General features: G+C 40.7%; 1 protein-coding gene and 1 pseudogene across 1 annotated transcript; one reads left to right on the top strand and one right to left on the bottom strand.

Annotated features, from left to right (window-relative positions):
• Positions 1-400: 400 nt before the first annotated feature.
• LOC144539970 (polyunsaturated fatty acid lipoxygenase ALOX8-like) lies at positions 401-25,721 on the top strand (annotated as a pseudogene).
• Positions 25,722-28,779: 3,058 nt separating this feature from the next.
• Positions 28,780-50,329, bottom strand: LOC144539954 (O-acyltransferase like protein-like). The gene is made up of 15 exons (XM_078286309.1): positions 50,170-50,329; positions 49,766-49,899; positions 41,760-41,838; positions 41,513-41,648; positions 41,085-41,317; positions 38,798-39,001; positions 38,573-38,675; positions 38,154-38,255; positions 37,760-37,925; positions 35,359-35,438; positions 34,911-35,021; positions 33,763-33,886; positions 32,749-32,935; positions 29,538-29,680; positions 28,780-29,438 (listed from the first exon to the last, which is right to left on the bottom strand). The coding sequence occupies exons 1-15, from the start codon at positions 50,327-50,329 to the stop codon at positions 29,334-29,336; spliced, it is 2,067 nt and encodes a 688-aa protein (XP_078142435.1). The 3' UTR covers positions 28,780-29,333.
• Between the last annotated feature and the right edge of the window lie 4,906 nt (positions 50,330-55,235).

Raw genomic sequence — 55,235 nt, 5'->3', positions numbered from 1 at the left:
TTACTCTGGTTCTCTGAGTAGCATGAGTAAGATGTCTCGGTATGGGATACGCTCCCTTGTGTATCTTCAGAAGCATTTATTCCACTACGCCAGTCCTGAGTGGCTGGCAGCACTCCTCTTCTCGCTTCACCAGAGCAGCAAGAAGGGCGGTCTGGTGAGACATCGCATTCATGCTACTTAGAGAACCGGGGTTACGCAAGTAACCTAAAGTTCTCTTTCATAGCATTTGTTTCAATGTGTCACTATGGGATATATGGTAACTCCCATATTGCTTATCTCGAAGACTGACCACCAATACTCGGGTGTTGGATCAACCAACTGCTCCGCTTTAGACCCAATGCTCAGAACAGCATGAGCAATACTCGGGGCAGTGACATCCAACTTATAAAACCTTGCAAACATGAGAGGCGAGGATATCCTGAATGGAGACCCCTCTAAACAGAGCCCCGGAGGTAGCCAAACCTCTGGTAGAATGTGCGCGTAAACCAGCCGGGACCTGAAGACCCATGCTCGAATAGGCCAGTGCAATAGCCCCCACTATCCAATGGGAAAGCCTCTGCTTTGTGATGGGCTTACCCTTGCAGGGCGCAAGACACAAACAACTGGTCCCCTTTCCTGAAACCACCAGTTCTGTCCAAGTATACACGCAAAGTGCGCACTGGACACAACAAGTGTAGCCGTTGCTGCTCCGGAGAGCCAAACAGGGGAAGTTAGGGTTAGGTTAGGTTAATTCCACAGGCGAGCATGAGTTGATTACCTTAGGGACAAAAGCAGGGTTAGGCTGTAAGGTCACCTGCAAATTCCCAGGGGCAAACTGCATACATGCAGGATGCACCGACAACACATGAATATCACACACACATTTTGCCAATGCAAAAGCTAACAATAAAGTCTAATCTTAAATGACAATGGCTTCATGTCAGTCTGCTCAATAGGCTGAAATGGATGACTTACCAAAGCCTCCAATACAACAGCCAAATCCCACAAAGGGGAAACCAGCCTAGAGACCGGAAGCAGCCTCTGTGCCCCTCTCATGAACCGGCAGACAAGGGAGTGCTGACCCACAGTCTTACCCCCAAAACCAACATGGCATGCAGCAATGGTGGCCAAGTACACTTTAATAGCAGAGAATGCTCTCCGCTTTTCAATTAAATCCTGAAGGAAGGATAAAATCACACCCACTGTACACTGGCACACCATTCCTCAAACACCCTTCACTTACAATCATACAAAGACCTAGTGGAGGATGCCCTAGCGTTCTGAATGGTATTTATAACACTCTGAGGAAGCCCCCCACTCACGGGCCAGGCCCATAAGACGAGCCGTTCCGGGTGCGTCCTGGTCGCGTCCTGGTCTGCACTGTCATGCAGACAGAAAAACGGTGGACACTGTGCGTTCTCTCTGGAGGCAAACAGATCCACTGTCGCCCTGCCAAACCACGCCCAAATCTGGTTTACCACAGCTGAGTGCAGTTTCTACTCCCCGTAGAGAGGATTTCCTCTGGACAGCAGATCTGCTCTCTGTTTCTGAGTCCTGGGAATGTGCGTTGCCCTCAAGGAGAGGAGATGCGCATTGCTCCACAATATCAGTCTACATGCCAGCATGTGTGACTACCGGGAGCGCAGACCTCCCTGATGGTTGATATAGGCAACTGTAGTGGCAGTTTGTATGGTCATGCTGGAGACGACTGTGCCAGACCCTGTTCACTATCCTGCCTTCGTATACCCCCCCAAGCTTGTTAAGCTGGTATCAGTAGTAACCAGTTTTCTGAACAGGAACGTACCCCGTCGTCAGAGAAGACCATTAATTTCAGCGGCATAATGCATGCATGTACGCCGCTGAAACCATCACTCTGCAACGGCTGTGACGCACCGGGTCTAGCCTGAGAGAGGTCACCCAATGCTGGAAATCTCTCATGTACAGCCTGCCGAGTCTCACTACGAGCAGAGCTGAAGCCATCAAGCCCAATAGTCTCAGGCACAATGTGAAGTCCTCCCCACGCTGAAGTAGGCCAAGGTGAAGATACAATGATTCAGCTGCTCCAGGAACATGGCTGGAGTTTAAGGAGGGGGTTAACGCAAAGGAAAAGCGCATAGGCAATTCCTTCGTTGTTGGCACTACAACTATGAAATTGGAGAACATCTTGGTTCACGAGATTGTTATAATAATGCGATAATTAATGGAATAATGTGATAATTGTTATATTCTCAAACTCCTTAATAAATGATCCTTCTTGCACTTAAAGGCGAATACCACTTAATATTTCTGCATACAGTTAATGTTACTACTATTATTACTGCACACTACTATAATATTGATTGAGAATCGCATATGAGACCAAGATGACATGCTAAATAGTAATAATAGCAAATTGCAATAGTAAAAAGCAATTTATTATTTTTGGCTGGTAAAAAATCTGTCTGGCCGGTAAATTTTTTCATCTACCAGCCACCTTGGCAGGTAAGCCAAAAAGTTAATTTTGGACCCTGCTTATAAGTCTGTCATAATTACAAAATTGTTACCCCTTAATTTCCAGACTTTTTGTGTCGTTACCCTGTAACTACAGCATTGTTATTTTATTAGTACTCCATAATAACAAACTAGTTACACCGTAATTAGCGGTCTGTAATATAAAGTGTTACCAACTTTTTTGATTCAGCTCGCCCCAGAAACCAAAGCTACTCTCTTCATTCTGTGACGACCCTCCCGCTCTGCTGGCTCTGTACCCAGGGGTTAAAGTGGGCCGGAACGATCCGGAACAGCGTTCCAGCACCTTCAATTAATAAGTAAATAAATCTGATTGGCAGTTTCATACATAATAATGTCAAGAGAGTTCACAGGGCTGCCAACTCTCACGCATTGACCGTGAGACTCACGCAATTGACATTTTTCACACGCTCTCACGCCACAAGTCCATTTTCTCACGCAATGAAAAACAAATTCATAACTGATAAAGAGACGCTGACAGCGCACGAGACGAGACAGAGAGCAGCACCGTGCAGCAGAGAGTTATTCAGACCATCTGAATAGAGAGAAATATACACTAATCTATTATATTGTAATTTATTCCCATGCATGGTGTTCAGAGTAATCTCAGTCCGCGGCTCTTCTGCGTCTCTCCCTCTCCTCTCGCGCCGTGCGCACGCAGGCAGGAGTGAGAGTGAGTTGCTATGGTTACGGGACGCTCTGTGTCTGTCGCTCTGAAACTTTCTCAAGATTCCCAATAATAGGTTTTTAGGTTAGTATGCCTATGCAAAATCATGAATGTAAGCACCTCAATGCTGAAATCTAGCAATATAACATAATTTTACATTTTTGGTTAACATTATACAGGGTTGCTGTTTCTTGACTTTATCCAAGAGGTTAGGTGGTGTAGAAATGCAGGAAATTTGTTTTAAATTACTATTTTTTTCTGATCCCCCACCAATTATGTATCTTACCCCCCCACCCGGAAACAGGGTTCCCCCACCTGCCAAATCCCACTTTAACCCCTGGCAGTAACCGGCTAGCCTCATTCTCCTGGATGCTATCTTCTCACTCAACCTTGGTAACCCCCCATACAGATGTTTGTTGGTAACGTGCTCGTTCTGGTCGATGTTTAGTACTGCACGCAGCATTCTGGTGTAGCACCCATCCAGGGACTTCTGCAGGGTGGGCTTCAGGGTCCAGCATTCACAGCCATACAGGAGAACGGACTCTACAGTCGCAGAGAAGAAGCTGAGCTTGATATGTCGGGGGAGGTTGGAGTTCCACACACTGGCCACGCCGTTCAGAGCCTTCCATGCGAGCGCCTTCCTCACTTTAAGGTCTTGCTCTGACGAGTTGACCCATGAGCCCAAGTATTTGAAGTCATTGACTTCTTTTAGAGCAGTGCCTCCTGTTGTCTTTAGAGGTGGATGGTCCAGGAGGATGTTGTAGGTGATAACCTCGGTTTTCTTGGCATTTAGCCTGAGTCCAACCTTGGCACACTCTGTCTCCACTCTGGTCAAGAGCTCCTGTGCCTGCTCCATACGGTCAGATAGCAGACTGATGTCATCCGCATAGTCTAGGTCCGTTAGGACTACAGCAGGGAGTCATCTAGACCTCCTAGGTGTAATAGTGAGGCCGAGTTCCTGCTCCCGTCCACTGATGGCTTGCCTAAGTGCATAGTCCAGGACTATAATGAAGAGGAAGGGGGCAAGGGTGTCCCCTTGCAACACCCCCACCAGGATGTCAAACTCCTCGCTGTTGCCGTCTGGGGTTACCACCTTGGCTCTTGTACCCGTGTACATGGCCCCTATGGCCCGGAGTAGGTTGGGAGGGACACTGTAAGCCTTGAGTAGCTTCATCATCATGCCTCTGTGTATCGAGTCAAATGCCTTTTTGAAATCGATAAAACACAGCACCGCTGTCAGGTTGTTCTTTTTCACCTTCTCGATGATCCTCCTTAAGGCCAAGATCTGGGCAACGGTGGTTCTTTCCTCTCGAAAGCCATTTTGGTTCTCTCTCAAGTGGGGGTCGATGGCGCACCGTATCCGGTTTAGTATCATGCGGTTGTACATCTTTACAATGATACATGCCAGACTGATGCCGCGGTAGTTGTCTGGTTTCGAGAGAGCTCCAGATTTAGGCACTGGGATGATGTTGGAGAGAGACCACATATCAGGCATGTTGTTTTTCATCAGAGCAAGGTTGCAAATCTCCAGGATGATGTCGTCGAGATCGCAATTCTTAAAGACCTCTGGGGGAATGCCGTCCGGCCCGGCACTTTTTCCCTGCTTCAGAGCGGATTTCACTCTGGCGAACTCCCTGACTGTAAAGGGACCATCATCAATATTGAGATTTGTAAGGACTGCAGGTATGTCCTCCTCAGCTCCATCCACTGCCAGGTGTGTGCCTAGGAGAACCAGGAGGTCACTCTCTCTTCCGGGCTGCTGCCTGCAACCTGTCCCTCCTTTGACCTTTTGCGCCCACACAATTAAATTCAAAAAAGAGTCTCTCTCTCTCTATCTCTCTTTTCCTACAGCAAATATCTCACCTCTCTCCAGTCATTTATTTCATGTTTTTTTTCTTGTTTGAAGCTAAATTTGTGTTCAACGACGTTCAATCAAATTGGAGCAAAGGATAAACGAGCTGACCTGCCGCCGCCAAACATACAGGTAATTTACAAAAAACAAAAATGAAGAATTCATGTTTTTATTATTTTTGGTATTATATCAATAAGTTTCTAGATTTTGTCTTTTCAATTAATTAATGTTAATAATTTTTTATTACTATTAAATATTATTGTACTATTATATACTGTTATTATATACTACTATACAATTAGTCTCTTATTCTTTTTATTAAAATATATATATATATATGTATTTTTTCTTAATATTTTTTTTATCTTAGTGCTTTTCTTTCATTTTCTCTTTTTTCTTACTATTTTTTCTACTCTTTTGTGGAATTTTCAATTTTTCTTTGAATTTTTAAATCTTATTTTTTTCGTTTTTTCTCTTTTTAAAATGTAAATTTTTTTAATGTCATTTTTTGTATTGACATGTTTTTTTTAATTTTATTATTCCCTTTAAAAATAAAAGTTATGAATATTAAATTTTATTTCTCTTTCAAATTAAAAGTCATGAATATCATAAAACATCTTTTTTAGGTGGAGTTGCTATGACGACGGTCTCCCGGAGTCGATGAAGGCCGATGATGTGACATCACTTCCTGCCGAGGTTTGCTTCTCTGTCGCCAAGGCAACCGACATGATCCTGACCGTCAGCGAGGCGTAAGTTACAGAAAAAAAAATTATTCATTCATACATTATATTGAATACATTACATTATATTATATTACATTACATTACATAAAATTGCATTATATTATAACACATTATATTAAATATAGTAGATATAGTAAACATAGTAGAACTCAGTAGATACACAATAGAACCCAATAGAAATATAGAACACAGTAGAAACACAATCGAACCCAATGGAAACATCGTAGAACTCAGTAAAAACACAGTACAACTCAATAAAAACATCGTAGAACTCAGTAAAAACACAGTACAACTCAATAAAAACATTGTAGAACTCAGTAGATACACAATAGAACCCAATAAAAACATCGTAGAACTCAGTAAAAACACAGTACAACTCAATAAAAACATCGTAGACCTCAGTAGATACACAATAGAACCCAATAAAAACATCGTAGAACTCAGTAAAAACACAGTACAACTCAATAAAAACATCGTAGACCTCAGTAGATACACAATAGAACCCAATAAAAACATCGTAGAACTCAGTAAAAACACAGTACAACTCAATAAAAACATAGTAGAACTCTGTAGAAACACAATAGAACCAAATAGACACATAGTAGAACACAATAGAACTTGATAGTTTATCAATGTATTCTATAATTATTTGGTTGTTTATTGGCATTTTTTTGTTGGTTGACATTTTTGGCTCTTCTGTCATTTTATTGTTGTTTTCTGTCATTTTTTCAGTTGTTTATTGTTGTCATTCTATGTTGGTTTCTGGACACTTTGTAATTTTGTACTTGTTTGGTCATTTTGCCCTCTTTTTATGTCATTTTGTGGTCATTTTTAGTTGTTTTTGTCATTTTTCACTCTATTCTGATGTTTTTAATCGCTGGTTGAACTGTTTTTTCTCCTGTGCTTCAGACTAGTTGAACTGGGTCTGGACGGCCTCCTGTTTGCAGAGCACCACTGGTCCAGTTTCCAGCAAATCCGGCAGGTTTTCCAGTCCAGGAGGAGCCAGACCTGCAGTAAGGAAACTTTATTCTCACGGCGCAGCCGAGGGCATCACGAGGCAAATTCAGGTCAGGCAGTCAGGCAGTCAGTCAGTCAGGTAATGCTTAGTGAGATGATGCGTTTCATCAGATGGCCTCTAGAGGGCGTTTTTGACTGAGATACAGTGTTTCCCATACAGAGGCACAAAATCAAAAGTTGGTCAGTGTATATAAATGGATCTAAATCGATCTCTAATGCGTCTGATGTGCGCATCACCTCATGTCTGCAAGTTGGAGATGTACAGACAGCAGACCAGCAGCATTGAACTCAATCCACAGAGTCTCCCGGTGTGAAAACAAAAGTGAAACTACAGACAGTAACTCGTCTTCGCTGCCCTGCAGACTTTAATGGTAGGTGATGTCATCTTGTGGTATTTAAGTAACGTTAGTGGAATTAGGTAATTTAACCGTGTCGCAGTGCTTCAGTGCAGAGAAGTGAACACATGCACCGTGGTTCTGTACAGGATCTGTGCTTGTTGTTAATATGAAAAAACACATGAAATATAAAAAGGAAAAAAAGAACATTTTAAACAAAAAAATTAAGTACTAGTAACGTCGTCCAAGTTGAATTCAATTAAATGTAATGTAAAAATATTACATTTCTTTAATAATAAACAGATTTATTAGAAAATAAGCTGCCATAATAATAAAGCTTTATTTTGTATTTTTCCTGTCAGAAAAACGCAGCAGTAGCGGCGTTTATCAATGAGAATAATAGACACACCCCGAGTTTTTTCATCTTTATTGCGATATCTACCAGATTTCTCAACCAAAGACTTTGTTCTATTGGTGGACCAGTTTTATATCACAGAGAGGACGAAACTTGACAAAGATACAAGCTCTTTTTTGAGAATTAGCCTACATCCATACCAAGGTAAACGATCTCTTGTCTAGTTACCTAACGTTCAAAGGTAACGTAGCTAGTAAAGTATTCTTCATTCTCTTTCAGTCATATATGTTAGCGTTATGTCATTTAACTTTAATAACATGTTTGCGTGTTAATACTGTGGTACAGTGTTGTAAACAGCCAGGTTGCAGTCAGAGCTCGGTGCTACAGATCGATAAGGAAGAAAACCACATAAGCTCAAGGTTCATTAGGAGCGAATAATTCTTTGGATTGGCTCCTCTTTCTTCCTCATTGATCTGTAGCACCGAGCTCTGCAACTGGCCGTTTACAACACTGGACACCGTACATAACAGTATTAACGTTAGACGCACAGAAATGTTATTAAAGTTAAATGACATAACGCTAACATATATGACTGAAAGAGAATGAAGAATACTTTACTAGCTACATTACCTTCGACCTGCGTATCCCGGTAACGTTATTAACAAACGTTAGCTAACTAGACAAGAGATCGTTTACCTTTGTATGGATGTAATTCTCAAAAAAGAGCTTGTATCTTTGTCAAGCTTCGTCCTCTCTGTGATATAAAACTGGTCCACCAATAGAACAAAGTCTTTGGTTGAAAAATCTGGTAGATATTGCAGTAAAGACGAAAACACTCTATACACTCTCTAATCTATTCTCATTGATAAACGCTGCTACTGCTGCGGTGCTTCCCATCTGTGATGACTTCCGCTGCGTAGAACCCGGAAATGTGAAAAGGGTCTATTGGGGTTTTTTTTCTTACTTTTTAATCTAAAAAAAAATGTTCAAAATTTTGTGGCAGATTTTCAATAATTCTCACTTCCTCCTCTCTCAGGATTGGTGGAGAGACTCTGGAAGGAAGACTGTTTTTTCGACCAGCAGTTCCTGAACGGCGCCAACCCGACTCTGATTCGCCGCTGCACAGAAGTCCCGCCCAACCTGGCCATTACCGAGGAGACAGTGCGGGCGTCGCTGGGGGGCGGAGCCAGCCTGCAACAGGAAATGGAGGTCATTGAAGTGAATTTAGGAGGAAATAACAGGAGTAACAAACAATACTAAAAATGAAATGAAGTGAAATTATAATAAAAATAAAAATAAAAAATATTTCGAAAATTAGATTAGATTAGATAAAACAATTTAAATTAATAAAATGAAACAATTTAAATCTTTACTAATTAAAAAACTTTCATTTTAGCTTTTTTATTTCAATTCTATTTTATAATACAAGTGAAATATATATATATATGTATGTTCATTAGTTTTATAACAAAACTGTTCAAATAATAATAATAATCTTTCTTCTATTAATTAAAAATATATACTGTATATTTTCTCCAATTATATTTTTAAAGGAGTAATTTCAAATCAGATCCAACAAATAACTTTTTTGTATTTCAAACATGACGCGATTTGTCAAATTACATCATTAAAAAAAATTTCCTTTTCAAATTAATGAAATTAAATGAAGCTATGTTAGACTTAAATAATAAAAATAAAATAAAATTAAACAATTAAAATATATATGTAAATATAAATATTTAAATTATTTAAATTTACAATTAAAATAAATATTGTAACATATTACAATCAAGCCAAGGTAAAAATCTGAATTTAAATTCTTATTAAATAAAACCATTATTTTTTAAACATTTTTTTAATTTCAATTGTATTGTTTGCATCAAATTTCAACATGCAACATTTAAAATGTAACAATATCAATTAAACTAATAAAACCAAGTGAAATGATGTTAAATTGTTTTATATTTAAACTACAAATCAGGTGCAAGAAAATTCCATATTTGATTATGAAAAATTCATTTTTTTTTAAACACACAATTTAAACATGTAATATTTCAAATCAGTTGCTGTTCATCTAGAAAGCAATCTTAATTTTTTTGTATTTCAAATGACATTACATTCCTCAAACCTTGTTAACATAAAAAGAATGATTCCACTAATTAGCTCATTTGCATAATTCAGTGGGGAAACGTCTTCCTGGTGGATTATTGGCGGTTGGACGGCCTCACGCCAAATACAGTCAACAGGAAGCAGAATTACATCACAGCGCCACTCGTCCTGCTTCATCTGAACAACGACAACCTGCTGCTGCCCATCGCCATCCAGGTGACCTCTGACCTTTCCTTTCCTAGTTTCCTTTCCTCGCTTCCCATCGCCATCCAGGTGACCTCTGACTTTTCCTTTACTTGCTTCCTTTCCTTGCTTCCTTTCCTCAATTCCCATCGCCATCCTTTCCTCAATTCTTTACAGCTTTCCTTCCCTTCCCTTCCTCCTTTCCTGCCTTCCTTTCCTTCCTTCCTTCTTCCCATCTGGTTTTTCCTTCTTTATTTCCTTGCTTCCTTCCTTCCTTCTGTCTTTTCTTCCTTCTTCCATTCGCTCTTCCCTTCTTCCTTCTTTTTTACCCTTTTCTTTCCTTCCTCCCCTCCTATGTCACTTCTTTGCTTCTGTCTTTTCTTGCTTCTTCCATTCCCTCTTCCCTTTCTTCCTTCCTTCTTTCCTTCATTCCATCCTTTTCTTGCCTCCTCTCCTAGCTGAAGCACCACCCTCTCACTTACATGCTTCCTTGCTTTCTTTCTTTCCTTCGTCTTTGTCTCCTCTCCTAGCTGCAGCAGACTCCTGGTGAAGGAAACCCCGTCTTTGTGCCTCAGGATCTGGAATTTGATTGGCTGATGGCCAAAACCTTTGTGCGTGCCGCAGACTTCTCCGAGCATGAGCTGCACGCTCACTTCCTGCGCACGCATGTGATGTCAGAGCTGTTCGCCATGGCAACGCTCAGGAACTTTCCCATGGTGCACCCGCTGTACAAGGTAACACTCATGTTACTGAGAGTGGGTTTTGGTGTATTTTGCTGTATTTATTTTTTTTATATTATTTCTGCTTTATTGGACAGTTACAGTAGAGAGACAGGGCAGACAGACGGGATGACATGCAGCATGGAGAACGGGTTTGAATCTGTGCCACTGCGATTAGCCTTAATAGCACCAGTTGAGCCAATGGGTGTATTTTTGGGGGTTTTTGTGTATTTTTTGTGTACATGTTGTGCATTTTTTGTGTGTAATTCTAGCATTAATAGTATATTTTTAAAAATCTAAATCTAGTACTATTTGCAGTGTTTTTTATTTAATTCTAGTACTCTTGATAGTGTTGTGTGTGTAATTCATTCATAGCTGATTTTTGGAGTATTGTTTGTATATTTGTTGGTGTACTTTTGGTGTAATCACAGTACTTTTCATAGTATTTTCTGTGTATTCCAGCTGCTGATTCCGCATTTCCGCTTCACTCTGGAAATCGACACTTTGTCTCAAAACCTGCTGATCTCTGACAGCGGGACGCTTGCCAAGATGAGGCTCCGCCCATCCCTCATTAATAATTAATGGCATAATGAATACATATATTTTAAAAAATATTAATATTTACATTTTTTGTTATTTAAGAAATTTGTAATAGGCCTACTTTTCTTTTTAGTTTTCCTCTATGACCTGCTATGACTAACGTTTTACTTTAATAAAACTTTCATTTATGCTAACCTAATTTTAATTATCTTTTGTTGATTTGAACGTATATATAATTTATGCAATTTTTAATAACTTGCATATTTACATCTCAAACTTTAATTTGTAATTTTTATTGTATCATTTATTTAAAAAAAAATATTTTACTTTTTAGTTTGATTTTGTTTAATGTTTGCTAATATTATATTTTTTATTTTATATGTTGACCAAAGTATGGCTTCATCTAAATATTTAAATCTTAGAAAAATACTTTTGTTTTTGTTATTATCGTTGAAAATGTTGAAAATTTGCATATGTTCCAAAGTGTTAACTGATATATCATCTATATATTTTTTAGTAACTTCCATAACTAGTATAACTCTAATTTTTACTTTTTTCTAAGTTTCATTTTTGTTGACATTTATTTTATAATTTCTAATTTTTACCTTTTAGTTTTTCATTTAAACTTAATTCTGATCATTTCATCTCATTAAATATCGAATTTTTATCAATTATTCTTTTAGTTTTTACTTTTACTTTGTTTTTTTAATTAACACTAATTTATTTCGAATATTCATCTCATTAATTATTCAGTACACAGCGGTGGGCGGTCCCGGAACGCTGGAGTTCCTGCGGAGGGCGTCGGCCTCGCTGACCTACCGTGACCTCTGCTTACCTGATGACATCACGGGGCGGGGCATGGACTCCATCCCTGGTTACTATTACCGTGACGACGGCCTGCGGCTGTGGAGCATCATCCACCGGTCAATACGATTGGACAATGAAAATCATAATTTAGTCACAACATTCTAATTGCTACCTGAAGAAGTTCAAATCAACATGTGGCTTGGCAGATATTTTTAATAGACAAATAATGCAGTCAGAAAATAATTTTAGGAACACTTCGGCCTCAGGAATAAAAGTATGCAGGTAACCAACATGACAAATGCTCGACATTTAAAGTGACAAACACTCCTTTTCTTTTTCGCAATCTAAGGGAATCAATCTAGAGAAAATAAAGAAAAAAAGAGAAAAATATCCAAATAATTAAAAGGGGAGAAAACAAAAAGAGTGGTAACAAATTCAGAAAATGTATAATAATAATTATAATAACAATAATAATTGTGTAATGAATGGAAAGCATAGAGGAGAACAAAACACAAAAACAAAAACAAAAAATCTGGGGTCACAACATGGAGCCTTGTAGTAATAATAATAACAATAATAACCTTTATTTGTATAGCACCTTTCATACACAACATGCAGCTCAAAGTGCTTTACATCAATAAAAGGCAGATAAAAGACAGATTAAAAAGATAAAATTCATATAAAAGAACAAGCAAGATGCATTGCATTAAAAGAATCAAATCAAGTAAAATAGAAAGATAGAAGAACACAACAAATACTCCCACTTTTAGATGCACATTGTGAGTGAACCCATATGTTTTTCTTTAATTTACTTTCCCCCTGTCCTTCCTGATTCTACTCTTGATCCGATATTTACGTCAGATCTCACTGCCTAAGGCAGACGAGAATCATAGATTCTCCTCTTGGTCAAAAACCTCACCATCCACAGATGGATGAGAATCATACAGGGTAAAGCTCTGTCCCCCCCACATATAGTGTTCACTTGTGCAAGTAAGCATTACCCGGACAAGACCAATGAAAATTTGTACTTGCCCGTGTCAGCTCTGTTGGGATCCTGAACAGAAACAGTTAAAATGAAGGCTACTTAAAAGCTAAGCTGAAAAGATAAGTTTTTAGCAGTCGTTTGAAAATGCTTACAGAGCCCGCCTCTCTAATATTCTTTGGGAGGGTGTTCCACAGTTTAGGAGCATAGTTAAAAAAGGCTGCATCCCCAATCTTCTTTTGAGTGGGGTTTTGTACTTCTAACAAACCAGCAGTAGAAGACCTGAGGGCTCTTGATGGAATGTAGAACAGCAGGGATTCTGTAATGTAGGCCGGTCCTAAGCCATTGAGAGCTTTGTATACAAGTAAAAGAACTTTAAAATCAATTCTAAAGGACACTGGGAGCCAGTGCAATGCAGCTAAAACCGGAGTGATCTGCTCTCGCTTCCTTGTTTTTGTTAAAAGCCTAGCTGCAGAGTTTTGGATAAGCTGAAGCCTCTCAATAGACTTTTTTGGGAGGCCGGTAAAAAGGGCGTTGCAGTAGTCCAGTCTACTTGTAACAAACGCATGAGTTAGCTTTTCAGCATCTTTCTGGGTTAGGAAGGGCCGCACCGTGGCAATATTTCTAAGATGAAAGAATGCTGTTCTGGTCACCTTGTTTATATGGGAATTAAAACTTAGATCAGAATCTAAGATAACACCCAGGCTTGTTACTTCTGACTTGATCGAGGGATTCAGGTTCCCAAGTCTTGTGGAGAGTTCTTCTCTTTTGGCTTTGGGGCCGACCAAAAGTATTTCTGTCTTATCTTCATTCAGTTTTAAGAAATTTGTGTTCATCCAATCATTGATAGCCAATAGACAAGTAGTGAGGGAGCTTAAGGCATCTGCATGATTTGGCTCTACAGAAATGTATAGTTGTGTATCATCAGCATAGCTATGGAAATTGACATTATGTTCTCTGATAATATCACCTAATGGAAGCATGTACAGTGAGAAAAGCAGGGGACCAAGACAGCTTCCTTGTGCAACACCAGAAGTTAGATCATGTTTCTCTGATACATGATCTCCAAGACAGATGAAAAATTTCCTCCCTGTAATGTAAGTTCTGAACCAGTTTAGGACACATTCAGAGAGACCAACCCTGTTCTCGAGACGATCTATGAGAATATTGTGGTCGATGGTGTCAAATGCTGCACTCAAGTCCAAAAGAACCAGAACTGATCATTGACTATTTTGGTGAGAGCAGTTTCTGTGCTGTGGTTGGCTCTGAAACCTGACTGAAACTTCTCCAGAATGTTGTTTTCATTTAAAAAGTTGTTAATTTGGTTAGAAACCACTTTTTCAAGTACCTTACTTAAAAAAGGAAGGTTTGATATGGGCCTGTAGTTACTTAGGACCCCACAGTCCAAATGTGATTTCTTCAACAGCGGTTTCACAACAGCGGTTTTAAAGGCATCAGGAAAAACCCCAGTCTCAAGTGATGTATTAATGATTTTCAGAGCAGAGTTTGAAACACTATTGAAAACCCTCTTAAAAAATGTAGTGGGGACAGGGTCAAGAGAGCAGGTGGAAGATTTACTCTCTATTACCATCTTATTAAGTTCTGCAACAGAAATACTAGAAAATGCCCTCATGGATGTTTGACTTTTACAAGGTTGGTTATTGAAATTACCAGCACCTGAAGCGATACTAGCCCTGATAGTTGTGATTTTGTTTTTAAAAAAGTTAGCAAATTCCTCACATTTTGCATCAGAGGCTTGGCTTAAAATGTCAGAGACAGGGGCAAGATTCAGCAGTTGGTCAATGGTGGAAAACAGTATTCTAGGATCACTCCCGCTCTCTGTAATGATCTTTGAGAAATGGGCTTTTCTTGCAGCACGTACAGCATTGTTATATGCAGTTAAGGATTCTTTATAAATGCTATGATGGACCTCAAGTCCAGATTTTCTCCACTTCCTTTCTGCTGCTCTACATGTTCTCTTGAGCTCACGGACAGAGTTATTTATCCATGGTGATATTTTGCCACTTAACCTCTTTTTGACCTTGAGTGGGGCCACTTTGTTCAGTGTATTACTCAGATTGTTATTGAAAGCATCAACCATTTCATGTACTGAGCAGTTTAGATGACATGAGTCCAGTTCTCTTACAAGCTCTGAGAACTCAAGTTCTGCTGTTGCATCTAGGAACCGCTTTTGAGCAACAATTTCTTTCATGTTCCTGGTTACAATCAAATGAGCATCAAAGAACACACAGTAGTGGTCGGAAACAGAGACATTAGACACTGATACATTGTCAATCGTTACTCCTTTCGTCACGACCAGGTCGAGTGTGTTACCATGTTGGTGTGTAGCCTCAGTGACATGTTGAGTGAGTTCTAAACTGTCCAGTAGGTTGATGAATTCCATAGCCTTCGAATCAGACATATTATTTATGTGAATGTTTAGATCACCATTCAAAATTATTCTATCATATCTGGTGATAATAAGTGATGCCAATTCAGAGAATTCTGGGAGAAAAAATGGTAGTTGCCTAGGTGGCCGATAAGAGTGTTAAAATAAGTACTGGAGCTTCAGCCTTGAGGACAAAGGCCAGATATTCAAAAGACGAAAACTCTCCTAGGTCAACCTTTGTACAGTTAAACTGATCTGAGTAGATTGCGGCTATTCCACCCCCTCGTCTGCCCCGTCTGACTGACTGATAGAAGTTGTAATTTGGAGGACATGCTTCAATAAGTGTAGCATTGCTATTTTCATCTAACCAAGTTTCCGTTAAAAACATGAAATCAAGTTTAAAATTAACAATAAGATCATTAATTAAAAATGATTTGTTTGTTAGTGACCTAACATTTAGTAAAGCTAATTTTGAAGTTTTGACCGGGCCTGAACCCGAGTGATGAGGGACACATATCCAATTATCAAGTTGTTTCACACTTATCAAATTTGATAAGTTTGCAGCATGGAGAGGGTACGTCTTGCTTATTCTACTGCTAGTCAAAACAGGAATGGGGAAAGTTACAGGCACTGACGTAAAAACTCTTGGTGGTGGTTGTGATCCAGCAATACGTGTATTGGGTCCCAGCTTGATATGGGAAATTTCATGAGTACCAGCTACAGTGTAGCAGGGACCCCAAGGCCATCAGTTGTTTGCTTCTCCGGTGTTGATATCAGCAACGCTGGTGTGACACAGTGCGCTTGGCGCCTCCAGGATGGATGAAGGTCGAGGGGGGCAGGGAGGGGGAGGACGTCTGGGAGTTGAAGAGGGGGGGCATGGGCGAGGGGGACGAGGGGGGAGAATTGAAGAGCGGGGCTGTGGGGGTGGTGGAGCCTGAGGGCTGGCTAGGACGGGGCGGGGAAGCGGTCGAGGGGTGAGTTTAAGTCCAGCATTCACCAGTTCTTCCATCTTATCTGTGAATCCTAATAGAGGGGAGGCGGGGGAGAGGGAGAGGGAGGGGGAGGGGGAGGGTGACTTGGAGGAACAGAGAGCTCCAAGCTGAGGCTGGGACTGGGGCTGCGGTGAGAGTGACTGGTCATCTATGGGTTGCTGTTGAAGTTGGGACTGAAGTGTGTCAGAGTTGAGTGCATCCGGGAGGGGGGCAGATGGGTGATGAAGGGAGTAGAGGAGATTGTCCGTTAGTAGTTTCACTCCGGACCCGTTTAGATGGCGGCCATCTGCTCTGAAAAGGTCTCTACGCCCCCAGAACAGGTTAAAGTTATCAATGAAGTTCAGTCCTTTTAAATTGCAGGTTTTGGACAGCCATGTATTCAATCCAAGTAGCCTGCTAAACTTATTGATTCCTCTGTCAGCTGTTGGTAATGGCCCACTGATAAAGGATTGAATCTCTAGTTTGCCAAGTCTGTTAAAAAGTTCAATGAAGTCCAGCTTCAGCAGTTCCGACTGCTCTTTGCAAATATCATTTGTCCCCACATGTACAATGATTTGATTCATTTCTGGGTGGTCAGACAGTACTTGGGGGATTTTTTCACTGATGTCACAGACCATTGCACTTGGAAAACAACATGTTTTGATCATCTTACCGCTTATGTTTCTGATAGCGGCGTCTCCAACAATGAGAATGTCCGGCACAGGTGTCTGCTCCACTGGGGGGCCAGGCTTCTTGTCCGTCCAAGCCTTTGACTTTAACCCTTTATCTGTGCGCACCTTAGTCCGTCGCCATTCTTCCTCGTGCAAATGATCAATAGTGGTCGCCATTTCTGATTCACACAGATTCAATAGTGGTTCAAATCTATTTTCCAGCCGTAGTGTCGGGGATGACTGCAGTCTCTTATTTGCATTAGTCTGCTGTCTATTTGTGTGATTATTTTTGGGCTTTGCACCCAGCGTATACCAGTGGGTAGTAGACTCAGTCTGTTCAGTTAGTTTCTTTGGTACTGGTTCAGGTTTACCAAGTTTTGGGAAGGTTATGGAATCATTCAATGCTGGCACTTCATTAGCACTCTGAGCCTGAGTTCTAGGCTGTTTTAACTCACCGACTGAAGACATTGGAAGTGTGTCATGAAGTTCTCTGTCATTTTCCAGTGCAAAAATTCTGGTTTCTAGCAGAGCAATCTTCTGTAGCAGTTTATGGCAGTCCAGAGTGTGAGGAGGCATCGTGTATTCCCGAATGGTGAAAGAGTTTTAAAAATAGGTGATCACGACCTCTATCACTTTAATCCTGTAGAATTAGTAGTTAACAGGAACTCCCACTCGTATTTTTGTGCAATGCAGCCGGAAAAACAGGAAAATATTGCCGAAAAATTGATAAGCAGGCAGGAGCAAAGCAGGAGCAAAGCAAAGAGCGTCTGTAGTGCTGTAGTGTTATTTTTTTTGTTGTGTTTTTGTTTGTATATCGATAAAATAGTAAACAAAAATATATCAATTAAGACATGGCTTACGCATGCAAAAATCACGTTACATTATCAAACTTATTTTCGCCGCATCGGACTGCATTGCACTGTAGTGGAGATATTTTGACATTTGGAGCCCATTTGGACTCATATTAGCAGCAAGAAGCTAGTGACCGAGCTCAGACAGCTGACTCCAGAGTCAATATTGTCTGTGTGTCCAAGTACTACAGGTATGTAAGAGACAAATTATATATTGGTCCAAAATTGCCGAACTTATCCTTTAACAAAGTCAAAAACTTGAGCTACTATTTTCTCTAAATGATGAACTCATTTCATGTAAACCTTTTTTTTTTCCTTGTAGGTATTCCTGCCTGATTTGCCATGGTGTTCCTTAGCAAAATTAGAAAGACAGAAGATTTACATCTTTTGTCATCTGATCAGTTTGATAGATAGACAAAATTTTGACAAATCCTGTTGTAAATCTTATTAATATAGCATCTTTCAAATTTATCAAATTTTCAGAGGAGCGTGTACAGCGCTCCGGAGGTGAAATGATGTGTTTTATTTTTTAGTTTAACTTGGGAGCAAGATCTATCTCGTGCAGGGGCATGTCTAAGGGAGTGGCCCCTGAAATCTGATTGGCCACCCCCAAATCCTGAGTTATGATTGGATGATGGCCATGTTAGAGGTGGGACCATCAGGCCAGTGCATTTTTTCCCCCAAAACTATTCTCCTGTGCTCCAAGAAACACGCCATGGGGAGCGAAGAGAAGAGCAAATTAGGGATTTTTTAATGTGAAAAAAAAAACTATGTCTGACCAAACTGAATGGCAAACACAAACGCAGCACACAGCTGAAGATAAAAACCAAGAGGGAATGTTAGCAGCCTACATTTTTTTATATGCATACAGTAGACAGTGATGCCTGATAATTCTGGTTGTTTTCAACCTGGGCTTTGTATGGAGGATTAGGGCCACGTGAAAAATTTAATTCTGAGTTCTGAGTTTAATGTCAGAATTCTGAGAAAAAAAGTTCAAATTCGGAGTTTTCAGAATTCCAAGTTTAAAGCTGCACTAAGCAATTTTCCGACCACTAGAGGGAGACAGAAACCGCAGCACATTTGTAAACACACAGCAACACTGCTGGGCTACAGAAGCCCCTTTGGACAAACCGTGCATAAAGGCTAATGGCTAGAATAAACGTTCCTGCGGAGAAATGTTGCCGGTTACCAGTCTCGCTTTGCCAGGTTTTTCTCCTGCTGAAGGTCACATGTCCCACAATGACGAGTGAAGAGGCAGGTAGCAAGTTTACTGGTTTAACAAGTTTACTGGTTTAACAAGTTTACTGGTTTAACAAGTTTACTAGTTTAACAAGTTTACTCGCTCGCTTCATTGATTCCATTACGAGAATGTTTTTCAGGGATGGGAGGGGGAGAGCGCCGCTTTCAAACAGCGAGGGAGGAGACGAGCTAGTTTTAAAAAAAGGAGAAGCTGCTGAATGGGTCGGGAGGAGCTTCGACCGAACATGACAACAAGCTTCAGAAAACCTAGAAATGGGAACGAAAGTTTATGATGTGTTCATTATTAAAAATGACAAAAGACGAATTGAACCAAAATACAATTGTGCCAAGTTACAAAAAAAAGTAAAACTTCTGAGCTGCGTTCTGATTGGCCCACAGGTATGTAGAGACCGTGATCAGCTACTATTACCGTGGCGACGACGATGTCATCAGGGACCCGGAGCTGCAGAGCTGGATCAACGAGATCGTTGTCTTTGGTCGCCTAGGTGGTGAAAAGAAAGGTCAGAGTACTTTAAACTCGTAGTACTGCAGTGCAGTAACTACAATACATTAACTACAGTACTTTAATGGCAGTACTTTAACTGCAGTACTTTTACTACAGTACTTTAACTGCAGTACTTCAGCTGCCGTAGTTTTACTGTAGTACTTTTACTGCAGAACTTTTACTATACTTTAACTACAGTACTCTTACTACAGTATTTCAACTGCAGTACTTTTGCTTATTTCAATACTTTAATTTTATGATTTCAAAATAAAAGTGGAATGAAGTAAAATTGTAATTGTATGAAGAAAAAAAAATGTAAAAGTTTTTTGAAAATGAATAAATAAATAAATTAATTAATATGTTTTCATACTTGCAAAACTTGCACGTAAAATCACATGAAGCAAATAAAGAAAAAATCCAATTGTCTCTCTCAGGTTTCCCAAAATCCTTCATTTCGGTGTCAGAGCTGGCGTACTTCGTTACCATGGTGATCTTCACAGCAACAGCGCAGCACGCTGCCGTAAACAACGCACAGGTGAAACCAAGGAGGTTCTATATTAACTGGAGGATGAACGGAAAAATGGCCGCCCATTCATTTGAACGTAAGCTGCTCACCCAGCGCATACGGCAAAAAATGTTTTCTTCCTCGTTTACTTCCGTGATGTGCGGCCCACGGGTCATGAGCAGTAGTGTCTGCTTACGTATTCCCGCCAGGAGTAGCGCGCCCACGAGCGAGCTAGCGAGCCCAGTCAGCCCCCAGGCGTCAGGTCTCAGCCTTGCTTCCAATTTGACATGGTGGCCAACGGTGGTACTGCAGCCTAAAATTCACCTGCGGCCCAAAAAGCTTTTTTCCCATAGACGAACATTGTAAAAGACAGTCCTCTAAAACTGTTCAGAAGATACCTACAACACCACACAAGACCTTAAAACACTCTTTGAATTATGTATTTTTTAACCATGAAGGTTGTTGAAGTCGCGCTCTCGTCATCAAGTGAGCAGGTCGGGAGCGAGCAGCTGCAGCTGGGAGTGTGGAACGGACAGTTTGGTGGGGGAGGGGCGAGCAGAGCAGAGAGAAGGAATCTCCTAAAATTAAAATCTAAAACTTTTTAGATATCAACTTTTGATTACTCACCAGTCAATATTATATAAAATATTATAATATTAATACATATTTATATGAATACAATTAATATTTATATTAGTATTATAATTAATTATATTTATATATTAATTAAATGTATTATATAATTATATTAATATTTATATTAATACATATTAGTAAGTATTCAGCCAGTAGTTGATAGAAGTCATTTGCTTGCAACTCTAATTTCCACGTCACTATTCCATTGTGAGAAGTTGTCTTAAGTTTATATTAAAGATAAAGATGTCATCACTTTTGTTATTACTAGGCAGGTTTCCCCAAGCATATCTGCTCATTCAATCTTATAATGTTTACATTTCTCCCAAGCTTGACTGAAGCCGCACATGTAGACCAACTTCATGAGTATGCATGTTGTGTTGCCTGATGTTCACACAGTCCTACCTGCAGCTGTCTGCTGGACACAGCCTGCAGGACCAATGGACTAATGTACATAAGATCAAACCCATGTCATGCTTGATGAATTTGACTTTACATTCTGACATTTAAATGCAGCTTCATTTCCTTGCTATTTTTATTTGAGTTACTTGGAAGAACCATGTAATGAAAATCATGAGTTGGCCCTGTATCCTTGGCCCTGTAGCTTTTACAGCACTTTGCTGTGGTAGTTTGACAACATGTCATCATACAGTCAGAGTTTATCATTAGTCTGTCAAAGCTAAGTCGACCTGGTTCACTTCCCTACAGCAGCCACACACTTCTGTTCAGAAACACAGTGCAACTCTGACTGGCAGCTGGACTCACCATGCAGGCAGGTTAACCACACAGCACCATACAATACTGTCATGAAACTGAATTAGAAATCGCGTACAGGGAAAGTTATTTAAAATCGTTTATTTAAAAAAATTAAAATAACATAAAGTTAATTCACAACGAAATACAAAAGTGATGAATAGCATGACTAGCTGGGTTCGCCAGACAGACCTGTGGAATACATGTCAAGTAGGCTAAAAACAAGGCTAATATAGTTAGCTTGCTGTCTACATCTCCGTGACATGAACAAGCGAAGAAAACACACCTAATCCCAAACCTCCGTTTTCGGTGATCAGTTCTTATCTGTACATATTAAATACCGGTGGGCTACTCATGTAAAATACTTCATATTTTAATAAAAGCGAAGCCGGACTGTAGGAACACAGCTGACAGACGGAGCAGCAGCGGAAGCAGGAGGCTCGTTCCCGAGGCAGAGCTCAGAGGCGCGTGCTTTGCTCGTACCCTGAGGTGACGTCACCCACAAAAAACAGTGTTTTATACGGCTCTGAGTGATTTTAAAAAAAATCGGCCTTCATGGTTAAAAAATACATAATTCAAAGAGTGTTTTAAGGTCTTGTGTGGTGTTGTAGGTATCTTCTGAACAGTTTTAGAGGACTGTCTTTTACAATGTTCGTCTATGGGAAAAAAGCTTTTTGGGCCGCAGGTGAATTTTAGGCTGCAGTACCACCGTTGGCCACCATGTCAAATTGGAAGCAAGGCTGAGACCTGACGCCTGGGGGCTGGTGTTAGCAAGTTAGCTGTGTAGCTTCGGTACCGGTGTTAGCTAATTAGCTGTGTAGCTTCGGTACTTGTGTTAGCTAGTTAGCTACTTAGCTTCGGTACCGGTGTTAGCTAGGAGGCTACTTAGCTTCGGTGCTGGTGCTAACAAGTATTCACGCAGTAATAAGCGGCAACAAAACGGGCTCTCTGTGAGCATATCACGTTACCAACTCACTTAGACAAAATACTATTAAACACTGACAGTTTAGACTCTGCGTCTGATTGGCTCTAGCGGCTTCTGACTCTCTTGTCTCAGCTCAACTCTCAGCCTCTACTCGCTCAGCCTCTCTCTCTCTCTCTCTCTCTCTCTCTTTCTCTCGGCCTCTCTCTCTCTCTCTCTCTCTCTCTCTCTCTCTCTCTCGGCCTCTCCTCAAACTCTAACCTACTCTCTCTGTAAGTCCCGCCTCCACCAATAGTATTACAGGAAAAAGGTATGTGACTGTCATCTAACGAATAAAAGGCTGCATACACGAGAACACGGTAGGTTGTACACATTTTTACACGTGCAAGGCATGTATGTCATGATGTATGTTACTACCAAACTATACAACTCTTTGGAACTTTATCAAACTAGAATAAGGGGCAATAAACAAACTTCAACAGGGCTACATATTGTTACATACATATATACCAAAACATATAAAATATATATAATATAATAATCATTGTGTAATCAATGGTCAGTATTTTGTATTGACTATGAATGTGCCCAGCCTCGGCTCCCTAATGGTTGGCTGAGGCTGGGGCCGTTTGGGCAGAAAGAGAGAGACCTGAGCCTCCTCATTAGGAAAAGTCTACTCTGCCTTCCCTTGTACAGTGCCTCCATGTTGTCATACCAGTCCAGTTTGTTGTTGATATGCAACCCAAGGTACTTGTAATGTAAGAAAGCCCGTCAGCGACACCTAGCGTCATGAAAGAATATTACTCCCCTATGTCGGACTTTGCTGCATCAGCCGGTTACTGTGCACGCGAGGAGTGGCCATCATTCATGACAGTTCTTCCTCTTTACTTTATATTGCTGATTGTGCGTTCATGTAATTCTTGTAATTTGTTGCAAACTGGAAATCCACTACCATCTCCTTTGTCGTACTGAGGTTGAGCTGCAGATGGCTCTCCTTTCACTGCTTGACAAAGCTCTCTGCCAGACTCCTCATTGCTTTCACGGATGCATCCCACAATAGAGGAGTCATCAGTAGTTCTGGAAGTGGCATAAACCAGTTGGTGAAACCATGGTGATCTTCACAGCAACAGCGCAGCACGCTGCCGTAAACAACGCACAGGTGAAACGAGCAGAGATCCTGTTCAGACCCGCGTGTTCAGGTCTCTGCCTGCAGCACTGCGACACGTTCAGTGACCTAACTCCACTAACGTTACTGAAACACCACAAGATGACGTCACCTACCGTTAAAGTCTGCAGGGCAGAAGAAGAGTTACTGACTGCAGATCTGTTCCTGACTGTGGAGTGTTATGCGCACATCAGGCGCATCAGAGATCGATTTAGATCCATTTATATAGCGACCAACTTCTGATCTTGTGCCTCTGTATGGAAACACTGCAGCTCACAGTCAGAGACGCCCTCTAGAGGCCAACTGACGAAGCATCATCTCACTAAGTGTTACCTGACTGACTGACTGACTGACTGACTGACTGACTGCCTGACTGGCTTTGCCTTGTGATGACCTCGGCTGCGGCGTGGGAAAAACAACAGCATCTTCCTGTTTGCATTTCAAAATAAAAGCGCACAACATTCATAATCACATTTAAAAAAATATATTTTTCCTTTTTCGTCTGCAGTTGGATTATTTTGGCTGGATGCCCAACGCCCCCGTCGGCATGCAGTTGCCCCCCCCGGCCACCAAGGGGCGTTGCAGCGAGAGCAGCCTATTGGCCAGTTTCCCCAACGTGAATGCCGCCGTGCACGGCCTCGCCACCGTCTACCTGCTGAGCAAGAAACCTGCCGATTATGTATGAATATAAAACATAAAATGTTATTATAAGAGGATAGAATTATGTAATGTAATATGAAACAAATGTTGATTTTTTAAATGTGATGTGTGGAATGTAAGGTAATAGAGAATATACAATTATTTTAGTTCTGGTAACATCCTATTTAATTTACAATTCTCAGTAGTGAAATATAATACATAATTGAATGTAATACAATTTACCATAGTTACAAATAATTTAAAATATTATTATTGCTTCGCTCCGGTCTAGGGGAATAGGAGCGCAACATAAAAATAGGTCTCCTTCCCTCCCGGCCCCCAAACCAAAGGCCAGCAGGCTCATGTAGGTAAAAAGAGTTTATTTATTTTCTTAGTGTTGCCTTTAGAAGAATTATGGTCAGGGTGATCATCAGGGACCAATAGGCAGGGAGTTCCCCCCCCGCCCCTACGGTCTCAGCCAATCCACGGAGGACACCTACTGCCAAGTTACATCACACAGACAAACGAGTCAATACGACCCACGGTGGTCAATTATGTAATGTATGGAATATAAGATAATAGAGTATCATGGAGCATGTAGAATATAAACGTTTTCTTCTGTAAAATAGGACTTAATTTACTCAACTATAAAGTGAAATATAGCCAAATACATAATTTCATATAATCAAATTTAACATAATTAAATAATACTACTTTCAATATGCTAATGTTATAATATAATCTATAAGGTAATACAATACCATGTAGTATATAGACTGTAAATGTATTTTACTATAATTCGTCTGTTAATTCTACATACAATTTAAAATATATGTATAGAATTCAATACCGTATAATGGAGGATATAAAATATAAAAGTGTGTAAGATGCAAAGTTATTTTATTTTTGAGAACACAATTTTATTTCCTACAATTCTCAAAAGTGCAATTATTAATACAGTAACATGATTAACCACAAAACAAACTAATTCAGTAAAACAATTAAACATATTAAGTAAAAATAATGCAATATAAGATAATATAGGCTAATATAGTGGAGTATATAAAACATAACATTATGTAATAGTATGTAATATATTTTATCAATAACAATTTAATAAAAGATACTGTAATAAATAATTTAAAATAATTTTATTTGAATATAAATAATGTAATATATTATAGTGTAATGTATAGGATATAAATTAATACACTAGAATGGAGCATATAGAATATATTTATTATTTTATAGAACATGCAATGTTAACAACTATAATTCTCAATTATACAAAACAAAACAGAAATTGTTTCAAATAATTTTTAAAATAAGCTAAATTCACACTGTAAATACTAAAAAATATTTTAAATAATATAATGTAACACTGTAACACAACATAACTGCAATACAGTAGAATATGAAAATAATATAATAGAATGTGTCATTTATCGGCAGTTGCCCTGGATAACTTCTGCCCTCCTGACCTTTGACCTTTGACCCATCAGGTCCCGCTGGGCGGCTCGGCCGAGCGGCTCTTCACCGAGAGCGTTCCGGCCGAAGCAACGGCTCGTTTCCGCGGCGACCTGAAGCTGCTCAGCTGCGAGATCCGAGCGCGGAACGTCGGCCTGACGCCGCCGTACGTTTACCTGGAGCCGGCAGAGGTGGAGGACAGCGTGGCGCGCTAACGTTAGCGTTAGCATCTGTTAGCGTTAGCATCTGTTAGCGTCTCCGGTCGAGACCTGCCTCCCCACAATCAGTCCGCTGACCATCACAGCCTATCAGCTCCTTCGTGTCTACTGGCTCCGCCTCCCCAGCCCTTCAACTCGCCGCCGTCACCCCATCCTCAAAAAGCCCGCACTTGACCAGACATCCCCAAAAACTTCAGACCCATCTCAAACTTCCCCTTTCTGTCAAAAATACTTGTTGCTTCCCAACTCAAAACCTACCTGGTCTAACCTGAGGTGCCCTGTGGCTCAACCGGTGGAGCGCGGCCCGTTAAGGTGACGTCTGGGTTCGTATCCGACCCTCGCCCTGTGCTGCATGTCATCTCCCCTCTCTCTGCCCTCACTTCTCTCTCTCTCTACTGTAAAAAAAACCTGGCCTGCAATCAGCTCTAAGAACCTTTCTATAAACTTTTACTATTTCTGTCATTTTTTAGGTTTTTTTTTGTTCTATTCTGTTGTTTCTTGTGGATTTCTTTCCTCTATTAAGTGTTTTTTTTTAATAGTTTTTTTTGTTCTATTTTCTGTTTTTGTTTTTTACTCTTTCCTGTCATTTTTTGTTGTTTTTCCCTCTATTCTATCATTTTCAATAGTTTTCCCCCCTCTATTCTGTTGTTTTTATACTTTTTTATACTTTATACTGTTTTTTTTTGTCTAATCTGTCATCTATTGGTGGCTGGTGGTTCTTGCGGTTCTTTTGGCTGCTGGTTCCTCTGGTTCCTCAGCCAGCTCTTTTTAGAGTTCAGTTTTTATTGTGGTGGTGTTTGTCCTTCAATAGAAATGATAGGGAAAACCAGACTCTGGTGTAGACTGCAGGTTGGTTCTATTAAAAAAACCTGAGTCCGTCTGTCTCCGCCTCCCTTCCATCGGCATCAGTGTCTTTCCCTGCACCAGCACCAAACCACCCCCGCCTCTGTATAAAGAAATTCCTCAACGTCCTGGATGGAAAGCGGTCAGGACGGAGCGTTAGCACCCATAATAACCAGCGTATAAAACAAACATGACAGTTGGAGAGAGAAGAGGAGCAGTGGTATCCTCAAATTGCAACAGTCTTCTTGGTTGTTAAAGATATTCTTGTATTGAACAATGTCATTTTGTTTTGTTTGTTGAGTTGATTATAGTGATGTTGCTTAACTTGAATGTTGAATGAAGCACCAGATTTTGAAAATGTCTTTTGAGGCTTTTGATCATTACTGTACTTATCATATCCCCTAACTCAGCACCTAACACAGTGTTACAGATGCTCAGCAGCCTAGTGAAGGATCCTGCTCAGTGCCTTGCCTCCTAACGGCCACTAGGGGGCAGACAGGCTAACTGTGTGGATGTGAGTGACTGAGTTACTTTACAGCTCCATGAGTTGCTTTGCACCTAAAAATGACAGCCTCTGCATCACTTGCAAATAGAAATGTGTTAAAGATGACAGTTGGTATGATACTCTACTTTGAAATCAACAGACCATGATAACCTCTTAAATATTTTTTAGTCTCTCTGTGTCTGATTCAATTTGACTTTCTGACTGAATTTCAGACTTAAACATAATTTTGTATTTGTCCTCTAGGTTGTTTTCACAAACCCCGTTAACCCCCCAAAACAACAGAGTGAGGAGCACAACATCTCTTTGGTGTCAGTATCAGTCAACATGTGGGCTATCTCTGATCTGCGACGCCCCGCTGAAATGAAGCCATTTCTTTTGGTGTCATTCAGCAAAATGTGAGGTACACACTACTTTTTACTACTGCTGTACTGTAGTCTTAATTACCTAATAGTAACAAAACCCCAGTGAGCGATTCTCACAGAGAATCTCCCGTCACCGCTGCTTGATCTCAGCCCGAACCTGGATGATTGTGATTTGAAGAAATACCCAGAATAGTAGACATTTCCCCTGTGCTGGCACTGTGGAGACTCATAGTATTGTGTAATCCTGACTGTCAACTTTGATATCCGTTTGTTTTAAAATCTAAGGTGTATCTTGTAGGTGAAATGTGGGGGAAGGAGCTCCAACAGGTTTGGCAAGAATCACCTCTGTATCGAAATTTGTGTTTTATTATCTGATAATCCAAAAAAAAAAAAAAAATTCACACTTTTCTTCCTCTCTGCACGTGAACAGTTTCTTATCTCGATCTGGGATTAAATGTCGTATGAAATCTGAATGTTGATATTTGATTAAAAGCATTACTCTGCTCTGCTGGGTTGTTCTGAGTGGATTCTGAGTGTAAAAGCAGATATGCTGATAATACAGGAAGCCTGAAACCTGCTGAATCGCTGCAGAAAGTAAACCAGTTTCTAGCAGAATGAAGGTTCTTGCATGATAAGCTCAGAACAGTAAAATGACTCCTCTGTTGTTGCTCAATGGTTAGTGAAAAAAAGCCATGTGCTTTGTTATCTGTCTTTACTTCACTAGAACACGTGTGTGCGTGTGTGTGTGTGTGTGTGTGGGGGGGGGGGAACTAAGGAACACCCTGAACTTGTTCTACTAACGATAAGGAGAGCAGGTAGGAACGATCCACTCGCTGGCATCTTGTGAAGAACTGGTTGAATTTGACTACATGCTGAATAGGGTGGAGTAGGAAATGGGGCATTCCTATTGGTCATTGGAATGATTGACTCATTTCTCAGCCAATAAACACAGGAGTTGATTAAATGGCAGTTAACATTACAACTAATTATAGAACATTAGGAAAGTCATTAAAATGTCCGTGACCTAATCACCCTTTTGTACAATCCTCTTTTATATCTTTTCCTTATGTTTTACCTTTTTAAATTCTGTTTTCTAATCCTTTTTTGTGTTTTTATTGTGTTTTACTGCTGTATTTTGTATTTGTTTTGTGAAGCACTTTGTAACACTTAAGACAGGTGCTGTGCAAATAAAGTTTATTATTATTATATTGTAATAAACCTAAAGAGTTCAGGCTAACTGTATAAAGCAGAGTAGCGTTTTGCTGCCACCACCTTTAAACAGGTATGGTCCGGAGTCATAGACGGCATCCAAGAGACAACAGTCCCGTAGGAAAATATGCTTTATTAGAAATGATTAGACATTCATTTTCCAGAGCAAACAGGCAACTGGACTTGGACAACTGGGTGATATGACACCGGCCCCCAAACTACAGGCTACGGCCCCACTTTATTCATTAAAGACAAGGAGGTTCAGTGCTTAGTCACATGTGAAAACCCACATGTGAATTCAAAGCACACGTGCCTTCTGGACGCATGTCGGTTTTCACATGAAACACTTTTTCTCACGTTGTATTCTGACGACACCTGACAGTTTTTACTTCAGATGTAAAAATTTCAATTTCTAGAATAAGTGTTTTCTTTTCCACATGTGAACCTTTTCTCCACATTTTCACCTGCTTGTGTTTGCTTCACATGTGACAACTTTCATTTCACATGCAAAGAGACAATTCGCAGGTGAAAATGTGATGGGAAAAAAATGAAAATAGGAAAACCAACATGTGTCCAAAAAGCACATGTGGGTTTTCAGCAGTGTTTTTTTTCGTTACACCGCCCCCCAGCCCAGATTGGGAGAAATGTATTAGTAACCGGTCAGGTTCTTGACTGTGTGCTGGCTTGTCTCTATCCACGGCTCCCGTTCAGGAGGAGGAAGGGTTTCTCCACCAGCACCGTCAGAACATAGCCTGCCACCAGCGTGAGAGCCAACAGGCCGCTGAACAGGTACATCTAGAGATGGAGAGAGGAGGCATCTGTCATGCTGACAGACGCACATGGAAAACACATCAAATTTCATGATAAAAATTGAAACAAATGAAATGTGCTCACAAAGTTGAGGTCGGTGTAGTGGATCTGAGTCTCCTGTGTGCCGTTGTAGAAGATCATTATCACAGGGTGAACCACATAGCAGGCATAGCTAATGTTGGCGAGAGGAACCCAGAGACCCAGAGACAACAGACGCTTGATAAAGCCTGGTGAGAGAGAGAGAGAGAGAGAGAGAGAGAAATGTAGAACAAAATGAAGTGTACTGGATATTTAACTGGAAGTGGGCGGGGCTTCAATAAAACGTGGGTGTGGCTTAGACTGAAAAGTTAAAATTTCTAATTCTTCGCTTTTTCTTTCCCTTATAAACATTGCCATTGCTATTGTTGAGATATTAAAGCATTAAACGTGTGGTTTTACAATGACATATCAATGATAATGAAGTACATTTAAAACTACACTAAGCTAATTTTTTCTGACCACTAGAGGGCGACAGAAACCGCAACACATTTTGTAAACACACAGCAAAGCTACTAGGCGACGGAAGCCCTTAAGGACAAACCGTTCATAAAGGCTATGGGTAAAATAAACGTACCTAAAGAAATATCGCCGGCTACCAGCCTCGCTTTGCCAGATTTTTCTCCCATTGAAGGTCACACTGAAGGTTAACAGATGTTTGGGGGATCGCTGTCGTTGTGAACAGCCTATCCAACATTTACTATTCTGATGCTATAAGCTGCAGCTAATGCAAAATGCTACCGCTAACAAACTAGACTAAACACGAATCAAGTAACATAATCCGAGCGTGGAGTTGTATTAATTGTAGTGATTACGGCTGATCAAGGTGGCAGAAGGCAGGACACATGAACCGACATAACCGTGGCAACCAGACGGCAAATGCAGACTATAAACAATGCAATTACAACGCACACACACTGGACAGGAGGAACGGCGGTGTCTGCTCGCTGATATAAGTTGCTATGATGGTTTCTTTCCCTTCCCCAAATGCAAAGGCAAACACAACTGTGCCCCGCTCTCTGTCGGCAGCCGGCTATGTACAGACAAGTGAAGCTAATATACTATAGGTTAGGTTATATAGCTTAGTAGCTGTACAGGTAGCTGACTACATAAATAAACTATGCCAGTACACATAACCGCAGATATAAACCATACTGGTCCTAAATAAAATTGTTAAAAACTTCAGTACACCTTCAGCTCCCGGAGCTCTCCGACGAGTGAACGCCCGGCCGCGGTCAACGCTGGTCTGACCCCGTGCTTCGTCACTCTCCTTCTTGGCTCTTTCAGCCTCTTACAGAGGGGCTCCGGGCTGCTGTGGACCAGGGGGCCGGGGACCTTCAATCGGTCCGTGGGGCTCCCGGGGGCTCTCCCCCTCCCTCTCCTTCTTAGCCCTTTCAGCCTCTTCTGTCAAAGGCTTCTTGTTTTGTTTTGTTGCAGAGGGTCGAGCAGTTACAGTCCTGTCTTCCATGTTACCACTATCTGCCATATTGATTAGCTTCACGCTGTTCAATCTAAGCAACTAGCCTGCATTCAAACTGCGGCTGTTGTCTTCCTGGTTTGGTGGAGGCGCCTCCTTTCGGCCGTAAGTCAGCACGGCACAGTTCGGGGCACAGAGAATGAACAGACTGAAAGCAACACATAGACTAAAGCAATTTTCTCTGCGTTGGTCTCATTTTTCTACTGACAAACCTTTATGGTATCAAAATCAATTGGAGGATGATAGAATCACATACAAATTTTACATGTAGGGGCTTTAACAAACAACAACCTAGATGTTATGTCACCATAAGCATAGGCTTTTATAAACACACCCACAAACAACCACAGCCATAAACAACTGTAAACAGAAAAACAAAATCATGGCTTGCATGCGAGTATGAACTGCATGAACCCAGTTTTTAGTGTTTATAGTAGTGATGCGCGGGTCAGGTTTTTTCAACCTGCGACCGCCCGATCCGACACACGTCGGAACCCGCCTGACCCATTTTCATACTCGTAAAACAACGACCCGAAACCGATCCGCAACCCGAAAAAAAAAAAAAGATTCAGGAGGCCATTTTCCAAAGACTCATGTAACTAAGGTAGCCTAATACTTAATGCTGCAGTGTGCGCAGAAAATAATGTTTGGATGGCAGGATAAACCAGCTGGAGATTGGGGAAGTTTACTCCGTTCATTCAATTTTAAACTTATTGAAATTGAATCTTACATGGCTGCCAAGATGGCGTCGGAAGTGTCGGAAGCTACATGGCGTAGAGCTGGCAATGTTTGTTCACTAACCAAACCGGAGATATACAGAACAATTGATGGCAAGGTGATTATAGAAGATGAATTTCCTTGTTGTCAAGATGAGAACATTTAGTCAAGATGAAATTGCTTTGCTGGCCACGAATAACTTCAGCTCAGAGTGGATGGAAACTTCCAAGGAGCTTCTATTTGAGGTCGGTGCTTGAAGGTACTAAATGAGTGCGGGGAGAATATACCAAGGTTCGTCTCACACTATTTAGATGAACTTCCACTAGTCTCGTTTGATCACATTGATGTCTCGGTGTTGCTGGGTAGAATGGAACAAGTAAATAAGGACATTGGCTGTTTGAGGAGAACTCTCGAAGCCCAAACAAACGCCTGTGAAGATTTACGGGCGGTGTCTGTAGCAATTGAACATTGTGTGACTGCAATCGAGAAGGCCCACGGTCCCTCGAGCCAGGACACAGGTGCTGAGACTAGTTTATAGTATATCTTTGCATCGAGTTTTTAAATCCTCAATTTCATTTTACCTCTGCTTGTTGTTTAATTTGATTATTCATTGCAAAAAAGTCAAACGTGAAAACCCACGTGAAAACGACATTTTCACCTGTGAATTGTCTCTTTGTAGGTGAAAAAAACTATTTGTTTCACGTGAAAAAAAAAAACACTTTACACCTATGAATTGAAATTTGTGTGTCCAAAAAGCAGATGTGCTTTGAATTCACACGGATTTTCATGTGACTTTTTTGTAAGGGTGATGAAAATGACGAAAAATAAAATCAAAAGCTTCCCTGGGAGAAAAAGCCTTTATGTTTGGCTGCTGTGCCTCTACTCAAACTTCACTAAGTCTGATTTTGTGAAGACCAGTAGTCTGGAGCGATGGGGAAACAAAACATCCCAGCTGTACTGAACAGAAAAAAAATTGGAAGGAACAAATATTCGTTTAAATGCAATATTCATGCTTTGCTGAAAACATGGTATTCAGATTGGGGAACATCCTCACTCTAGACTCACCTCCATAGCCCTCCTCACAGGCCAGTATGATCCAGGCTACAGCCAGGGCCCAGAGGGATCGGTGCAGTCCCTGATAGAGGGCATGGGGGACAGACGGATGGGGCGGGACCTCCCGTAGGACGTAGGCCAATCCAACCACCAAAGCCAAGCCTAACATGCAGGAGAACCAACCCAGTGCTGCTTGCCACTGGAGCAACAGTCGAGCAGGAGAGGCAGACAAGACGGACGGCAGTTTAGCGGTTGTCCAGATGTTGAGTAGGTTTGGTCCTGAGCTAACAATATCACAATAGACCAGAGGTGGGGACTCGAGTCACATGACTTAGACTTGAGTTACATGACTTGGACTCAAGTCATCATTTTAATTGCTTAAGACCTGACTTGATGCATGAAGAGAAGACTTGAGACTTGACTTGACTTGGGTTCTGGTGACTCTGACTTGTACTTTGATGACTTGAAAAGGTTTCTAAAGTCTTGACTTGAGATCTTGTGTTTGTGTAAATGACTTAGATTGAAAGTGATGAGATTTGTTCCAGCGGACGACTGAATTTAAATTCTGTTTTCTGAATTTGTATGGAATGATTGAATTTATTGAAGTTGAAACTGATTATAGAAATCAAACTCATGATGCTCTTACCAAGTTTTTATCCTATTAAAACCATATTGCATTGAAAAGTCCTAGATATTTAGTTTTCTTTAAGATATTAAATTGATACTGGACTCTTGATTTGTTCTGACTTGACTTGCTGTTCTACATTTAGACTTGAGACTTGACATTAATGACTTGGACTTGACTTGGTAATCTACATTTAGACTTGGGACTTGACGTGAGACTGACTTGGTCAAAGCAAAGTTGACTTGGTCACCTCTACAATAGACCAACAGCAGGTTTTATGGATTTTCTTGTGGGCCCCCGCCGTGCGTATAATGTACTAAAGGTTCTAATAAAAGCGTGTAGTAGTAATTAGTGTAGTAATACTGGAAGAAATGTCTGTGATAGAAATCAGAAGTTCTCACCCGATGCTTTAGAAGCTGATCTTTCTTTGTTGTCATATATATTCCCATCATGATCCCTATCAAGTAAGGCCCATATCTTGTGTAGATTTTATCATAGTAATATACTAAATAATCATCAGAGGTTCTGCAAAACAAACAAACACATATTAATTAATGCCCGACAAAACAGCAAAAACAGAAAAAAGTCAAAGAAAATTAAAATGAATAGATATAAGCCAATGATAGTACACAATGATTATTTGCCATTGAATAAAGAATTTGTATTGGTCTGTGGTGAGAGGAGAGGATGGTTTTGCCAATCAATGAACTAGCAAGTGAGTGCAAGTGATCGCTAGGATCGAATTACCGCTATTAGCCTTAGCTTGCTCGCATAGTTTAGCTATGGATCGACATACTCCAAGTGGAGCAACTAAACGCAAGTTAAAGAAAGGAAAGGGCGAGAGGGAGGCAGCCATCCTTCAAAATGTGCCTTCAATTTCAAGCTTTTTTTAAAGCACAGCCATGGGATGCTACCAGCATGGAAGAGGCTACGGTTAGCCACAGGACCGCTCCCGACCTGACCGACAGAAGGTTAGCAGCAGCAGCAGTTGTACACACAGCTGGCGGGGAGGTTCGTCCTGCAACATCACTGCCGGCGCAACAGTAGCACCTCCTTCGGCTGTGGAACCAGCAGGCAGTCCACCACAAAAACCCTGGGGAGGAGGATGACTGGCCAGAGACAGTCACGGATCCGGCTCTGTGGCGAGACGTTCACAGTGACGGGGTAAAAACTGTACGAATTGACAGAGGGGCGGCGACTTTTCAGAACAGACAATCCAAATAATATAAGGCTTGAACGAGGGACAGCAGATCTAACAAATGACTCGCTTCACTGCCGCCTGCCAAATGGACGGATCGTGTCCAGAGAGTGGATGATGTATTCCCCTTCAACAAATTATATTGTGGTTGTATCGAATTGTGAACCCGGTATCATGTATTGAATCGTATCATGAGATAAGCAGATCGTCCCATCCCTAATAATATGCAACCACTGTGCGTACGTGTGTGTAGGGGGGTATAAAGGATGCTGTTGCCCAGGGTCTGAGGAGGTCATGGTCTGTCTTTGGGTACAAGATCATTGGTACAAGATCACCAACACTGAGTCTTACAGCATAGTTGGCTGATGGACAGGAATCTGGAGGAGGGCAGTTACAACAGCACTGGCCACGCTGGTTATTAGCAGTAGGGTTGCTGCCACTGCTGCCGACAGCACTCTGTTCCTGATAGAAACAGAAGATTGCAGGGATCAGACATTACACAAGATAATGTTTGAGCAGACGTAGTGTGTAATGACACTCATGATTCATAGTCATTTGGCCAAGGTGAAAGTTTGATGTACTTAAAGTCCCCATGAAATTAACTCCTATTACTTTTACTTCCAGGAAAACAGAGTATCTTTCATACTGACCTCATGCTGCACTAGTACGTGTAAATATACATTTCTAACCAATAAAACCATCCGATTTTTGAACAATCTGCCCCTCCGCACCCCTTCCATCAAATAAAATTGCTTTCTCTCCCTAACTCATTGGTTTAGACTTTTGAATGATCCCTCACCGTCTGAAAAGACAGACCAGCAGAGGAGTGGTGACATAACACTGGAAGTCTAGAGCCAGGTACCATGTCCAAGAAACACACTGTGGAGAAATAGGCAAATAAATATGAAGAAATAGGTCAGTAAAGGGAGTTAGGCACAGTTGATTTGTTGTTGATATTTTACCTAGAGAAGAGGAGAGACATAAAGAGGACATCAGAGAAAAGGAAACAAATCAAAAAAGTCATGTGAAAACCCACATGAATTCAAAGCACGTTGGTTTTCACATGTGAACAATTTTTCTCATGTTGCATTCTGACGTCACATGACATTTACTTATTAGATATGTCAATATTTTTTATTAATTATTGTACTTCCTGCACCGTCAAACATAGCTGCCACACAGAGAGCTCCTCCGCAATTTGTAAATTTTTTGTTATTATTAGTGTTTATGTCGGACAACCGTGTCACCAAGGGCAACCACGTCTATCATTCAGTATGATAGACAGACTTTACTGGACATCAGATCTATGGTGGAAACTATTTTTTCATCGAGATCGACAACAACAAACATCGCGGACGACCCCGACCTGCTACCTGTGTTGTTACATGGGAAATATTTTATTTATATATTTTATTTTATACTGATAATATACTCTGTCACTTTATATTTTTATTACATCTTACTGATGGTCACTAACATTTTGCACTGCTATTTTATTACTGCATTGTTTGTATACTGCATTTGTTTACTTTGTTTACATTGTTGTGGCTAGCTCTATGCTCAAGAATTTTCATAGCTAGCATTATCTGCATCTCGCTGTTTTGTTGTGTATTGTCTTAATTTCTCTAATCACAAAATTGACTGTATTAGAGATGAGATTAGCAATTCTTTACCCACCGAGGGCGTTGATCCCTCTCCTAATCGTGCATTAGGTGCAATAGAGACCACCGCCGTACTCTCACAATTTGAGACAATAAAATACCAAATGTTGCTAAAGAAAGATATTTCAACCTGTCAATCATCAACAACAGACTCTAAGACTGTGGGGCCCAAACTGGCTCCCGGGCCACAGTTTGACCCTCCAGAGGGGGTCAGAAATATGAGATAATTTAGAATAGATAAAAACTTCTGTATAAACACAAAGGTATACTGTCTCCTTAGACACCTTCTCTAAATTAGTACTTTCCTCTAAATCCACAACCAGCTTATCTGACCCTCTTCCTGCTAAATTGGTTAAGGAACTTCTCCCAATATTAGGCCCCGCCCTACTCAATATCATTAACACCTCTCTCTCCTCTGGCGTTGTGCCCTCGTCCTTCAAATCAGCCGTAATTAAACCTCTACTCAAAAAATCTAACCTCGATTCTGATGTTCTTAATAACTTTAGACCAATCTCCCCTTCCTCTCTAAAGTCTTGGAAAGAATAGTTTCTACCCAACTAACCGACTACCTCTCGTGTAATAGTCTTTTCGAACCCTCTCAATCTGGCTTTAGGTCTCTCCATAGCACTGAGACTGCTCTCACAAAAGTGGTAAATGACCTACTCCTCGCCTCAGATTCCGATTCTTCTTCTGTTCTGATCTTACTTGATTTGAGTGCGGCATTCGATAATATTCTCTTAACCCGCGTAGTGAGCTACGTTGGCATCCGTGACTCTGCGCTTTCCAACCTATCCGATAGAACGCATTGTGTCTCACATAAAAATACTATATCTGACTACTCTAAAGTTAACTTTGGCATACCGCAGGGCTCTGTGCTGGGGCCTCTGCTATTCTCTATTTACATGCTACCTCTTGGTGAAATTTTCCGCAGTTATGGTATTAAATTTCACTGTTACGCGGACGATACTCCGCCCGCCCAAGGTTTCTTCCAAGTTTTCCTACTAAGGTTTCTCTTGGGAGTTTTTCCTTGTGTGCATTAGGGTCTAAGGCTGGGGTGCCGGGTAGGTTAGGCTGTAGAACAGGTAGATTGTTTGTCTTGCTAAAATCTGCTCTTGCCTACCTTGTGTTTTTCTCTATGCTTGTCCTATATAATTTTGTTCACCATTGATTGTGTTTAGTTAGATCTAGCTAGACACATCCTCTGTAAAGTCCTCCTAGACATGCTTGTGATAAAGGGCTATATAAATAAACGAACTTGAACTTGTGCTTATGACAATAAAGAACCTTGAACTTGAACCTTATTTGTTTTACATGTGAAAACTTAATTTCACATGCAAAGAGACAGGAAATTTCACATTTTCACATATGAAAACCAACATGTCCAAAAAGCACATGTGCTTTGAATTCACATGTGGGTTTTCACATGTGACTTTTTTGTAGGAGAGAGGAGAACAAAGGAGAAGAGAAGGGAGGTCAAAGCCATTCATGTGGCAAAATAGAACAGGACCTGTGTAGAGTAGAATTATTGGCTCAACTCACCATTGCGTGGACACTGTAGAGATTGTTAATCAACAGTATGTTGGTCCACCAATACTTCTTACAACGCCTCACCTCGTCCTCAAATAGGAGCCCGTAGGGTCCCTGCCGAGACACAGAGAAGACGCCGATGTCTAGACACATGATGAACAGATGCAGTGGCTGGATCCTACGGTGAAAGAAAGATAGACAAAGAGATAAAGAGAGCATTTACATTTACATGAAACACACTTCATATAGGGTCATCACTGACCAATGAAATTATATTTGACTGTATGTAATAAGTCCAGAAATGTACTGTATAGGGATTGGTGTTTAAATTAGACCAAACCTTGAGGACAGAGTTTCAATGATGCATTGATTGATAGTTTGACTTGATGAACTGATGTCACTGTACCTTTTCAACCTCTTGAAGAAGAAGCCGGCCACCAAACCGGGGCTCATTTTGTCCTCAGCCCTGCGGATGGAGTTCAGCAGAGACCTGGCGCTAAGGAGACCCCTACAACACACAACAGGTTCAACAAACTGCTTAAGAATTAAAAAATATTGACCACTTAAAACTCAGTTTTTACTTCACATTCCCTTACAAAAAGTCTCATATGAAAACGCACATATGAATTGAAAGTGTATGTGTTTGCTGGACACATTGGCTCAGATGTGAAAAATAAAATTTCACCTTCAATTATAATTATGTACATATGGAAACCAATGTGTGTCCAGAAAACATGTTCTTTGAATTCACATGTGGGTTTCACATGTGACTTTTTTGTAAATGAATCAAACAAAGTTTAAAACTCAGTGTCTTTGCAGTCTCACCCTAGGAGCAGGAAGGTGTCTACAGACACAAAAACAGGTCCACTATTGGTAAACACATGCAGAGGGTTGCCTTCAATTGTCTTCTTCCACGTATTGGAATTATCTACAATAGAGACATTGTAGTATGAGGGAAAAATAAATGAGTGAATGAATAACTGACTGACAGACTGAATGAGTAAGGTGATTGTGCTGGTGAGTTGTAAGACAAGTGTAGTTCGGTCACACCCAGTATGGACAATGCGGTCAGAATTGAGCTGTGACCACAGATGATCCAGAGCAGGCTGAGGGCGCGGATGCCGTTCAGGGAGGAGAAGCTGCCTCCCGAGGAGGTGCTAAGGACGCCCTGGCTGGTCGTCTGAAGAGCGAACGCCTGGAGGCACTGGGAACCACAGCTTCGAAGAAAACACAGCGGGGTGCGTCTGGCGCTCTCTGTAACAGTTGAGACAATGAGACAATATTCAACAACTTGTTGAATCTGTTCACAATAGGGCTGTCAAAATTGGCCAAAAATGACGTTCGATTATTCCTTCTAAAAAAACACACAGGTTCGAACCATTCGAATATCTATTTTTGCGCATTATGTCCATAAGAGGGCAAACCAATACAACGAGAGACATAACTACTCGTATAGGTATATTTATTTCAACATAAACATGTCTTTTTAAAAGATCTACATACCTACACATTACAAAATAAACAAATAAAATAATGTCCTACACCGTAAAACTTAATTTAAAGACCGTAGACCTCTTTCTCTCTCTCTCTCTCTCTCTGGTTGGTGCTAGAGTGAGAACTGAGGACGCGCTGTCTCTCGGAGCGAGATCAAATGAATGATTCGTAATTGATATGTTATTCGATAGCCTAATTTTTATAAAGGTTAGGTAATAAGGTTTAAATAAACAATTTGATACAACTTTATCTCGAGGTTCCACAATTTTGCCGTCTGACCAAAATCCGAAGTATTTCCAAACAGCTTTTCAGATCGCTCGGAGGGGTTGTGAACTCTCTGCCATCATCACCACACGGTTGTTGTTGAATTATTCGCTCGTTTCAGCTTGACCTACATTTCATTTTCAATCAATGAAAGTGACGTTGTGTGACTTCTGTCCGTCATGCAGTGCCTTCAGTGCAGCGGCCCAGGCCCAGGCAGACAGCCGCAGTAGTGCTGCTTTTTTTTTTTTTTTTCACAATCGAATATTAATTTTCACAATCGAATGTCTGTTTTTTTTTTACAATTCGATTATATAATCGAATTTAGAATATTCGTTGACAGCCCTAGTTCACAAGCGTGTTAAATGTAAGTTTTCAGGATATTTTCGTGGCCTCATTCAAATGAATGGGAAGTAAAAATCCAAACATTACAAACTCGTCCCCGCTGCATCCGATCTTGGTGAGTAGATTATATTCTGGTTTTCATGGCAGTCAAGAGCCGCGTAACTCCCATGTTAAAACTAAGTGGAATATTGCTTTAAGGCCTTCCGTGCTTGGCGCTCTCCTTTAAGCATTCATCAATCTGGATTTAGGACTGAACATCTCTGCTACTTCAGTGGGTGTTAACAACATTATGACTGCTTTGGATAGTAATCAACATTGAGCTGCTTTTTTTGTATCTGTCTGTGAAACTTTTGATACAGTTGATCAAAATGACCAAAATTTCTCAAGAAATTGGGCATTGGGCCTTTAAATTCAAAGCCCCATCTGATTGGAATAGCCTGCCTAAATCTCTTAGATCCATTACTTCTCTTCGCATTTTTAGGACATCTCTACTTGCTCATCTTAAAACAACTTGCTCTTGCTTTTAATTGTGCTTAATCCATTAACAATAATTCCTCAATATTAAATACTACAGTTGCATTTGTACACGTTTGTGCAAGCATTCGTATGTTTTGTGTGCTTTTGCATGAATGCATTTATTTTTGTATGCTTCTGTTGTTTGGGTTAAATAAAGGTCAATAAAGTTCAATTCCCTTAGAGTCTTTCATTAATTGGCTTTTATCCTATTACCTGTGGATGGTTTCAAAACTACATCTCAATGTGTAGTGTTGGGTGATCTACGATCACAGTTTTTGAACATAACTAAAGGAGTTGCCCAAGGCTCAATATTAGGTCCTGTGTTGTTCACTATATTCACTAATAACATTCTATTATCCATAAATACTGTTCATGTATACAAAATATTAGGAACTCTTTTCTGCTGTTGAGTTGCATCCCATTGTGTACAATCAATGTCTTGATTGCCAAGAGGACTAAAAACACTCTGTAATCCGTTTCCTCACCTCCATCTCCCCTTCATGACTGAAGTGGATTTAATCAGTGAAATCAACAAGGATCCACAGCTTTCACCTGGATTCACCTGCTCAGCCTATTTCATACAAACAGCAGGTCACCCTAACGTTTTGTCCAGTCAGTGTACATTTCTAGGCTGACGATACAATTCTGTACTGTTATGTTGATTCTATATGACTGACTATCAAATACCTGCAACTGCACACAGTGCACAAACGGTACTTACCACTGTCTTCTTCTGAGTTGCTTTTGCCCATCTCACTCTGCTGTTGGGCAGTGTAGCTCTTATTCCCTCCACTAGAGGAGCCATTGGGCATCCAGGTCTCATTAAGATTCAGACCGGTGTTCAAAGAAGAAGACTCTGCTCTTGGACTGACCTCTCTTTGGCGCTTCCACCTTATTATGGCTGTAAACAGGGTCGCCACGAGAGGAATCGCCACGATTACACAACACACAAACCTGAGGGAAAAGAGGCGTCTTGGGTAGGTGAGGATTGGCCAGCGATTTTTAAAGAAAAATAGTTCTGACATGAAGACCTGCACTTGAAAAGAGTCACTTCTCCAGTCCAGTCTACAGTAACAGCTACACATGGACATAGGACAGGAGGAGGTGAAGAAGTAAGGCGAGACTATTGAAATCTAATCATATACTCACAGGCAGATGATGGCTGCGGCGTCTGCGGTGGTGGTGTTGGACAAACAGCGGACCATGAGAATCCTTTGAGTGGACTGAGGGACCAGGCTGGGAGGAAAAGAAGGAATGAGGGATGTCTGACCCAGCTGGAATCTCTCTGGGAAACAATGAGACAAGTCAAAGGTATAAGGAAAAATATTGGTCTAATCAGATGATACTGTAATGGATCAGTTAGATCCAATGAAAGAAGATCTTGAAATCCACTGACCGTGCACCACCAGCATTTGCACCTCCTCTTCCCCACAGGAGTCTGGCACACAAATGCCCACAAAGTACGTGACCATGGCCTGGTAAAAACATCATTATTTCAAAAGATACCTTCATTGTTTGAACATAAATGGTTAAAATATGAAAACTGACAGTGCAGATACAGAATAGAGCATGCCACGCGCATTATTGTTGTACTTTCCCTGATGAAATGTTCCAGCTCAGGCAATTCTACTCTACTGAGCACACCAGCTGGTGACATCACCTGGCACCAAAGATCAGCCAATAGCAGATGGCAATTGCAATAGCACACTTTTAACCATTAGATGGCAGCAAATCTACAAAAGTGGTCTAGGGTTCAATTACTCTTTAAATGTATTATTGTCCTCTTTTTTGTTTACTTTTTTGGTACTTTTATCACTTCTCTGACCTTACAAACAGACTTGGAAAAGAAATTATGCTATCTTACACTTGGGAATAGCTCATCACTATGAGGTTGGCAGCTATCAAATCCGAAGAATCTACCAATTGAGCAGTTGGCATGACAGAGAGGGAAGAGTAACAGTATACACGTTACACTGTAGAAACACTCAGTACCACCTTTATTCAATACACTTAGATAGTACCAGAGCAGCCTAAATTCTTTGAGGCACGGATTCAACTAGATGCTGGAAACGTCCTTAGGCCGCAGTTCATCCATATCCAGAGCAATATGTCAGACATGCTGTGGAGTAACAGGGCATTTCTGTCCCCTTTATCGTTCACCCTCTACACCTTGGATTTCTGATTCAACTGGTTTATGCCACCTCCAGAAGTACTGATGACTCCTCTATTGTGGGATGCATCCGTGAAAGCAATGAGGAGTCTGGCAGAGAGCTTTGTCAAGCAGTGAAAGGAGAGCCATCTGCAGCTCAACCTCAGTACGACAAAGGAGATGGTAGTGGATTTCCAGTTTGCAACAAATTACAAGAATTACATGAACGCACAATCAGCAATATAAAGTAAAGAGGAAGAACTGTCATGAATGATGGCCACTCCTCGCGTGCACAGTAACCGGCTGATGCAGCAAAGTCCGACATAGGGGAGTAATATTCTTTCATGACGCTAGGTGTCGCTGACGGGCTTTCTTACATTACAAGTACCTTGGGTTGCATATCAACAACAAACTGGACTGGTATGACAACATGGAGGCACTGTACAAGAGAAGGCAGAGTAGACTTTTCCTAATGAGGAGGCTCAGGTCTCTCTCTTTCTGCCCAAACGGCCCTTAGGGAGCATATATATTTTATATGTTTTGGTATATATGTACCGTATTTCCTCTAATATTGGCCCGGGCCTTTATTTACCTCAACTGCAGAGGGTAAGCAGGCTTATATTAGAGACAGGCCTTTATTTCTAATTCCCTCTGTTTGATAAGTATGTTTGCTCATATTTTAGTATGAAGTTTGATTTTCTGATCTGCTTCTGTTGGGGTATGCTAGGTAGCCGTTTTTTTGTTATTGCAATGCATTACGATAATTACGGTAATCGACAACGGCACGCTCCAGAGACTTCCACCGGCCTGTGGCACTTGTACGTTACTACAAACTACAATTACAAACAGGCACCAGGAGTTTACCGGTATCCACCGTTGTTTGCATGTACGCTGAAGCTAACTGAAGCTAAGAATAGAATCTATACAGTTATATCATATCGCCGTTTATTTCGATGCGCAAGCTCAGTCCACCTGACAGCCCTCTGTTCTGTCGGCGGGATGGAGGTTTCGGTGCACCGAGGGCTTACTGCCGACGCTTCGAGTTTCCCGGGGGCGCGGTTCCGGCCAGTGCCGATAGCTGGGCGCCGATTTGTTCCCGGTGATCCGGCCGAGATTGCGGCGGGGTCTCCACGCCGATGCGTCACCGGGTGTCCCCGAGCCATATACTAGGTTTTGACCTAGTCTTGTTTCCTTTGTTTTTTTCCCCGGCCTGTATTTGAGGCCGGCCTTTATTTGTTCGTGTCGACCACGGCCCCGGCCATTATCGGAGACCCGGCTTTTAATTGACTACCGGCCACTATTAGAGGAAATACGGTATGTAACAATATGTAGCCCTGTTGAAGTTTGTTTATTGCCCCTTATTCTAGTTTGATAAAGTTCCAAAGAGTGTTATAGTTTGGTAGTAACATACATCATGACACACATGCCTTGCCCGTGTAAAAATGTGTGCAACCTACCGTGTTCTCGTGTATGCAGCCTTTTATTCGTTAGATGACAGTCACATACCTTTTTCCTGTAATACTATTGGTGGAGGCGGGACTTACAGAGAGAGTAGGTTAGAGTTTGAGGAGAGGCCGAGAGAGAGAGAGAGAGAGAGAGAGAGAGAGAGAGGCTGAGCGAGTAGAGGCTGAGAGTTGAGCTGAGACAAGAGAGTCAGAAGCCGCTAGAGCCAATCAGACGCAGAGTCTAAACTGTCAGTGTTTAATAGTATTTTGTCTAAGTGAGTTGGTAACGTGATATGCTCACAGAGAGCCCGTTTTGTTGCCGCTTATTACTGCGTGAATACTTGTTAGCACCAGCACCGAAGCTAAGTAGCCTCCTAGCTAACACCGGCGCCGAAGCTAAACAGCTAACTTGCTAACACCGGCGCTGAAGCTAAGTGATTTTCGTTAGTGAGCAGTTTGTAAAGAGACTGTAGTTTCTTCTTCTCAACCGTGAAGGAAGAGAGGACGCCAGATATCCTTCTCTGCCCTGCCCGGGTTTTTCCTGTGGGATTTCCAGCCAGCATTGGGACAGTTACCCGCCATTGGATCTTCAGGACCGTGAGTAACGGGACTACGAACTAACGTTACATCTAGACTGTGAGTACGGAATTAACATTGTTTTTGGCTCTGTATAGAGTGAAGGGGTAAGTTTGGCCACAACGCACCCAAGCTCCGACCAGGCCTGCAACGGGGTTTATTATTCATTTTTTATTATTCATTTTTATTATTCATTTTTATTCATTCAGATTTAATTACTGCCAGCTTGTGCATGTGTGTGCGTGCGTGTGTGTGTGTGTGTGTGTGTGTGTGTGTGTGCGTGTGTGGGCCCACTGTATGTGTTAAGGTTGAAAAGCAAGTGTCTTGATTAGCATTTTACTGTGAAAGGTTGAGTTTACATTTATTCTTAAAGGAAAGTGTTTCTTAAAGGAAAACCACCAACGGGAAGGTTAGATTTGAGTTACATGGTTAAAGACTAGAAAAGGAGATACATGTTAATGCTTACCTGTTGATACTTACTTAGCAACTAAGTTAAGTTGGTATACTTGCCCATCATTTTGGAAACCCACTTACCTGTATTGCCAGTAATTTGAGAGATTTTATTTTATTGTTTATTTTGTACAGTTGCCATAGCATATGAGTACTTAATTGTAACATGCATTAATCATCCAACTTACCTTGAAGAGTAAATGTTAACCTGTGAACCAAAATACACTGGCACTTAATTTAGTTATCTAACACTTGGGTAAAGCTCATTTATTGTACCTGGAGATATTATTTCAGTTTGACCTTTTATTTACACTGATCATTAATAAATCAGAGTTTTATTTTTAAGAAATATACTTATTTGTGTTGTGTTCCTGGTAATTTATAAGTTGTTTTTGTATGAAGAAAAGAGAGAATGGCAGGTTAGGGTAAATTAGCCTAATTCATTGAAGTCTTTAAAACATAGAGGTATCATATCACTTAATTAAGATTTAGTGAAAAACCCAGGGCGCTGCCCTATAGATTAAAGGGTGAGGAAAGCGGCATAGTTGTTGTTAATTTTGTAACTATGTTCCTGGTAAGATTGTATAGAGTTTTTTTATTTATTCGATGTTGGTTGTTGTTTGTTTAACCAATATTAGTTTGTTAATGTAGGTAGTTGAATGTGTAAATGCCTAATTTGTTGTCTGTTAGTTTTTCTCCTCTCATGTATCATTTTAGTTTGGCTAGCCACTATATATGTTCCCTCATGTCTCATTTATAGCAGGTCAAGCTGGTTAAGGTTAAGCTGTAATTAAGGTCTAATTAAGTTGACCTCAGTTGTTTTGGCCAGATTTAGATTTTTTGATATATATATATATATAATATATATATATATGTGTGTGTGTGTGTGTGTGTATATGTATATGTGTGTATATACATATATATATACAGTGATGTAAATAGGTTTTCAGTGTAGTGAGTCTCCAGGACCCACAGGTGGTAATTTGAGTGGGTCCCCAATAAAATTTGTGTTTTTTGACAAATTGTAGTGTTAAACTCGTGTTTGATGTTATATGGTTATAATTATAAATTATTATAAATTATTTATTTATTTATTATTAATTATTATAATTATAAATAATATAAGAGACGCAGGGGGGCTGTGTGTGCCCAGCAGCCTGTGTGTCACAGAGCTTCAGGAGAAAGTGAGGAGCATAAAACATTGTGCTTTTTTCCACGCATGGAAAAAAAAAAGCAACCGAGCCCGACCCGACCCGACATACAGTTGTAACAGTCGCAAATCTGCCTGCTATGCTTTTGGAACATTGTTTGGTTGCAGTAACAGATTAAGTCACTGGGTGGCGCTCCTTGTTTTTTACAGAGACTGAGTTACAGCAACAGGTTGAGTAGGTTACTACCAACTACTGCCAGTCTACCCAGTACTGACGTCGTCTCGCTCTGCTATCCAGGAGTAACGTTAGCCTACTTTCCTAAAGCTAACAAGCACAAAGCTAATGTAAGCTAAGACACGACCGAGCGCGTTGCGGTCTCGGGTCCCGTCGGGTTCGGGTCGGGTCGCAGACCTCTAATGTGTAGGAAATGAAACGACTAGTTAGTGAAATCAAAGTCCTATGTTGCAAACAGAATGGCATTTTTATCTTGTGGCCATCCACAATGATATGAATCGATTTGAAGAAACATAGGGGCTGACGCACAGACATGTCAGTCATGGCTTTTTTCCCCGAATAATAACGAGCAACTTCAGGTAGAAGAAATATCTGTTTCCATCGCATTAGCTTATCTGTGCTTTCCCGAATAACGGATTCGGATTCGGGTACATCCCTACCTGCAATAGTTTGTTGGCCAGCAATATGTTTGATCTTTTTCTTTGGTGGCATTTTAAAACGTTTTCCTGTCACTCATTGAGACTGAACAAAACGGGAGATATGCGCGAGATATATGCGCAGACGGTGAGAAAATCGCGGCCGGTGGATTTTTTTTTTTTTCAACACGGCGTGTCCTCTGGACGGTAAAGCATCATGGGGTCATCATCGACATGAGTGAATACAGCATCCACGTGAGTTTATTTACCAGTTACCAAGTTTGTAGCCTTGTTGAAATGAAATCTGTGCGGCGAAAGTAGCGTTGGATGCAGGTCCAGTGAGGGCAGTAAGTCTCTCCCACGATGACTGAGACTATTTTAGGAAAAAATAGGGTGCATCCCCTGGACGCGTCGATAGTGAGTTTACTGCGTCCTTTCGATTTTAATGCGTCAGAGACGCAGGACGTGCACCTATTTACATCACTGTATATATATACATATATATATATATATTTTTTTTTCCTGAATGTTATCATTGGTTTTTGTTACCCTCTTAATTTGTAAATATTTTGGGTAAATAAAAACCCCTAAAAACATACCTGTGATTCCCTGTGTCTTTGGTTCCTACACTCACAACCGGGTTGGACCTGTTTTTGCCAACAAAACAACCTAAATTCTTTAGAACATCCCGTTCCACCTCATCCTGTTCCACCTCATCCCGTTCCACCTCATCCCGTTCCACCTCATCCCGTTCCACCTCATCCCGTTCCACCTCATCCCGTTCCACCTCATCCCAAAGATCCTCATTTGGATTGAGATCTGGGCCCAAGCCACTGGAGGCTCATCTGCCTGAAGGTTTGAGTTTGTGTTATTAGCACACTGTCAGCTTGAGGGGCATCGTTAGACCTCATTTACTGGGGCATGAGCACGTAGGGTAGTATAATATATAGTATATATAGTATACAGTATAATAAGTATAATATCTACAATGTATTTGCTGATTTCAGCGCACCAGAATTAACTTTGTTTTGATTTTCAATGTATCTTTTTCTGGCATGATTCGGAGCAAAGAAAACAAACTCTAGGTGTGGTCGCACCCTAAAGTGATTTAGTACCGTGACAGATTGTTTATATATGTAAATTAAGGGTGTGAATCGAGTGCTGGGGCACAGGCAGTACTTCAATTCTGCTTGGTCAACAAACATCTATAATGTAGTGGCCTTTACTTGTTTACTAGCTCGCTGTCTTATCCTGTTAAACTGGAAAGATCCTAAACCCCCGTCTTATCTCCTGCCAGATGGATGAAAGATGTCATTCACCTAAAACTGGAGAAGATCAAATTTACCCTAATTGGAAAAAGGGCTGAGTTCAGGAAAACCTGGCCCCCATTTATATCTCATTTCACTGCTGCTACTGGATAACAGATTGGAATGATGCATAGTGCTCGTATGGGAATGCAAGAAAGTGTGAATGAATATGTGTAGCAGTATGTATGATACCTGTGTTTATGTGCAGCTTTGTTTATGTAAGTGCTTTTATTGTCATTGCTGTTATTATGTTAATCAATTATTTTGACCTTTGACCAAACAGGGATGGGACTGGGGGTGGTGGGACTAGAGGGTAGGGTAGTTATTTTTTGTGTAGTACATGGTGAATTGCATTATGTGTGTCACTACCTTTGAAAAAATTAAATAGAGATGTTATTAAAAAAAACATACAAGGTGTAATATTTAACGCAAAAAAATCCAAGCCAGCCAAAGAGGGAGGGGAGGAGCAAGAAGGGTGACACCAGGGTCCGGTGTTGATCCTCGACTAACTATCAGGTGACAAAAAGTAGATGTTCAACAAAGTGTCACTGAACTTGTCTGCATGCTTTATATGTTGAGCCGCGTCACCTGGGAGGCGATTCAGCTCAGGTGAACCTAACAAAGGGAACGTGTGACGATACATAATCTGTATTTGAGTCAGTATCTCTGGACAGTTTTTCTGTAAATATGCAACCACCATCAACAAATATGTTCTGATTATGATAGAAATATTGATAACAAACATCAAGCACATGCCCTTGCATGTTGTCACTTTTTCTGTAAAAATGGTACCTCCGACTGGAGTTTTTGATTAGTGTAATAACAAGAAATACAGAAACTGTTTGCAAATATGTTGCTGGCTGTTGATGCAGCTGAGAGCAGAGGAACAAGGAACACTGTAGCAGGTATCTCTCTCTCTCTCTCTCTCTTTCTCTCTCTTTCTCTGTCTGTCTCTCTCTCTGTCTCTCTCTCTCTCTGTCTCTGTCTGTCTCTCTCTCTCTCTGTCTCTGTCTGTCTCTCTCTCTCTCTGTCTCTGTCTCTTTCTCTCTGTCTCTCTGTCTAAAATAAATAAATGAATAAAATAAAAAGTGTATTGGTCACTCACTGTTCCTCAGGTTGTGGCAAGTTTCTACAAACTGCCGCTAGGTCTGCTGTGTTTCCTTCTTCTAATAGAAGTAGTAATTTTAATTTTCTAGATGAAGTGGGGTTTTTTCCACATGTGAATTTTTTTTCACATTTACACCTGCCATATGTCAATATTTGTTCCACATGTGAAAACTTCATTTCACTTGCAAGGAGACAATTTGCAGGTGAAAATGTCAATGGGAAATGTCACATGTTCACATATGAAAACCAACGTGTCCAAAAAGCACATGTGCTTTGACTTCACATGTGTTTTTACATGTGCCTTTTTGTAAGGGATATTTCACATTCTTTTTAGTCTCATAGTCGTAACGCTACTAATGCTATTTCACACCCTCCATCCTGTAATCAATACTTTTTTCATACTTTCCTCCATATATTTCTACTTAATATGTTCTACTGGTGAAATTGTTGTTTGTGTATATGTTGCCCTTGCTCTATTCTTATTGTATCCTCTTACTGCCCAATTTCGCCACAGGGAGCATTAAATCTCATCTTATCTATCTCTTGTCTTATGAATAGTTTCTTCACCTGCTTGATGAACACCTGGCAGTACTGTCCAGAGAAGGCGGGACTTCGGGCTGACTGACACTCCTGCAGCGAGCCGGGCCTGTTGACATTACCGTCTTCAACATCGCTGCCTATCTTCCCAAATGCATCATACACTGAGAACACACACACACACACACAAATCAGAATTGCCTAAAATAATGCGTGTAAAATGAGGAAGGATAACTATGATTGCGCAATAAGTGTGTATTATCTCATTCTATGACTCAAGAATTACAGTCATTTTTGGTGATCCTCCACAGACTTCCTATCATTTTGTTTAAGCATTCAAAAATAACATATATCAAACTTAAACCCCCCAAAACCTAAATTCCCAGTGCGATCTATATAACTATAAGGAGCATAAGGAAAGCGTCATCACTTACTCAGAGCAGCATATTTCTCCGGCCTGTCCTGGTGGATCTCCCAGAGGAAGGCCTCGGTATCCTGCAGACATCTCTCAGACACATTCAAGGCCGGGCTTCTTCCCAGCAGCGCTGCGCTGCAGCCTGCAAACAGAACCACGGACACCCAGTCCAGGGACATGTTGGTAAAGGAGTGATCTTTTGGGAGTGGGAAGGACCTTTAAATAACACAGGAGGAGGAGGGGACACGACGTCATCAACGAGGCGGGGTGAAATCCTGCTTCCATGGTCTGCCTTGAAAAAGGTGCCCTGTCTTACAAACAACATCCAAATTTGCAGTGTTAATTACAACGCCACCTGGGGCGGGAGGCCTGGGGTCTGGGTCAACTAGCTGGACACACAACCAAACCATGGCAATCCGGTCTAACCGGTCTCACAAAGGTGCTTAGTCAATCACATGCAATATGGACCCAAAAATTGTCTTACCCATTGATGTTCTGACCCCCAATGTGCCCGGGTCAGATGATGGCCTGCTGATCCCGGCTGGTGACTAAAGCTGAGCTCAGATTACAGGAGTTTTCAAATCCTAACCGATTTTGAGATCGGGTTTCATCACAGCACACATAAGGAGAAACTTAACCGATTTCTTCTCTCTAGAGAATAACATTGCATCCCTCACTAAGATATTATTAAGATGATCTTGCCCCAGGGAGCTGCTGTACCAACAGCTCACACGATCAGATGTTCAGACATGGAGGCTGAGCTGTTTGCGGTGACAAAATAAAGCGGAAGGCTAAAAGGATTTGCATGAGGAAATGGTTGTGGAGCAACACAGGCTGGCTGTGTCAGTTTTAATATCTGTTTTTATAACTTTGGTATGTTAAAGTTGTGTTGTCCAATGTTGAAAGGCATAATGAACATTAATACCTGGCCATATTGTAAAGAAGTCACCATTGCTCCAGTGTAATAACAAGAAATACAGCAACTGTTTGCAGCTGAGAGCAGCAAGTCACAAGTAACAAGCAACACTGTAGCAAGTAGGACTGGATTTGTTACCCATCTCTCTCTCTCTCTCTCTCTCTCTCTCTCTGTGTGTGTGTGTGTGTCTCTCGCTCTGTCTCAGCACAGGCTGTACTTCAATTCTGCTTGGTCAACAAATATCTATTATGTAGTGTAGCCTTTACTTGTTTGTCGTCTTATCCTGTCTAACTGGAAAGATCCTAAACCCCCCGTCTTATCTCTGCCAGATGGATGAAAACGTCATGTTTCATCTAAAACTGGAGAAGATCAAATTTACCCTAAATGGAAAAAGGGCTGAGTTCAGGAAAACCTGGCCCCCATTTATATCTCATTTCACTGCTGTTACTGGCTAACAGATTGGAATGATGCATAGTGCTCGTATGGGAATGCAATAAAGTGTGAATGAATATGTGTAGCAGTATGTATGATAGGCTGCCTGTGTTTATGTGCAGCTTTGTTTATGTAAATTCTGGGTTCGACTTTAACATACGATGCTGAAAGAACAAGGAGCTGCCGGAGTTAGACAGTACAGTTACAGTTACATCTCCCAGGAGGTATCGTCCAGTTTCTTTTATTTATTTATTATTTATTATTATCAGTACCGACCTTATAATTATCAACTGCTACCCGGTCCTTACAGGACATTTGGATAATTTCACAGTGAAGAACCTCGGAGGTAATCAGAGTTATAGCTACGCCTAACAGAAAGTATCATGTAGTTATCAGTACAGTCCTTACAGGAGATTAATGAGTTTTAAGAGAAGAATCCAGGTGGCTCTTTTTCAAACGTCAAATCATTTTCTGTTATTTCACTGCAGCAACCATGTTATTTCACCATGTTATTTCATCACTAAACCAAAACATCGTTTAACCCACACATGTTCAACTCTTAAGTTTAAATGTATAAACATGGAATAATGGTCAAGTTTGCTGTAACTACTGTCTAACTCTGACTAATGCGCACTAACCACCAGGTAACTTCTGCAGGTTCTGTTGACGTACTCGCATTCGTCTTACAACATCCGGCAGCGCCCTGTTCTTTCAGCATCGTATGTTAAAGTCGTACCCTGTTATCCTTAGGCTATAGGACACACCACTTACATTTTGACATGAATCTTAAGTTCTGGCATATGATAAGATATTGCTGACATGAAATACTTCTTCAGGACAAATTTACAAATCCAAACAGAATGGGTTTGTCAGAGAGACTTTACAGTTTAGTCCTCAAAGTGTTAAGTTTTAAAGTTGCACATGCCTTCATAATCACATCTTTTCTTGCATTTTTCCTCAAAAAATATATGTTTGTCTGTGTTTACACAGGTATTTTTATTTGAAACATTTCTTTATTTCAGTTGACGTTGTCATTGCTGAAGTTGTTCCATCAACTGTTTAAACTAATGTCCCAGAAAACAGAATTGATCTCTTATGCAGCGTTAACGTTGTTGTTTGGTGATATTGATATCGCAGCACAGGAACAGACAGGAGTCGATCTGATCAATTAGTAGACGTTTAATGATGCATCATTGGAAAGAAACAACATGAACAGAGTCAGTGAGGCTAGTCTCTCTGCACTGAGAGAGACTTGTGATCTATATAGTGGTCAGTTACCTAATGACAGATAATATGACCTTCAAGTGACAAGACACATCAGGCACATAGTGAGACTTAGTTCAACTTGGTCAACTTGGTCAGTCGTATACAATTCCACAATCCCCTCTTATTAAATGTTAATTCAATCAGATTTATACAAAAGTGACCAAGGTGGTAAATAGATGTATACATAAAATAACAATCAATCAATACCATAATCATAAACAATAATCATAATCATCATGAATATACCCATAACATGCAGTACAAGGAGATACCATGTGACTAACCTGTCCAGCATGTCCTGTGAGTGGGACTGATAGTATCAAGCTAAAGAAACACCCGCCTACTCAGACGGAGGTCAGACGGAGGTCGCAGGACATAAAGTTCCACACCGGCCAAACATCTCCTCCCACCGCTGACAAGGGAAGAGTGAAAGACACAGCGGGGAACATTTAGGACAACAAGACTAAGAGTCTAACAATTTTCATTCCTGCTGGAAATCGAACTTCGGTCTCGGAGAGCGTGCGGTCTAACTCCCTGCGTGCACTTTCACCCACATGACCCATAAAGTGGTGAACAGAGCGAGCGATTGACTGACCAAGAGTGTGATCCATAGAGCCCCTGCTGTCGCAGGGCTAAAAACCCTCAAAATGACTGAAAGAGGGAAAAATCCTAAATGAGGCAATACAATCTACAAGCAATCAAATTCAATAAACACTCAGTAATCGTCCTTTTGCAACACAAAACATTATTACATGTAAAGAGAGAATCAAAGAAATAGAGAAATGATTCCTTCACTACAAACTCAGTAATTCAGTATGACTAAATGGATCTTTAAATTTAGTGATTTTAGATTTTAAACTTAATCAAACCCCATGATTACAATCAAAAAGATAAAACTTAAACAAGATGAAACTTAAACCTAGCATTTAATCAATAATTACCTTTATATCCAAACTAAGACAAGGATTTAATCAATAACTACCTTCATATCAATCAATGAGATATAATTAATAACTACCTTCACATCAATCAGTGGCTACCTTCATATTAATCAATGACTACCTTCAGTATTTCCCCCTTTAGTCCCGTAAAGGACTAACAATACTCTCTCAGGTCATCTGTTGTGACCTGGAGCTTGTGACCAAAACACCCAGAGGGAAGAGAACAACTTCAGTACCTTATCTGATCAGTGAAGCCAAAAGTTTGTATATTAACCTTATTAAATTAGATTAAAGTTCAAACCCATTAATCATCTCATCTAGATCCACAGAATGATGGGGAAGTTGTAGGATCGACACTGTGTGATGTCATAAGGGACTTCACTTCTCATTTCAGCTGACAGTTATGAAAACACTCATCAACCAGAGGATCGGCAATGAGCAGAAAATCACCATCACACCGATCTTGGATCTGAATAGTAAAATTAAGTTATTCTGAATTAAACCAAAAGATAAAAACAATCCTCCTCATACACATCCAGACAGGCGTCTAGATGACCAGGGAGGTGGAAGATCTCTGTAGTCTTCATTGTACTTCTTCACAGGTCTCAGGTGGCAACACTCCACTGTAAATAAAACACAAATAGACAAGTTTTCAGTCGGATAAACTGCTAATCATAATGCAAAGCATACAATGTAAGAGCGTTCTCTTAATTGGATGTGTACCTTTTTAGTGAATATAAATATTCTATAATTTTGACCTCTTCCTACTTCATTGAACTATGTCATTAACCCCCTAAATCACAAACCTCTCCTACAGACTCAGGAGAGGAGAACTCCTCCCATTCACATAACAAGTCTTTCCTATTTTGGACAGTGCAGATAAGGCAGCAATCACATATTGCCTATTCTGTTAGAGGAAAGAGAAGTCAACATATGTTCAGTTCATAAACCTGCAGGTGCCGGTCAACCAAGAGAGGCTGGCAGAGCGTTATGAGACTGATGACTTCAATCAGCTCATCCTCTGTTTCTCCCTGGTGAGGCTGAGCCAGTTGTTGCTTCACCAATTTGGGCCTTCTGCCATAGAGCTGCACTATGAACGTGTGTCTCTATTCCAAGTACCACCTACCCTTTATTAAATATTTTTATACTATAAACACTCATATATGAATGCTGTATATGTGCTTTATTTTAGTATCAATTTAAATGTGATGTTACCTTTTCATTATAGGATGTTGGAGACTTGGTTCCTAAATGGATCATTTTGATTCTTGTAGCCCTGGTTTGTGATCCATGTGTTAATGGTGTTAACATCTGTCGTTGTCATGACACCCTTGCCTTGAAGCAAGTCAGACCATTGCTGTACCATCTTTGTACAGTGTTGCTGAAAACTTTTTTCAAAAATGGTAAGCCTGGTTTTACTCTTCTGGTTGTTCTGAAAGTCCTTGAAGTTCTTGGTGCTATCCAACTTGAATCTGACCATTGCTCCAAGGATTGTCAGTTTGAATGTGCCCACAACATCATCCTTGCTTA

The sequence above is a fragment of the Centroberyx gerrardi genome, chromosome 2, assembly GCF_048128805.1.
Source record: "Centroberyx gerrardi isolate f3 chromosome 2, fCenGer3.hap1.cur.20231027, whole genome shotgun sequence".
In the NCBI taxonomy this organism is placed as follows: Eukaryota; Metazoa; Chordata; class Actinopteri; order Beryciformes; family Berycidae; genus Centroberyx; species Centroberyx gerrardi.
Note: the sequence above shows the minus strand (reverse complement) of the source record. Positions and strands in the feature narration are given on the sequence as shown.

What these genes read in the sequence shown, in the direction of transcription:
- LOC144539954 (XM_078286309.1), bottom strand. Translation starts at nt 50,329, where the DNA reads ATGTCCCTGGACTGGGTGTCCGTGGTTCTGTTTGCAGGCTGCAGCGCA. An exon ending in GCCAGGTGTTCATCAAGCAG is followed by an intron (nt 41,839 to 49,765) that starts GTGAAGAAACTA and finishes TGTTTTTACCAG; the next exon opens with GCCATGGTCACGTACTTTGT. An exon ending in GACACCTTCCTGCTCCTAGG is followed by an intron (nt 38,256 to 38,572) that starts GTGAGACTGCAA and finishes TGTGTGTTGTAG; the next exon opens with GGGTCTCCTTAGCGCCAGGT.